The sequence below is a fragment of the Macrotis lagotis genome, chromosome 6 (assembly GCF_037893015.1).
Source record: "Macrotis lagotis isolate mMagLag1 chromosome 6, bilby.v1.9.chrom.fasta, whole genome shotgun sequence".
Lineage (NCBI taxonomy): Eukaryota > Metazoa > Chordata > Mammalia > Peramelemorphia > Peramelidae > Macrotis > Macrotis lagotis.
The window spans coordinates 65,193,066-65,265,154 of record NC_133663.1 but is presented as its reverse complement, the minus strand read 5'-3'; the positions used below and the strand labels follow the sequence as shown (position 1 = coordinate 65,265,154).

Sequence of the window (72,089 nt, the reverse complement as noted above, 5' to 3'; positions counted from 1 at the left end):
AATATACTGCATATTCCTATGAATATAAGTATAAACATCCTTTAAAAGGAGCAAAGAATAATAATTGAAATGATAGCCATTACTTTGAAATCTCCATCAATATGATAAAGAGCATTAACACCATAGACACTAATAAACAGATTTATTGAAATACTAAACTAAATATGTTTTATAAAGTTAGATGAAATAATAAGAAAGCTCATTTGAAGGACCAAAATATCTATAATCTCAAGGAAAATAGTAAAAATAAAAGACAGAAGTGGGAATTGAACTTCTAGATATCAAATTATGCTATAAAATGGTAATCATTAAAATTGTTTGGTACTAATTAAAAACAGAAAAGTTGAACAATGGTACAAATTAGATATAGGAGAATTAGAAACATTTTTTTGTCCAACTCAGGAACATAAGCTACTTAAGAGAAAACTTCCTATTTGATAAGAACTGGGAAAACCAGGAAGCAGTCTGGCAAAATCAGTTTCATAGCTTCACTTCATATCACATGGCATAAGTTCTAGTATAAGTTCATAAAGTTCTTAAGTGTTGTCTTGTATCATTGTATTGTTGAGAAAAGTCAAATAATTCATAGTTGATTATTTTTCAATATTGCTGTTACTTTGCACATAGTACATTTTACTTTGCATCAGCTCATATAAGTCTTTTGAGGTTTTTCTGAGAGCATCCAGCTTGTCATTTCTTATAGTACAATAATATTCCTTCCTAATCACATATGACAAACTGTTCAACCATTCTCCAATTCATGGGCATTCCCTCAATGTCCAATTCTTTACCACTAGAAAAGAGCTGTTATAGATATTTTTGTATAGATAGATCCTTTTCCTTTTTTGTTTTTTATCTCTTTTGGGATATAGATCTAGAGTGGTATTGCTAGGTCTAAAGTAATGTATGGTTTTATAGCACTTTGGACACATTTCCAAATTACTCCACTGAATGATTGAAACAAGTTCACAGTGCCATCAAAAATGCATTAATAACTCATTTTCCCCACATCCCATCCAATATTTGTCATTTTTCAAAAGGATGATAATACTAGGAAGATAAGGGGGAGTAAGATTATATCAGGTTGAAAAGGTAGCATTATATTTGAGGAAATAGAAATTCATTAATATTTTTAATAGGAGCATATCTATGTTTTAGAATATTAAAATAGGAGTGGAGAGAAACTTGAGGTAATTTAGGAGTCAATCACTATAATTTAGAAGAAGAGAGTAAAGAATTTGATCTAGGGTAGAGGTTATATAACTCTGAAGATAGGAAGTATCCAGGAAAAGAAGTGAAAGTAGCATAAAACTTTATGAAAGAAACTTTATAATTGATTTACAAAGGAGGATAGAACTAACATTCAGCTTGGTCATACTATTTGGGTTTAGAATATCTTTTTTGCCTTTTTTTTGCACAGAAAATAGAATAAAGCTGAAAATTTTATTCTTTCTTTTTCACTCCCTTCTGGTAATTGCCTCTCCCCTCCCCCCCCTTAAATATAAGACTTTGTTCATTCCTAGTCCAACTGCCTTGGGCATGAGGGGAAGGGAAATTGAGAACTTAAGTTATCTGAAGAATTTGTTATCATGAAATTCTCGCTCTAACTAAGGCATCTGCACACCATTAATTAATTGATCCAGCAAATACTCCTCAAAAGAGGGGGCACTCCTTACTTTCCTATTAGATAATTGCAAGCCATCTGCTAGATGACTACAGTAAAAGAATCTCATGCTCTTCTCATTCAGATTCAGACATTCAGACAAGGATGAAAACCCCAGTGAAGAATGAGATCTGCATGGCGAGCACTCTTATCTTGTCATCACAAGAGAAGAGCAAAGCTTTCTGTTTCATAGAAGGAGAACCTACTCAAGGACTCACTGGTTCAGAAGGTCCCTTCTAACGAAAGTTATTTATGATGATATCCACAGGAACCTATCAGAGTTTTATGTCACAGAAAATCTCCTAAAGCTTTCATTCTTGAGTTTAGCATAATGGAAGGACATATTAGCAGGAGTAAATCTCAGACCCAGGAACTTGATGGCACCTCATTGAAGAGAGGATTAATATCTTTTGTCTAAAAGCATGTCTGAAATATGAATGATGTGAATAGCCAAAAAAAGGATACACTGGCTCATCCCTTCTTGGATTATGTCAATATTAACTTTCCTTAACATATTAATTGTTTATTAAGTAAATAAATTTCTTAAATGGCTTGGTAGAAATAGTCACTTTTCTTCAAATAGATTTGGTAGAAACAGTCACTTTTCTTCAAACAGTTTTAGAGGAAATAAAAAGGGCATAAATGATATGACTATGATGACTGAATTGTGCACAGAATTTTCACTGTTGTAACTTCTTATCTAGAATACGATAGTACTATGATAAGTTAATACCATCTGATTTCATATTATAAAATAATATTTCCATGACATTATAAGACAAGAAGCTTTAATAAAAAGCTAAAAGTTGTAATAAAATGTTTGGTACATCCTGTATTAATCATAAGAGCATCTTTATTAGTCTGTCCACCTACAGACTCTCTTCACTAATCTACATACCTCTACATCACTGAGAGTTTACATTTATTAAATCATAGCTCTGATTGTATTAGATGATTCATCAATAGTTTTCAGTAATTCCCAGTTGCTTATGCAATATGACTCAAATCCCTTTATTCAATATTCAAGGTCTTTCACAATTTGATCCCAATTTACCTAGCCCATATTTTTGTCATTGCTGTTTAGTAGTTCAGTCGTGTCCAATTCACTGTGACCCCATGGACCATAGCATGCAGGTTCTTCCATCCTCCAATATCTCTTGAAATATGTCTATCAAATCTGTTCATGTTCATTGTTTTGATGACACTGTCCATTCATCTCATTCTCTGCTCTCTCCCTTTCATTTTGTCTTCAATCTTTTCCAACATCAGGAAGTTCTTCAATGAGTTTTGTCTTCTCATCATGTGGCCAAAGTATTTTTTACATTTTTTTCTAATTTTTATTTATTTTAAGGCAATGGAGTTAAGTAACTTGTTCAAGGTCACACAGCTAGGCAATTATTAAGGTCTGAGGCTGGATTTGAACTCAGGTACTCCTGACTCCAGGGCCAGTGCTCTATCTACTGTGGCACCTAGCTGCCCCTGGTCAAAGTATTTAAAGTATTTAAACTTCCCCTTCAGTATTTGATCTTTTAGTGAATAACTTATTTTCCATAAGTATTGACTGTTTTGATTTCCTTGCTGTTCAAATGACTCTCAAAGGTCTTCTCCAGCCCCACAATTCGAAAGAATTGATTTCATAAAGCTCTGCTTTCTTTATAATCTAACTCTCATTGACAAACATTGCTACTGGAACAACCATAACTTTTGACTATTAAAACTTTTTTTAAAGCAAGGTTTGCCATAGCTTTCCTTCCAATGAGCAAACAACCTTGACTTTCACAGCTGCAGTCACCATTTGCAGTGATCTATGAGCCCAAGAATATAAAATTTGACATTGCTTTCATTTCTTCTCCCTCTATTTGCCAGGAAGAGATGGGGTCAGCTGCCGAGATTTTAGGTTTTTTTTGGAGTTTCTTGGATGTTAAGTTTCAACTTGACTGTTATGATCTTATCATCTCTTTCATCCTCATCAAGAGCCTTCTTAATTATTTACTTTCTCTTTACTTTATATCACACTAATTCCATTCTCAACCTTTATGGTTCATGAAAGTGTTTCCTAAACACATTATTACTGAACTCTTATTAGGCTTCTTTCTTGTGGGGTTACTTTTCCAGGGTAAGCACCTTGTGGACATGGACATTTTCATTTTTGTCTGAATTTCTGGCATATAATAAGTGCTTAATAAGTGCTGATTTATTAACTCCAAACTCAACAGCCCATTGTCTAGAATGTCCTTCTTTGTTACCTAATCCTCTGCCCTCAGTTTCCCCAATCCTTACTAATATAAGAATCAGCACAAATGCCAATTCCTCTATAAAACTTTTAACTTTTTTCCCTACTTTCTCCTCTGAACTTTTCATAATTTTGTATCTCTTTAGTTGAATTTTAAAATTCTGATTTGCATTTTTGTGATCTGTTTACTCATTGACTCCACTTGAGAGATTGTAAACTCTAAGAGAAAGGGGAATGTTCTATTTTTCTATATATCCTCTATAAGACTTTGTACAGCTACAATAATAGAAGCTTATTAGAAAGATATATATTTAATTTGAAGGATAGGAAAACATTTCTAAGACTTCCTAAGCCAGGGTTAAATGTGATACAAAATGAAAAAGTTTAAAAATAATACCTCCAATAATATCAATACTACCTCCAGTTACATTCTAGTCTATAAAACCAGACAGAAAAATAACCAATTTTTAAAAATTATTTATTTTATTTTCAATTTATGGAATAAGCAAGCATGTCCATAACATAATATAATTTTTAAAAAGGACTGCAATACAACTTGCTATTTTTTAAAATATATATTAAACATCATGGAAATTTCTTTTTTTGTCCTTTTTTCTTTTCTTTTTTTCTTTTTCATTTTTTTCTGTTCCAAAGGGAGGAAAGTTTCTGTTTATTTTTGAAGCATGACTTAGTAAAAATACTAATGTATTTTAAAAAAACTTAATCATTTGATTTAGCAAATGACAATTCTCTCATAAGATTTTTAATGTTGGAAAGTAGTCTCAAAGGTATCTAAGCATAACTCTATCATTTTACTTATGAGTAAACAATGGTCCAGAGATGGCAAAATTATTTACCTGAGGTCATATAAGTGGAGAACAGGAGAATTGGAATTTGAAATTGGTTTAATGATGTTAGAAAGATAGAAGAAAACTGAAATGGGTTGCTATTCAGATCACTAAGAACCACAAATAAAATTTACTCAGATGGTTATTCAGGTTCTCCCTTTCAAGTTTATGTTATTTTCATTAAGTTCTTAATGACTCCATGTCAAAATATTGCACTGATAATAAACTTGATCATCTTTTGAACACTCTTCAAAAGGTTATTCTTATTGTCTGTTTCCTTTTCTCCAGACAAGACAAGACTCTATTTAATCTACTTTTTAGAATTCCAATTAGCACAGAGGGAAGAACCCTTTCAGGTATTTTCCTGCATAAAAGAACCTCTGTCTTAAAGGTTACAGTTTTGGAAGAACAGGATCTGCCTAGTTGTCATCGAAAATGTGTGGTGTAATGGTGAAATCATTGGTCCTGATGTCAGAATGCTTAAGTTAGAATGTCAGTCTTAAAACTCATCTCCAAACCAACATCTAAGCAAAAAGATAAATGGAAAATTGGACTGAGGTTAAAGCCAGATATTCACAAAGGCAATTGATCCCTAGGGAGTTTGCAAAAAGTCATTAATTGGGGCTCTGTTTCCCCAAGAATAAAATGGCAATGATAATCATACTATTGCCATAGAGCTATTTTGAGGAAAGAACTTTGTAACCTTAAAGCCCTATTCATGTGTGAGTTTAGATTTCATCATAAATCAGGGGCTGTCTGATGAATCTGAAATCTAAAATATATAGGGAACTTCCAGATTTTATGAGATTTGAGATTTTCCTTTATATTTGAGATTTTAAGAAATAGTTAAATAATATGAACTAGCAATTTAGCAAAAAAGAAATGCTAGCTCTCAACTATCATTTGAAAAATTGTTAAAAATCATTAATAAGCAGAGAAATGCAAATTAAAATAACCTTGAGATATCACATCATACTCATCAAATTAACAAGATAGTAAAAACTGAGAAGATTCATTTCTGAAGTGGCTATGGGAAGACAACCATGTTAATTCAGTGCTAATGCATTTGTGAATTGGTTCAACTACTCTGAATAATACATTGAAATTATGCAAGAAAAGTAACTAAAATTTTTATACCCTTTGCCCAGAAATATGACAACTTGTATTTCCCCCCAAAGTTATTGACAATGGAGAAAAAAATAGCATGTGTAAAACTGTTCAATTCAACATTATTTTGATTTTTTTAAAAAAAGCCAGAAATATAATTTGTTCTAAATAATTGGAATGGCTGACTAAACAATGGCATATGAACATCATGGATTATTATTATTATTATACTGTAAAGGATGATAAATAGGAAGAATTCAGAAAAACTTGGGACAACTTGTGTGAAGTAAAGCAAAGCCCCCAAAATAATATATATATATATATATATATATATATATATATATATATATATATACAATGACTATATAAGGAAAGTAAAGACAACATTATGCAGCAAAATATTCTAATGAAATATAAGGATCCTGAGTTGGTAGCATACTTTCCAAGTAAAAGAATACATCTTTACTTTCAATGAACAATTGATACATTTAAATAAAAAAAAATTTCCAGGTATTACTTAACTGGGCTTAGGAAATGCACTTGGAAGGGAAGGATGGTCTGTTACTTTAAAGCTTCTTTGGGAAATGCTTCTTGTATTGAAATAAAATGCATCTTTAAAAAAAGGATATTGTCTTAGATTAGGTCTTTGTTTGAGGTCAACTTTGTCACCAGTTTTTGTTCCATACTTTCTCATATTGCTACTTTGTTGCTTCCTTGACCTTGATCTATATGGATGTTCCCCTTCCCCTCATCCCCTCAGCTTTCAATGTTGACCCTTTTGCTCTTAGACTCAAGTAATGACTTCCTGTCTGCCACTTCCCTTCCCCACCTCCTCACCCCCCATGGTGGCCTTTATGGAATTCATGGCTTTAACCTCATCCAAACTTTTCCATTTGTCTACTTAGTAACAAAATCTGACTTTGATTCTCTCAAAGTTTCCAATTTCCTCAGAGTCTGATGCAGATGAGCAAAAGAGGGAGACGTAAACAGAAATACCTAAAACAGCTGAATCTATGTCTGTATCTTTAAGTAACTAAAAAAAAGTATACTATAAGGAATTACTAATAGAACAAAACCTCCTTGAGGGTAGGAATTGTTCTTTTTTTAACTTTGAGTTTTCAGTATTCAGCATTGTGTTTGATATATTGTAAAGTAAGAAAATTGCTTGCTAATTCATTGGTTGATGTCAAACTCTGAGTCTATCTGGTCTACTTATGAAAGGTCAATTCAAAATTGTCTGAGTTGTGTTCACCCTTTATTGTTGCTGAATTATTTCAGTCATATCTAATTCTTTCTGATCTCATTTGGAGTTTTCTTGGCAAAGAGACTGGAGTAGTATTCCATTTCCTTTTCCAGTTCAATTCACATAAGAAGAAACTGAGTTAAGTGACTTGCCCAGGATCACACAGCTAAATGTGTGAGGCTGGATTTGAACTCATGTTGGTAAATTTCCTTAAATCCAATTCCAATATTCTATCCACTGAACCTTCCTGCCATTGTTCTTTCTGGATGGGTGCTTCATTAAAGGCTCTAACCTTTTTTAGTCCATCTCAGGCTAAAACTTCAAAGACCTAACCCAACCTCAGGCAACTCCAAATTAGTCTGTACTTTTGGATAGAATCAATAGTGATTTGTGACTACTCACATAACTTTACTTAATAGATTCAGAACCAGAGTGGTAATTGAGGTCAAATATGAAATAGAAACATGATATTGTGTGAATATGTGTATATATATATATGTATACAAAGACAGAGAGAGACAGAGACAGAGACAGAGAGGGACAGAGAGACAGAGACACAGAGACAGAGACAGAGACAGAGACAGAGACAGGTTTGGTTAGGCATCTTTTGGATTTTTCTGTTTTGTCCTATGACATTTTGAGGGAGTGTTCTTTAAGTTTTATTACTAACTGAAAATATACATCTAAGCTCCCCTTCTGCTACTATTTCCAAATATTTTAAATACATCCCTGTAACATTTAAATTGAAGGCTGAGCCTGCTGTTAGCAGCTGGGACAACCAGATGTAGAGGAAATGACTAGCTATACCTCATTGTTCAAAGGGCAAATGAGAAACATTCCAACCAATAGGGGTAACCCCTTAGCTAATTATGATTTTTCTCATTTCAATTTTAATTATTTTTTTTAAAGTCCACAGCTTCCTTCTTTCCTCATGGCAGTTCCATCATCATTAAAAGTACTACTCTGTTGCTGTTCATCCTCTATTCATATCCATAAGGTCAGGACTGTTCAAGAACCATAACTGAGAAGTCTGATTGGCTAAATATTCCTGAGTGGTATGGAATGATACCGATTAATAAAAAGCACTGAAACCCTTGCTATGATAAGGATAATTATGTAGGACCCTAAATGGATATGCCAATTATTTGACAATGCCTCATTGGGTTTGAATAATCTTAGTATTTTATCATTGTATTCTGACTAAGTAGCATTCAACTGTTGTTTATCTGTAGATTATTGCTACTAACTGCTTCCATGCTCACTATCCTGCCATTCTGGATTGCCTAGAAGGTTCTGATAATTACAGAATGAAGCCCAGAAATGTGCTGCATTATTTTTTCAAATGGTAAAAAATAATCTAAGACCCTCTCAGAATGATCTCTCTTAAATGATGAATGCTGTGAAGGCATTATTATTATTTATTATTATTCTTTGTGTCCATTACAACCCATCACAGGGCATGTGGACTGTTGTTTCAGTCCTGTACAACTCTCAATGAGTCCATTTGTGATTTTCTTGTCAAAAATCCTGGAGTGACTTGTGATTTTCTTCTCCAGATCATTTTACAGATGAGAAAACTGAGGCAAATAGGGTTAAGTGACTTGCTCTAGGTCACCAAATAGTATCTAAAGCTGAATTTGAACTCAGGAAATGAGTCTAGTTGCCCACAGGATACTTGGAACAAAATAATAAATCTTGAATCAGAAGACTCTGCTAAGTTTTATTGTTACTGCTATTACAGGAGATTGTGAACAAGTCATTTCCCACTTTTCAGTTTCTTTTCAAATTTATATTCAAATTTAATTTGATAAACATTTTTGAAGTTCCTTCTACATTAAAACGCTGGAACATACTGGAAATGTATATATAAAAACTGCATGTTCCATGACTAAAACAGCTCCTATTCTCCTGGGGGGGGGAGAGAGAGAGAGAGAGAGAATTAGAGTAAGTGTATTGAGAGAATGAGATCTGTGAAGTTCCTAAATATGAGTTTTTTTTGTGGATATGTTGAAAATTCCTGAAATTTATTTTCCTGGAAAGTTGTCTGGAGAGAGGGGGGATGGGAAATGGGGGTTTTCTCAGCACTGTACTAACAGAATTCATCCTTCCTTTAAGAGTACTAGAATTCTAGTTCAATGATCTCCTTGGGGTTTTATCTCTAGCAAATTTGAGTTCAGGGAGACAGTCTTCTAATGAGAGGAGAAACAGATTGGTTGTCAAGTAGCCTCAAATACCTGCATCCATTCCCTCAAGGTAATACCACAAGGCAGGATGCCCATATAAGTCTCTGAGGTACAAGAATGAGTCAGCAGAATGACAAAAGCATTGTTTCTCTAACAACCCCAAGTTTCTTTCTCTTCCAAGAGGAATCCAAACTATAGGGTGTTACTCTAAGCTTGCAGAACTTTAAAGACTCTGGAAATATCTATGTCTCATGGGAGGGACACATTCATACACACAAAAACAGACTGAGATACAGAGAGAGAGAGAGAGAGAGACACATATACAGAGACAAAGACACAGAGAGACACACAGAGAGAATTATATTAAATGTTTCTACAAATAATTTTTGTGTTTGCTGTATTTTGGGGTGAAATAGAAGTTGTTCTATATACCAATATATTCATTTGTTACCCTGAGTGCTTTAATAGAATCTGGGATTCACATCTCTGTTTTGGAAGGCTAAATTGCAACCTTGAATGTGGACCATGGAAGCACAGTTCCATGAGGAAAGGGTTAGAAATGGGGCAAAATTCTGGTGTTTTGGGCCTTGGGATGCACTTTAGAATATATGTATATGTATATGTATATGTATATGTATATGTATATGTATGTGTATGTGTATGTGTATGTGTATATATGTGTATGTATACATATGTATCTATATATAAATATTCTATTGCTGAAACTTAATTGTTTTTGCTATTCTAATTTATTCTACAAGTATTTTATAAAAATAGTCACATTTAGGAATATCTAGATACTCTGAAAAATCTGCTATTTTACCTAATTCTCTGAAGCTTTAATATTGTATATTCAAGGGGGATAATTCCCTCTTAGAATATTCCATATTTTCATCAAGGGTACTGAACAACCTCTTACTATAGCTATGCAAGAGGAGATTTCTGCTCTGGTGTCGATTACTCTAGATGACCTATTAGGTCATGAGAACATAGAATTGTAGATGTAACACTAGATGGGACCTAAGAGACTCTAATCCCACCATCCTCCTCATTTTACATATGAGTAATTAGATCTCAGAAAAGTTAAGTGATTTACCCAAGGTTACTCAAATTTGAACCAAAATTGGCTTGACACCGAATCTAGAATTCTCTATGTTGCAGTTTGGAATAAGCTTTTATGTGAAATTTTTCACTCATTGAAAAATGTTAATAATTTCTATTTTCCTTCTGCATTAAAGTTGGCCTAACACCATGTATGCATACATAATTTCATTTGGTCCTCACAATAACCCTCTGAGGTAAGTGCTAGAGCTATGATTATTCCAAAACTCTTCAGTTCTTTCAAATCTTTTGAGGTTTAACTCAATCACTGTTCAGCACAATCAGGAATTGATGTCAATAATGATGACCTTAATTTGTCAAAAGGAATTAGACTGGGTCCTGGGATTCCATTAACATAGGACTTCTGATGAGGAAATATTCTAAAAATGTTGCTGGACATCATATATATTCTTAGAAAGTTACCTAGAGCTTTAAAAGTTTAAGGGACTTGCCTAGGGCCACACAGCAAATATGCATCAGAGAGAAGAGTTGGACCTACAGCTTCCTGATTTTGTCAGCTCTCTGGCCAAAATGCCAGAGTTGCATTTACAATTTCTATATCTATTTATTTCTGTACTCTTCGATCAATATCTATCTATCATCAATCTAAATCTATCTAAGAGCTACCTTTATTATTCAATCATTTAGATAGATATTTCTATCTTTCTATAGCTCTCTAATCTGTTTCTATCTTTCTATCTACCTATCTCTCATCTCTCTGAATCTGGTTATCTATCTTTGACAAGTACTCTGGGGAAGATGGCAAGACTAAGGTGGGAGCAGAGTGCTCTTTGAACTAAATCCAAGAACAATAGATTCAAAACAAGGTAATGTTTACATATTAAAGTAGGGGAGGAGCAAAGCTTTTGTGTAAGCCTAGGAACATCAGTTATTAATGATCTGACTTTTTCAAAGAACAAGCCTGAGACAGCACTTCCTAGGACTGTTCTGTGCCTGGCTATTAGCCCATCTGACTCAGCTGATGACATTACAACTTGTGAATTCATAAACTTCCCTTCCTCACTACCTTATGTATGCTGAAAATTAAGAAGTAAGAGTCAGCAATATGGCTAGTTATAGAGAGATGAGAACAGCTAACAAGCAGAAAGTGCATTCTTTGTTCATTGGATCTGGAATCTGGATAAGAATGATGAGGCAGAGGACAGTTAGGTGATGCAGTGGATAGAATACCCACCCTGGAGTCAGAAGGACCTGAGTTCAAATTCTGACTTCCAGACACTTAGTAATTACCTAGCTGTGTGACCTTAGGCAAATCACTTAAACCCCTTGCCTTGCAACCCCCCCCCCAAATTAAGAAGGATGAGGCAGGAAGAAGTATGGATGATTAAAGAGTATTGGGAATCAAGATCTGCTGCACCACAGATTAGCTATGTGTTCATGGACAAACAACTTGACTTTCTAGGGACTCAGTTTTCTCATTTGTAAAACTGGGGACCTAAACTAGATAACCATGATCAATGATCCTTCTTTGGGAATAGAGTCGTCCTGGAACCATCTTGTCTTCCTCATTCTTCCTCACCTATGGACAACTTTATCTGTTCCAATGCCTTCAATATAGCTGAACCTCAAATTGCTTTGTCTCCTATTACTCACTGTTGTTTCATGTGCCTATATTATATTATTAATAATGACTCCTTTTTAATTAACAGGGCATCTTATCTATAAAGCACCTGCTTAATTAAATTGTAAGCTTCTCAATGATTCCTTATGTTGTTTTTTTTTTTATGTATTCGACACTGAGTCTAGTTGGGTGTTCAGAGATGCTCCAAGTATACTGTAAATTGGGACAATTTCTCAGTTCTGGGTGCTTTTAGGTTTATGGAGATTGGAAGGGATAAGGAATGAGAAGCGTGAGGAGTAGAGGCAAGGCTTCCAGTTGGTATTTTTTTTTTAGGTTTTTGCAAGGCAAATGGAGTTAAGTGGCTTGCCCAAGGCCACACAGCTAGGTAATTATTAAGTGTCTGAGATGGGATTTGAACCCAGGTACTCCTGACTCCAGGGCCAGTGCTTTATCTACTTCGACACCTAGCCGTCCCTCAATTGGTATTTTTCTAAAAAGATCTGAGACTTTCATCCACAGTAATGTCAGTCAAGTCTCTAGGACATCAGTCTGATAATTACTGTATTCTTCTTCAGGTGCTGATTCCTTTTCTGGTTTTTACTGTAGAAATTTTTTGTTTTGTTTGTTGCCAAATCTCCATTCAAGTCAACTCTCAAAGCATTTGTTTAAGTTCCTTCTCTTTGAAAGGTGGCATCATAGTACAGGGCATGTTGAAAATATCAAAACCAAACATGACCCCTGATTTCAAGAAGCTTCATTCTTGGGTGAGCTGCTGGACACTGCACTTTCTTCTTTGAATCTCAGTATTCTCATCTGTAAAAATAAAGGAACTGAACTAGTTGACCTCAAAAGTCCATTCCACATTTAAATCTATGAGGTATACAAAAAAACTTTTAAGGATTAGTTCCATACATTTGCTCCAGACCTGTGGTCACCTATATCCCTTTCAAAGGATGATTCTGATAATGCTGAGCATCCACCTGGTGGACAATAAATACTTGTTAATGGATTAATTCACTGTATTTTATTTTTATCAATAATAAGATCCTTGAGATAAAACCCCAGCTCCTACTTGTAATACTGAAATGGTTTCTAATTGCAATCTATATGAATTTATCACATTTCATGATATGGTTCAGTTGTCTGGCTTCCAAAGACTGCATTGATCCCGAAAATGTTTCAAATCCCTTTTATGTTCCACAATTAGGGCAGTTGTAAAATGTTCAGTCTTTAAAAATACCTTCTGTAGCTTAGCAGCCTGTCTGGGTGGACTTTAAATGTTAATAAAGATTCCATCTCTCAGCCCTGTATTTAATGAGTCCAGTGATTTTTTTCCCCCAACATTCCTTCAGAGTTTAAGCAATTTCTCAAATCCTACTTAATAAAAAGGGAGTCTGACCACAGGATACTTTGCAGCATTAATTTAGAGGGGCAGAAAAGACCAGTTGCACAAAGACCTGGTTTACATATTCAAATATTGCCTTTATTTTCTTCTTAAAAAGTAAATGGGATTGCAGTGGTCTCAGTTGGGAGACCTTGGAAAGGATGACATTTATGTCCAAATTAAAACATTGACAGAGAAATAAAAGCCCCCTAAAGCTGTGTCTCAGGGACAAAATAGGCAGTGTCCCTTTGGCATTGCATCTTAAATTTATAAGAAAAGCAGAGATGAGGAAGTGATCCAGAATGTTGGATGATCTGTGGTTCCTTCAGATAGACTGAGTCATGAGACCCACCACTCACTTAACCTTAGCCAAGGACAGTGGTAAATCAGAGTGATCAGATCATGTGGTGTCCCTTCACTCCATCATATTCACATGGACAAGTGGATTTCTTTAGGTATATTGAAGGCAGCATTAAGGAAACAAAAGAGTGGATATGTGGAATAAGGTCAAAATGAAAGGAGGCAGAAGAAAGGAGATACCCTGGTAGGGGAAGCAGTGGAAGACAGAACCTCAAGTTCAATCAATCTAACAAACATTTAGTAATGACCTAATACACACACAGTATATTGCTAGGATCTCAGAAACAAATACCAAATGGAAAACTCACTCATTTCAGATTGCACATCTTCTTCCAGAGGCCAAGAGATAAGACTAAATAGATAAGTATATACATGATAATAAAGACACCTAAGTGGCATGCCTTTTTAAATCCAGTAATACCAGGACAAGATCTGTATCACTAAGAAATCATTAAAAAAGAAAGAGAGAGAGAGAGAGAGAGAGAGAGAGAGAGAGAGAGAGAGAGAGGAAAGAAAAAGAAAGAAAGAAAGAAAGAAAGAAAGAAAGAAAGAAAGAAAGAAAGAAAGAAAGAGAAAGAAAGAAAGAAATAAAGGGAAAGGAAAGGAAAGGAAAGAAAGAAGAAAGAAGACCTACATATGTAAAATATTGGAAATTGAGAATTTGCCCATCAGGGAGTGGTTCAACAAGCTATGAATGTGATGGAAAACTATTATGCAGTAAGAAGGAAAGCAGACAGATTTCAGAAAAACCTAGAAAGACTTGTATGAACTGAGGTATAATGAAATGAGCAGAACCAGGAACACATTATACATAATATCAACATTATGTGATGATCAACTATAAATGTTGCAGTTCTCAGCAACACAAAGATCTGAGACAAGTACAAAGGAAACTCTTTTCACTTTATTCTTTTTCATGGCTTTTTCCCCTTTTGCTCTGTTTCTTCTTTTACAATTGTGACTAATATGGAAATATGGTATACATGATAACATATGCATAACTTATACTGAATTATCTAACATTCATGAAGAGTAGAGGGGAAAGAGGGAAGAATTTGGAACATAAAATCTTGTAAAAAGGAATGCCGAAAATTGTCTAGACATGTAATTGGGCAAAGATAAAATACTATTTAGGGGAAACTAGGTGGTGCAGTGGATAGTGTACTGACCTGGAGTCAAGAGGACCTGAGTTCAAATTTCACCTTAGATACCTAATTCTGATTTAGCTGTGTGACCTTGGGCAAATCACTTAACCCAATTGTCTTACAAAAAGAAAAAAAATTAAAATACCATTTAACTCCCCCCCCCCCCCCCCAATACCACTGGCTTTGTCACTCTGGGCAAGTCATTTAAATTCAGTCTCAGTTTTTCATCTGTAGAATGAGGCCTTATAGCTCCTTACAGCTATAAATATATGATTTTATGAAATCTTACCCATTGCCCCAGCCCCAGGGTTTCTTTCATTGCTTGTATTTTTCATAATTTGCTGTTAGCTCACAGTGACAACTTTCTGAAATAACTCCAAAGGACTGAAAGAAACCCAAATTGGGAAAATCTTCATGAGTTTGGCATAAAGTTATATAACTTGAAGCCCAAAGAGCCGAAGGCTAACAAAATAAGCTATTTCAATTAGAAAAAAACATAGATCTTTATTTTCTTGAGTGAGAATTTTCCTATGGATTTGCATTGTTTAATTAACTTTCTTTAGCCCACATTACATCCTTCACACTGTGAGATATATGTGAGTTAAATCTGAACAGCATGCCAGGGCTTTGTCTATTCTGGCAAAGCAAATTGCTTCTTTCATTTCCCCTGAATCCTCCTCCCCCAGACCCATCTACAAAATCAAGGTTTAACTTATAGGAGATGTAAATGTCTCTGAGTCTCCCTGAAGTGTAGTCTGACCAACCACTGATACCCTTCCCCCATTTTTTCTCTTTTTTGTTGTTGTTGTTGGGGGGTGGTGAGGGGCACACTGGGAGGGATTACAGTCTTGTTTTCTAGTTGCCACCCAGATAATGAAGGAGGCCTTCATTGTCTCCAGCCATTTAATCAAGATAATAATTGCCAGCACCGGATGCAAGAAGGCTACGACCAGGAAAAGGGCTTTTCAATCATGGTCCCTGCCTTTCAGTCGAAGCCCCTGCTGTAGAACAGTGGCGAACAAGGTGTAAATCAGTTTAAGAACAGAGTTCTGCATTCAAGGCATTGTGGTTTACAGCTCCCAAATGACCTTCATCTATCTTCCTTAGCTGGAGAGGTGTATAATTGAACTAAAGAGAGGCTTGAATAATGAGGTGGAGAGTGGCAGCTCCATTGGTGTGCCTTAATAGTGTAACAGCCTGCCGCATTTTTTTCCTTCTAAAATGTAACAAAATATTCTGCCGGGCCCAATTCTTCAGGGTGACACTTGCTGAGAGTCTATATTTTAAAATAGAAAGAAATAGGTTTTTACAAGTAAAAAAACTATAAATCTCTTACTACAAGATCGGTCCCCAAATACAATTACACAAGCCATTCTCCACTGTAGTGGTTCACAAAGGCTTTTGCAAATGCATGCTATGATCTGTGTTTCTTTCAATGTTGAAATCATTTTTTTTGACTCTGTATTTTTCTTAGAAAATGAATTCTCCTTCTCCAAAGGGTGGGAGGGACAATATTCCACCCTTGCTTATTGATGCGAGGCATGGCTGGGAATGGGAAGGAAAGGGAACCACTTTAACCCATGGCCACAGGAAAAAAGATGGTAAGCTCAATGGTGAGATAGGTAGTTAAAAAAACCACTGCCTTAGAGAAAAGAAGAGGATAACCTTATAGAGAGATCATTTCTGAGGATCCCTGTTGCTTTTTAAGAAAGAGTATTTTTCAAGGAGCTGTCACAATAACAGCCAGGGTGGTAAGGAGAAAGGAATGAGTGAGTCAGATTGAGGGTGGAATGAGTCAATCAATCAATCAAGCAAGCAATCAATCACCTTGGCTCATTTAGCTCTGATACCTCTATTTAAACACATTTCAAAGGAATCAGTCAATCAGAGGTAAGAACTAGGTGCATGCAACAGGAGATCTATTCAGATGGATTGAAGGAATTGGTCATGCCCTGTGGGAATTTTATAAATTTAGGAAGCTAGAATTAAAAATAAATAAATAAGTAGAGTGAAGGGTAATCCAACAGACAAGAGTTCCTGCCATTCCCTTGAGAAGGAATTCCTTGAAAGATAGAGAATTTTCTGTGTGGAGCTGCCCAAGACCAAGCTAAGAGCAGGCCTTAGTTGGAGAACTGAACAGGTCTCCTGTCCCACCCTTCCTGGCAGTGTATCCACTGCCACGATTTGGCCACTCCTTCCAGCAAGTTCACCCCAGAGACAGATCCTTGGATACAGTCTGAAAGGTTCTCCTCTCCTCCCTCCTCCCACCCAAGGGTTCTGCCTTACTGCCCCCCCCCAAACCACTCTGCCAACCTGGGAAGAAGTTCTGTGAAGTTAATGCCACTGACCTTTACTATCAGGATTATTACAGTAGTAGTGACTACTGCCCTGAATCTGATCCAGCCTTGGATCCCTCCAGGAGATTGCTCTGAATGCCTCTTTCATTGATGATGTATTTAAGTGGTTCAGGGCAAGAGAAACCAGGGAAGGTAGATTAACTTTGTGCAGGTCAAAGGTTATAACCAGAAGTGGATGACCTAGTCCTTAACAGAAGAAAAAAATAGCAGCCAATAGACTAGCAGAGGTAAAAACACCAAATCATATATATGATTCCAGGCTAATGAACAAATGTGAAAGATGAAGAATACTTGGTCAGAGAACAAACTCAGCCATTGGCAGACCAAGTTAAATATGGTTTCTAGGCTTCTAGAATTGATTTCCTCAAGGATTCCATCTTCCTTTTTATCTGGTACCAGGTGGTTACTCTTTCCAGGTAACTTTAGGAGCCCTAGCAGCTCCAAATTCAGGATTATCTTTTCTAGGGTCCCAGCCATTACTTCCGAATACATTGGATTTTATTTTCTTAATAAAACTTGGGAAATGTAGCTTCCATATCTTTTGGGGTCAACAAAAAATCCCTAGTGGCTTCTCACAAACAACTGTTGAATTCTAGGTAGGGAACTTGGCTCCTAAATAGGGTGAGATAACTGATTAAATTTTGGATTGTGTTTTTTAAATAGAACTAAAGATGTTTGTTGAAATAAAATATCCATCCTGACTAAAGGAAGGAAAGAAAGAGAGAAAGGAAAGAAGAAAGAAAGGAAGAAGGGAAGAAAAGGGAGAAAGAAAGGAAGAATAGAAGAAAGAAAAAAAGAAAGAAATACACATTTATACACATACACATATAGCTATATATTTGCATTTATATGTCTCCATCTCTTTCTCTAATGAGCTCCTTCACCTGGTCATTATGTAGGGTAATGTATGCTAAGGAACTGCTCCCCCAAAACCCAACTGGCACTAACAAGGCTGGTTCTCCAGAGCACAGCTTCTACATTCCTCCCTGGAATTCTAGGGGATCTTGAGAGATAGAGATGGTGTCCTTTCTAATGCTGTAGTTCATGAGCAACTAGTCAGATTTAATACATCATTAGACAATTCTCTCAATAGATAGTGATAAGCAGGTAGCAACATATAGATTGATTTAGATTCATCTTTATCAATCTTTCTATATCTGTCTCTCATATATATGTATTTATATATATAAATGCACACACACACACATATATATGTGTGTGTATATATATATATATATATATATATATATATATATATATATATGTATAGTGGGGAGGGAGAGAAGGATTTAATATCTTCTCACCAATAAAATATTAGCCTAAATCAGGGATTGTTTTTGTCTTTCTTTATGTCTCAATGTTTAGCATATAGCAATAAATGATTGTTTACTAATTGTAAAAGTGAAAACTCATAGGGGATGTGTAATTGCATGCAAATTTGGAACTGGAAAAGCCACTAGCTCTTCAATTAAAGAACTAGGGTTCAAATTTGCTTCCGATAATTTCTATCTGTATTGTCTTGGGCAAATCACTTACCTTTCTTAGTTGCCAGTTTTCCAATCTATTAAATTAGTAGATCAGATTGGATAGTCTCTCTTTTCTTTTAAATTTAGGATACACTTCCAAGTACTTGAAGAAAGCTGTGGGCAATGCCGGACTTGGAGACAAATCCTTAGTTCAAATCCAGTCTCAGAGACTATGTAATTATCACATCCTCTATAACTTTTCACCTTTATTGGGTAAATCAAACAGTCACACTTATTCTAATTCAGAGCAAGTCACTTAATCTCCCTCTTTCTCAGTTTCCCCAATTGTAAAGGGATAATAAAAGAACCTTCTTTCCATGGTTATTGTAAGGAGTCAGTTGAGTGTACACAACGCAGCCCTATGCTTGATTTCTGTCAGGTGCTAGGAAAAATCTTGTGACAATTGCTATTTTCCAAACCTGAAATGGACTTTGAGAAGACTAGACAGAATTCTAAGTCAACTTTGTGTTATACTTGATGGCCTCAGGGTCAAGGACACTTTGGCGACCATTTTTCATTATTCTATGATAGAACTTCAAGGAACAATTCTCTATGGACGCTTTTTTTGTAGTTAATAAGCATCTATGAGGTCTAACTCAAGAAGAGTATTAGGGATTATCAGACTATGAGTATAAAATAAAAGCTACATTGCTGACCATATATTGCTATAATTGTGTGATCTAACTAGGATAGAATGAGACTTTAGAAACTTACTAGCTATGTGACCCTGGGCATGTCCGTTAACCTTTTTTATGCCTCATTTTCTTCATTTGTAAAAAATAATAATATACTCTAGTTCACAGAGTTGTGAGGATTAAATAAGGTAATACGTGTCAAATGTTTTTCAAATCGTAAAGAGCTAATTAGTGCTCTTATTCATTAGGAAGATGGTTCCCCAAAACTTGCTAGCCATGTTGATGTTGTTTGTAGTAAGCTCTGTCCATCACTGGCATATTAATCTGAATGTGTTAATCCTTTCCTAAGAGTCCACATCCATTAGGTAGACTCCATGTTGCTGTTTGCCTTTCCTTCTTGAAGAGAACCATGACATTAGGGAGGTAATGTTATGGCTTGCAATTGAATTAGATTTAAGGGAGACCGCTGTGCAAAGTCACTCTCTCCTCCAGAGTCATCTGAGTTCAGTGACAAAATATAGAAGAGAACAACTGGAGATGGCCCTGGATGCAGTGGGAGAACTTTTTAAGCTAAGGTCTTTCCTAAATCTCTTTGACTGAGGTAACACCATTCAGTCATTAAAGCTGGGTAAGAAATGAGAGAGTATTTAAACAGACATGGACAACAGGGTTGGGCAGGTATGAATGGATTGTGATCTGTATCTCTGAAGGGAATATTCATATTGGAAAGAAGAAAAAAAACCCTGAAGTATTGAACAGGTTTCAAAAGCAGGGAAAGACAACATGAGAAGGGAGAAGAGTTTCAGCAAAGAGGACAGGATGCAGAAAGCTAAGGATGATGACAAGGATAAGCCTCCCTACATCCTACACCTAAAGGTGACTCTGATGATGCTAGAATATACAGAGTGTTACATGTTCTCTTGCCCTTGAGAGACTGGACATGTATTTTGGGTAGGACTAACTAGTAACAGCAATGCCTATAACCTATGGATAGAATAGAGCAGTATTAGTCAGTCCCTGGTAGCACTGGGCTCTAGTCAACTATTAAGGTAAACTTCTACTGCGTAATTCAACATTAGTACTCTGGATCAGATTACTTCAAGTCACGCTGCCACTTCAAGTCTCATAGCCACCCTTTCCCCTCCCTCGATCCTGAGATACAGATAGGACCTTTCTCATTATCATGTGGAACATCAGTGATGTGGGCAGCATCTTCATCCCCTGAGACAAATGTGAGCTATCAAAGAAACATAGGATATTTTAATTCATTCTGAAAATAACCATCTCATATGTGAAATGGGAGTCCTACCACAGCATCTTGTGAAAATTATCCCAATTTTTTTCTTCAGCTTTTAAAAATGCCCCATCATTTCTTCAACTGTAATGGACTTTATTTAATAAGTCTAATGCCAATGGGAGTTACATAATATGTGTGTGTGTGAATATGTGTATGTGGTTGTATTTTTGTTTGTATTTGGTACAGGAAATTTATGTGCTTTGTACTTGAATATTTGCATATAGTAGTTCATTCTTATGAGAATTTTTATGAGATATTTTAAAATGTCAGTGGGGCTCTAAGGCCAGGAAAGAAAAAGCCAAAGACTGCAAAGCACTCACCTCTTTTAGTGTGTTCTTAATCTCCTTGCCAAACAGATGTGGCAGCCAAGGGCAACATAAATTTAGGATACAAGCTCTGTTACAAAATTTCATGAAAGAAGATGATGAAAGACTATAAAATATCCGAAAAAACAAACTTTCAGAGAGCTTGGCATGATGTGCAACTTATCAGATTGTTCTTTAAACATATAATAGGTGTGACCTTCCATGAAGAAGATAAAAGAACAAAGATCTACATATTACAACTCCTTGTCAGTGAAGGAAACAAAAGATCTCACTAGGTTTATTGTCTGTTATTGCTGTTTTTTAAGCATTTGATTCCAAGAACAAAATATTTGATTAAAGTCTCTTCACAGACCAAGCATTAAATGCTGATATAAAACCATATCAGTCACCTGGTAGATGTGATTATGAAACTAGCTTTGATCATTGCATCACTGAAATATTGACAAGAAATTAACCATGGAGAATTTTTCATCTGGTGGGTTCTACAACTTCATAGAAGACTTGTATAAAAGTCAGAACAGCAACAAAAAGTATTATGTCTTGATAGTGATGTTATTTAAAGATTGCTATCTGTGGATATCAGTATAATAATTTTACTAAACCTAGAACTTAGCAAAGCCATCCTTGGTGAAATCTAGTATGGTGAAAGTGATTATTCTAACCATATTTTTGGAAAAAACAAAGCATATGAAAACCATATACTACTCAGACTATGTTTTCATATTGTATATTAATATGTTCATATGCACTGTGGAATGTATAGTGTATACATATACTTAACAGCAACATGTCAGGAATCTGAATCACTTCCATTTAAATTATCTTAGAAAGATTCAGAAGATCACTGGCAGGAGAAGATAGCAGACACTGAGGTCCTTTCTCAAATTTTAAACTGCCAAGTCTTCAAATATCACTACCAAGGGTACAACTACCTTGAGCTGGTCATGTTGTCAAAGGTACACTTGTCAAAAACATTATTTTATAAAGATTCCCCCAAGGCAAGTACTCTTGGGGGGGAAGGGGAAGGTCAGAAAAAGTGATGCAGCAATACTCTGAAGATCTCTCTTATCATATAGATACCCTGGCACAGAACCACCCAGTATGGTGGACTCTATGAACAAGGCAGAATTGATGCTTCTCAGAAGAAACATTAGAAGCATAAGTTTAGAGTAACTACCACAGTGTTCAATGGACTATTTCAGCCCAACCTGTGATCAGCCACAAGCCAGACATATTATAAATTGTCTCTGACATAGTTACATTCAGGATGTCATTTTAGACTTCAATAGTTAAGGACAAAAACTAACCATGTGTACATATTTATTATGGAATAATATAAGATATATGATGTGTGTATATTTACATACATGCATATACTATGACTATATAGCTTATATCTGATGTATATTGTAGAAAATATTGCATAGACTCATCTCAGATACACAAATGTCTATAATGCCTATATATGTATGCATGTCTATGTGCATATATGTATGTATGAATGTGTGTGTGTGTGTGTGTGTGTGTGTGTGTGTGTAAGGATTGACAGTGGACCTAGAGGTGAGCAGGAGACCAAACTGTATCACATTTGTAAAAGGTGCTGTGTTTTCAATGATCACCAGTTGTGTGTTAGTATAAAATCCTGTTTCATTAATACTAGGGTTTTTTCTTTTGCTTTGTTTTATTTTATGCTTTACTCTTTATTCAGACACCATCAGGCTTTGGGATGGATAGCATGATTTATCAGAAGTCCATCAGAGAAATTGCTTCAATATTTTCCCCCATAGTTGCAATTGCTAGCTGCATTTCCCTCCATCCTGCCCCATTTTTCTTATATTTTCTCTCTCCTTTCACTCTCTCAATAGTATATTGCATCTTACTACCCTCTCCCACCATCTTCCCTCTCTTCTATCACATATACCCCTCCTCCTCTTCCCCTGTCCCCTTTCTCCTATTCCTTTCCTCTCTTATTTTCCTTTAGGGTAAGATAGATTTCTATACTCAAATGGGTATGTATGTTATGTCCTCTCTGAGCCACTTTGGATGAGAGTGAAGGATCACTCATTCCCTCTCACCTTCCCCCTCTTCCATTTCATTGCAAAAGCTTTCTCTTGTCTATTTTATGTGAAATAACTTACCTTATTCTACCTCTTTTCTCCCTTTCTCCCCCATTAACTCCATCTTTTGAATATATAATATCTTCAAATTCAATTCTCTCCTGTACCTTGTTTATATGTGTTCCTTCTAACTGCCCTAATAAATGAGAAGATTCAAAGAAGTTATCAGCATCATCTTCCCATGCAGGAATACAAAGAGTTCAACATCATTAAGTGCATTATTATTTGCCTTTTCTGTCCATCCTGTATGTGCTTCACTTGAGTCCTGTACTTGAAGATCAAACTTTCTGTTTAGCTCTGGAAGCTTCATCAGGAAAGTTTAAAAAAATCCCCTATTTCACTGAATCTCTATTTTTTCCCCTGAAAGAGGATGTTTAGTTTTTTTGAGAAGTTGATTCTTGGTTATAATCCAAGCTCGTTTGCCTTCTAGAGTAGCATATTCTAAACTCTATGATCCCTTTATGTAGAAGTTGCTAAATCCTGTTTTATCCTGACTGTAGCTCCATGATATTTGAATTTTGTCTTTCTGATTGCCAGTAATATTTTCTCCTTGACCTGGGAATTCTGAAATTTGGCTATATTCCTAGCAGTTTTCATTTTGGGATCTCTTTTAGGAGGTGCTCAATGGATGCTTTCAATTTCTATTTTACCCTCTGCTTCTAGTATATCAAGACAATTTTCCTGGAAATTTTCTTGAAAAAAATGACACCTAGGCTGTTTTTATGGATATGACTTTCAGGTAGTTCATGACTTTCAGGTCAGTTGTTTTTCCAATGAATTATTTCACATTTTCTTTTAATTTTTCATTCTTTTGGTTTTGCTTTATTGTTTCTTGATTTCTCACAAAGTCATTAGCTTCCCTTAGCTCAATTCTACATTTTGAGGAATTATTTTCTTCAGAGAACTTTTGTATTTCTTTTTCCATCTGGTCAATTCTTCTTTTTAAGGCAGTCTTCTCCTCATTGACCTTTTGATTGTTTTTTTCATTTGATCCAAACTGGTTTTTATGATGTTATTTTCTTCAGTATTTTAGTGAATCTCCTTCGCCAAGTTACCAACTGGGTTTTCAAGATTTTCTCATATCACTCTCAGTTCTCTTTCCAGTTTTTCCTCCACTTCCCTTACTTGATTTTTGAAATCTTCTTTGAACTCTTCCCTAGCCTGAGACCAATTCATATTTTTCTTGGAGGCTTTGGATTCAGAAGTTTTAACTTTATCTTCTAAGATACTCCATAGGATCAGAGTAATTGTCTATGGTTGGATTTTTTCCTTCTGTTCTTTGTTCCTTTCCCCAGTCTTTGACTTGACTTTAACTCTTTTTTAAATGGGCGAGATTCCACTTCCAGGGTGAAGGACACACTGTATAAAGATTTTGCAGCTGTTTTCAGGGACATCCCTCAGGGACCTGCAAGTTCTTAATTCCTCCAACGTTTTATAAATACTCTCTGCGGATCTGCAGATGACCACAAGCACTCCTTTATATTCTGGAACCATGAGGAGTGAAGCAACAGAGTCTTGTCTCAGAGAAAGCAAAGAGACCCTTGTAATCTCCCTGACCCCCTTACCACAGTGGGCTGAACATTCTGTAAGCAGCTGATGAGTGACACCCTAGGCCTGTTCCTGGTCCCTTTGGGTCAGGTCTTGACTGAGGCCTATGCTGAACTGGGCTCCACTCTCACTGCAATGGGACAGAGTTTTCTTGCTGAACTTCCAAATTCTCCTTGGCAAATCCCTGGGCTGAGAGGTCTGGAAACTGCCACCACGGACACTGAGCCAGGTGCCCCCAGGGACTCAGGTGCCCCTTGATTTCTTCCTGGATGGCTGAAGCTGCTTTGCTCTGGCAGTTTTAGGCTGTACTGTGGTCCTTTTTATAATCCCAATGTAACAGACCCTTCTCATGGATCTTCCAAGTTGTCTTGCACTGGAAAACTATTTTACTTAGTCTTTTTTGTGGGTTCTGCCACTCTAGAATTTGACTAAAGTCATTATTTAAAGGTATTTGAAGTGGTTTTGGGAGAGCTCATGGGAGTCCCTACACTTGCTGCTACCTTGGCTCTGCTCCCCCTAACATTTTCTTTTATTCAAAATTCTATATGGATTTTCTTTTAACATTCATCTTATTTCCAAAAACTACCTTCCAGTAGAAACATCTCTTAAAATAAATACAGTTAAGCAAAAGAAACTAACGACTGTGTCTCATGGCAAATGCCTCATCCTACATCATAGCCTAGCACCTCTCTGCTGAGATGAGAGTTATGAAGTCTATCATTAGTCCTTTGGAGTCAAGGCTAAAGTCAGTTAGATGGTGAAGTGGATAGAGAACAGGGTCTAGAGTCAGTAAGACTCATCTTTATGAGTTCAAATCTGGCCTTAGACACTTACTAGCTGTGTGACCCTAGGCAAGTCACTTCACCCCACTTGCCTCAGCTTCCTTACCAGTCAAATGAGCTGGAGAAGGAAATGGAAAACTACTCCAGTATTTCTGCCAAGAGAACTTCAAATGGAGCCATGAAGTATATGCTGTGACTGAAAAAAGACTAAACAAATTATAAGTGACAATTTGCACATGAAAATTGCTATAAAAAGATTATTCAGGATATATATTACTGTGGCTAAAAAACTGAAGCAGGTTTGTCAAGCAATGAGAAGCAGTTTGAGTGGTCCTCTAAAGATTCAAGAGGAAGATGGAGAGCATAGTGGTTAAGTGGTATTAACTCAAATAGAAACAAGGACCATAAAAGTATTCATAAGGATCCCTATGGGCTTCACATTGACTTAGAAAAAAACACATATATTTATAGATTTCCTTTTCATTAATATATCAACTCCTTAGAAGCAGAGAAGAATTTCATTTTGATGTGACTCAGGTGAAACTCAAGAGTATTATAGGTTATATGGGTCACGTGTTTGATATTTTTGAATGACTAGATCACAGGACTAGTACTTAGGAACATCTGGGTTTATATCCTGCTCCCAATAGGATGTAAGACCATGGGGCAAGACCACAGAATCTCCTTTGCCCTCAGAGTTCTCATCTTTACAATGAGTCTATTGGACCACCTGTTCTCTAAGATTTTTCCTGTTTCTATTCTATTGATCCTATTAATCTATAATCCCATGATTGTTACCAACACACTGGATAATTCCTCCCCAGAAGTTTTACGATAAAAAAAAACATGGACAATAAACATACAGGATAATAAAGTATACACGGTTTTTGAATGACACCAATGGGAATGCTACCTGCACTGACAAAAACAAATCACAAATCTATAGGAGCTGGACTATGAGAATTGCACTTGGTCTACTTGGTCTCCTCTCATTGCTAGTATGAGGTCCATGATAGAACCGCTGAATTATAGTTATATAAAAACTACAAGATAATTTAATCAAACCCTCTAATATTACATATGAGCAAACTGAGACTCCAAAAGGAGAAGTTATTCTAAAGTGCTAGAGCTAGTTACTCTAAGGTCAATCTTCTATTACCTAATATCTCTTCTAAGCAAATTAATATACTAGTACGTGGAGAGAACCAGAGGATTTAGACTTTCAACCACTTGACCACTTTCAAATCACTCCAAATCATCATCCTTTCTGCTGACAAAGTAATTTATCTAAAATACCTCTCTCTCTCTCTCTCTCCCTCTCCCTCTCCCTCTTTCTGTATCTTTCTGTAGCAGACTTTTTATAGTCACCTGAACCATGAGCACGTTTCCTTCTCAGATATCTTCCAACTATGATGCATGTATCTTATATGTACTTTATTATTTTCATATTGTCCCACACTGAAATATAAACTCTTTGAGGACTGGGACCATTTTTGCCTTTCTTTGTATCCATAGTATTTATAAAAGTGCTTAGAGCATTATAAATATTGAATGAACACTTGTTGACTGACTAGCAAACTGAAGGTGAGAATGAAAGCAACAGGGAAATGGATGTCCTTTGACTAAAAAGCAACATGGTTCCGATAAATATTTTGAACAGTAAATTCAGAGCTTGGTGGTTAGCCTTACTTGACCAAATTTTGACTCATCTTCAAGTGGGACTGTAGATGGGGATTATAAAAGTAAATATAAGAATATCGATTTAGCTCTAGGCTCCCTCATTTTACAAATAGAGAAACTGAGTTCCAGAAAGGATATGCATAGTCATATAGGTAGTAAGGTAGGAGAGTCAAGATCTGGACTCAGTATCTCTGTTTTTAGAGTTAGCAATAATTCATCCAAATATTCAGCACCTCTAATTAAGCTTTCATCAAGCCTCTAGAGAAGAAGAAACCCAGGAGGAATGAGTCAATGAATTCTTTAGCTAGGAATTTGGGTACATGGGGCAAACTTCACTAAATGCATTTGTGGCAGGAAATACATAGTGACTAAACAATATTTTAAATAAATTCATTAGTGTTAGGAGGTGGGAGCAACTAGAAATGACTCCACCAGACCATGAAGTGATTTGGGGAGGGGCTGGTGAAGACTGGGTGGGGAGATCAGCAGAGGACCAGGCCAGGGCCAAATTCACAGAAATGGAATTTTTAGAGAATGAGAAGATAATACAAAAATTTCAACTGCTAACTTCCCATTTTAATCTTTTTTTTTTGCTAACACATCTCTAAGCTCAATGCTGAAGGGATTCTAAATATTACAAATATCTTTTAAAACTTAGTGGTATGGGATACAACTCATTTGCCCTGTTCTAGTTATGGTTCTAGAAGTGCATGTTATAAGAAGAGAATGAAGATGAAGACAAAGGGTAAGGAGTGGGGACTCAGTAGAGTGGTAGGAAAGGAGAAGAGGAGTGTGATCTGAAGGCAGCATCAATGTGAGACTGTTTGTAACCTATAGGATGTATGTTATATGGCTGTGTCTTTTCGTACAGATGCTAAGTGACTGTGTCTTAGGCAGAACGGAAGGCCATAACCCTCATTTGTGGATTCCACAATTGAGACACAGCATTCGTTCATCATTGTCATAATGGCCAACCAGTGCTTTATCCTTCCTGGCAAGAGAAGCTCTGGGTGAAAGTCTATCAGTTCATAATAGTATTACTGCATTTTACTGACAGTTACTCTGTATCCATTGTGCTTGATGTTTTTTTCATGACAAGAATATTTGCTTTCAGAGTCAGGCACAATGAAGATGCTCCATTTGCTAAAGTAACACTTTATCTGCTTAATATGATTTTCCTCATCTCTTATTACTGACAGATTTTCCATTTACAGCATTCTAGGTAGCTTGAAGTTATCAATCTTGGAAGTTTCATTTATTTCAGCATGAGTCAATATATTGATCTCTCATTTTTGCATCAGATCTATATTCAGTCTTACAGTCTCATAAATGTCCATTCAAATTGAAAAAAAAAAGTACCATATACTATCCACAACCTAGTCTGAAAATAGGTCCTGTTTCTAAACTTATTAGCTGTCATAACAGACCAATCATTTCTCTTTGGCAGAACCTGTTTCCTTATGTATAAAATGGAATAATAATCATGGCACTCCCATTATAGGATGATAGAATGTTAGAAATAGAAAGTATTTTATAAATTATCTATTCCAATTTTATTATGCAGTTGAGGAAACTGAGTCCTAGAGCAGTGAAAATGACCTTGAGGAATAAAGGGCAGGCTCTGCGTTTCCACATGACTATATATCCTAAGATATATATCACTCAAGAAGAAGGGTAATGAGCTCAAAGATGGAGAGTCTGAGTATTGCATTGAAAATCATACAAAAAAAATTAAAAGATACTTCAAGGATCATGTTGAGTAGAAGATAAATGGGAGAACATAGGCAAGAAGAGCATATACTGGATGGATTGTTGTGGTCTGAACCAATGGAAGGGATTTTTCCATGAATGGGTTTACCTATCAATCAATCAATAAATAAATCAATAAATATTTATTGAGTACCTGCTATATGTTAAGTGAGTGCTGGATAATTTGAAGTGTCATTGTAGTCTTCTTCAAGATTGAAGGATAGGGCAGCAAGGTGGCACAGTAGATAGAGCACTGGCCTCAGTGTCAGGAAGATCTGAGTTCAAATGAATACTTCCTTAGCTGTATGACCTTGAACAAGTTACTTAATCCCCTTATATTGCAAAAAAAAAAAATAAAGAACAAAGGACAATAAACAAAATCCAGTCAATATGGGTAGATGAATATATGTGTTTGTGTGCGTGTGTATTATATATAGCCAGAAAAAGAACTAATTAGTCATATATACATTATATATATAGTGAGCATGCAAACACACACACATCTATAGTGAGAGTGCAAGTATTGTATATATATGGATAGATGTGCATATATGTATGCATATCAATTTTGATATTTGTAAATTCATATGTGTACACACTATATAAGCATAATATATTGTAGGTTGCGGATATTCATGATGCATGCATATATGCATATAGTTGAACACATACATGGGTATACAGATAATATATAGTCTATCTTATAGTCTATGCACCTATATCTACAATGCAACATGCAACTACAATGTATATACATACATATGCAACATTAAAATATATGTGTGAGAATATTTCATGTTTTAATAATGTGCTCATGTTTACTGCCACAAGCATTTGAGGATATACCATTATTAAACCCTCCCATATTTTTTTTTGAAATCAATTTATTTGTTTTTCCAATTATAGGTAAAGATAGTTTTGAATGTTCATTTTTGTGAAGTTTTCTCCCTAACGCTAAAGTTTTCTCCCTCCTCTTGCCTAAAGATATTAAGTAATTTGATATAGTAAACCATTTTTTAACAAAGAAAAATAGTTAAGGAAAATTGAATCGTACAATGACAACATCTGGCAAAAGACATAGCATCTGTCACTCACAGTCACCTAGCTCTCTTCCAAGGGGTCAGAAATGTGCTTAAATATTTGTAATCTGAGCCTGGCTACCTTTTAGTGTTCTTTTTGAATTATTGTTTTCACTCAGTATAGTTCTATGACTTTGTTTGATTAGATCTACACCAGTTCATAAAAGTCTATTTTATTCTGAATTCCTAATATTCATAGTTTTTTAAAAACCATGTAAGAGTATTCTATTACAAGTGTGTAGCTGCACATACATATACAGGTATATAAACATATATATATATATATGTTATTAAATAGCAAATACATACAATTCATTTATATTATATATGATTGATTGGAGACTGCAAAGAAACATAATGTATGTGTGTTTGCATAAATACATAAATGTATAAAAACACATTCATTTGTATTTTATTTATATATACATATATGTATACTTTGTTTTTCTTTAGTATGTAGTAGACCTTTCTATTTTTACCCCTGCAGGGATTTAATCCATTCAATAAACCAATGAAACAATCCATCAGCCCAATATAACCACAAAATGTGATTCAACAACCCAAAGAATGACTTTTTCTATGGAAGATTTATGTGAAGATCATAGGATCAAAGGACATGCTCAAGCACTGCACAGAATAAGAAAGTATAGTTGGGCTGCAATCAGCACCCATGAGAAAAAAGCCCCATCAGTGAAATCATGATTCTGTTAGCTATGTTAATGATGAGATATGAAGAAAGGATAAAAACTCCAATAAATATATTTATATAATATATAATATATTATATATATATATATATTCAAAAAAATAACTCCAATAAGCAATTGGAAGGGATTTTTTAATTACTTATCATGTACCCAGGTGACTTACAGGTTTTTTTTCCTTCTTGGTTATATTCTACTTAAAGAATGAAAAATAAAGTTGCATTGAAAAAAAAATAAGATTGGATGTAGCCCTCTGGGCTACTTTCTCAATTCAACACTCAAAATTTCATTTTTTTTTCAGTTCCCAAAGGGTAAATGATTTTTGGTTCTAAGATACTCCTTATATTACAATTCATGAACCCACAGCATTGTACTTCCCTCTAATTATCTGACATAAGGCATTTACTAACACACACATAGTAAAAATAATGGCAACAAAATATTTCCCCTTTTACAAGATGATGGAGAAAAAGAGTAGGAAAAAATAAACTTGACACACACAGCATCTATGGTAAGACTGAAACAAACATAAAGAATAATGTTGGTGAAAAACATATGTTGTCAAAACTTCCCAGGTCCTCTGGTACTGTGGGATGTCATCTCTTTACCAGGGGAATCCTCAAAAGCCTCTGGGATTTTTAGGTGGTTGTTATTTTTGTTTTGCTTTGTTTTGTTTAGTTTTTACAAGGCAATGGGTTTAAGTGACTTGCCGAAGGTCACACAGCTAGGTAATTATTAAGTGTCTGAGTTCAGATTTGAATTCAGGTCCTCCCAACTCCAGGACTTTTGCTCTAGCCACTGTGTCATCTGGCTGCCTTTAAAAGCCTCAACTCTTGATTGGCAGAGCTAACTCTCTTTTGTCCCATAGTCATATTTCTTTTCTGTTTTCTGGAATCACTCTCTTTCAGATTTCTTCAGATCTTACTTTACATCCTTTCTGAATCCATGTATATATGAAAAGAGAGAGAGAGAGAGAGAGAGAGAGAGAGAGAGAGAGAGAGAGAGAGAGAGTGTTGTCCCCAAAATCTTCATGCACTTTAGTGATTACTCCAACACTTCAGTCATTTCAGACTCTTCATGACTCTATTTGGAATTTTCTTAGAAAAGATACTAGAGGCCTTACCCATGTCCTTCTCCAATTCATTTGGAATTGTTATTTAGTCATTTCTGCTTTCTCACAACCCCATTTATTTTTCTTGACAAAATTATCGAAGAAGTTTGCCATTTTATTCTCCAGCTCATTTTACAGATGAAGAAGCTAAGGCAAACAGGGAGAAATGACTCACCTAGGGTCATGTGGTTCATGTCTGAGGCTAGATTTGAATTCAGGAAGATCAGCCTGACTTCAGGCTCAGCACTCTATCCAATGTCACTAAGAAGTTTTAAGCTTTAATAACTTCAATAGCAAAGTGTTACAAAATTCAAAAAAAATAGTTTGTTTATTTAAGCCTTTTATCTTCACTTAATTTTGTGAATATTTGAAAAGCAAATTTAAAATTTTAATTTTAACAAGACAGAGCAACTTATCATTATATATTGCTCATGAGACAGTTTCTGGTTGTCATTTTTTGGACTGGTGGATTGATAGAGGAGATTCTTTTACTTGGCCACTTCAGTCACCTGGTTTATCTCCATTAAAGGATTTCTTGTGAAATCACATTTAAACTGTCACGTATGCTTTAAAACTTGTTCTTTAGATGATCTGAAAGCCAGTAATACAAATGCAATCAGTTTAGCCACCGAGCAGCAGATGAAAAAAGTTCTTAAAAGGTTTAGAAATTGACTAAAGCTTTGTGTTGCAAAAGATGGTATTTGGGTGGAATTTTTTAAAATTTTAAGTCATTAACCTTTCAAATATTATTTGTGTAAATTTGTAGCATGTATATGCCTGAAGCTATTAAAAGATTAAAACTATATCAAAACTTTTGGGATACTGCATATATGTACTATTATGTGTGTGTGTGTGTGTGTGTGTGTGTGTGTGTGTGTGTGTGTGTGTGTGTTGAGAGTAGTTAAATGTCACAGTGGATCCAGCCTCAGACACTAGCTGAGTGACCTTGGGTAACCCTGATTGCCTCACATGCAGAGCCATCTCCAGTCATCCTGATCCATATCTGGTCACTGAGTCAGATGGCTCTAGAGGAGAAAGTGAGGCTAAGTCTTCAACTCATGCATTTGTCATGGCATCACTTTCCCTCATGTCATGATTTTCTTCAAGAATGAAGGACAGATATCATATTATTTATATATACATATATATATATGGATGTGTATAACCCATATATATATATATATATATATATATATATATATATTTGATATTTAGCAGCCTTACTGTAGAAGTTGATTTGGGAAATATAGAAAATATGATTCAGGACTAAGTGATGAAAGTGCTTATATAATGATCAACTCAGAAACATTACACTTACATATGATTATTTTCTTCATGAAGCGTATCAAAAGTTGAGCCTTGAATATCACACACACATACACACACACACACACACACACACACAAATGAAATTGGCTCTATTTGACCATATGGGAATCACCTACCTAATGATATAGGGGTACTTTCTATATCAGTTTTCTGTGTGAAGTTAGACCTTCACTTAGTGAATCCAAAATTTTAAAGCAACACTAACTTACAAGAATGGGAGGGATAAAAGACAAGATAGAGTCTAATTACAGAACAGTTTCATTGAGCCTTCTTCACATACTGAAGCTGCACATCCTGAAAAGTGGTGAGTAAAGAAAAAGGCATTTTCAGGAGCCATCACTAGTTTCAATGGCAATGTAACCATTATAAAGCAATTCCCACAATAAGGAGTCCCCAAAATAACTAGAATCCATGCCAGTCATCAAATATTAGGTGTCTTTGTTCAATGGAGAATCATTGGTAGCCAAGGGTGACAATGGTTGAGACTATCGGTAAGGGAGTTCATGATCTGGTTTGTGTGTGTGTGTGTGTGTGTGTGTGTGTGTGTGTGTGTGTGTGTGTGTGTGTGTGTGTGTGTGTGTGTTTTATATACCAACATCTGCTGACTTGGTTATAGATTCTCAATGTTCCAGGCTTGATTCTTATTGGCCTTACCTAAGGATGACACCCTAAGAATATTTATGAATTTATCCCCTATTTAGTTAAAATATTTGTGCAAAAGTACAGATAGTATTCAACAGGAAAATATTCAACAAACATTTATTAAATATCTCTTTTGAAGGATAATAAATGTCTCTCTAGGAACTTGCTTTTCCCTCATTCATTTTTTCTATATTATTTTCCATATGGTGTTTATAATCATTCAAACTTTTTCCTGATCTAAGCTTTGGGTTTAGATTCATGGGATATGTGTGTTATCTTCCCTTCCCATGTGCTCCATTGGAGACCAGGAAACTACTCAAAGAAAATTCTGATAGTATGATGGAGCCTTTCTCATAAATGACTATTTTAAAAGTAATAAATAAATGGTTCCATATTTATGTCCAGGGGTTCTTTCCCACCCTAACTTCATCTTAAAAGTTAATGAAATTCTATCCATTTCATTCTTCTTGACTCTGAATCCCAACTCTTAGGCTATTTGTATTCATTAAATCTGATTAAGATTTTCTTCCTATTTATCACCTCTTTGACTTTCATAGCCATACTCACTTTGATATCAGTAGGAATCCTGAGCTCACTTGGAAGTTTTGAAAGTGAAAAGACAAGGAGGCAGATCATTCTTGGCAGCCAGCAGTCACCAATTTAGTATGTGGGTTAGAATGAGATGAAAGGAGCTGTATTTTAGGATGAAATAATTAAATAGCCCTGGATTAAACTCATCACATTCTTTTCCCAGATTCATGTACAATTTAAATACACTTGACATGATTCAATTATACCGAAAATCCCTGATTGTAAAAGATAATCAAATAATAAAAGTACCTAATAAAAGCTGTATTTACCAAGAGGCATGTAGAGGCCATAGTCTCCAGAAAGGGCATCTTGTCTTTAATTGTGCATTATGAGTAGCATAACCCCTATAAATCAAGGAAAATAATCATTAAAACATTTGCTAAAATGACATTATGCATTTAGGAGAAAAGTAGTAGCTCCCTATTAAATTTTATTGGCATTGAAAAATACTGAGAACCACAGACAGGAAGAATCATGGCATCTTTGTCTTCTATGTGCCATCAGACACCTGTCTCTGCAGCTCTGATAACTGAATAGATTTCCTTGTACACCTGAAAAACCCCATTAGGGTAAAAGTAATAAAGATGCCCAAGTTCCCTTCTGAGGCATGTAATCTTAAGGAAGTTGAAGACTTTAGCCTGGGAAGCATAAGACAGACAATGGGTAGATTTTTTTTTCAATTTTTCACCTGCCCTACCTGCTTACTTTGATTAGGAGGAAGAGGAGGTAGCACTCAGAGGTGAAATGTGTGGTGGAGAAGGAGGGCTACCATTTGTGCTGACATGTAGTTGTTGCTTACAAGGATGTATTCCTGGATTACCTCCCTTTACCTCTCTACTATTCTACATGCATGTTGAAGAGAAACCTGACAGTCAACTGTCACTTCCTGGAGCCTGTCTAATGCTTTGCTGTTTTATTTTTCCCCTTCATTTGTGTTCAGGGGAATAAGTGGGATCTTCATTGTTTTGGTTTTTTTCTTAGAAGAGCTGTAGGCCTTTAAATTTGACATTTCTCCCATGAAAGAATACAGTCCTTTCTCTTTACCAGATTACGAAATTAAAATGAAACCAAGGTTCTTTTTAAAACCTAGAGGAGAATGAATACCTGTAATTTGATAGTGATAAATCCTACTCATCCATGAGATCACAAGATTCAGAGTTGAAAGGGGAATCTAAGAAATCACTAAATCCAAATCTCTCATTTTACACATAAGGCTTAGACAGGAGATCTGACTTTCCTTCTGTTTGCCCTGCTAAAGAGACTAGAAAGGACAGAACAAAAATGAGGAACAAGGAGTTAATACCCAGCATAAGTAAGGAGATAATAAGAGAGTAGCCTTTGATGAGTAAGAGAGGGCCTTGTTTCCTTTGATTAGTTCAAATCTCCTTGCTAAGATGGACTATATCCCCATGTGTTGAAAGAAGTGGCTGATGATTGCTGAGCCATTGTTAGTGAAGCATGGTGGAAAACTGGAAAGATATTGAAGAATTCAAGGAGGGCAAATATTGTTCTAATTTTCAAAACAAGGGAGGGGAGCAGAATATAATCTAAAAACTATAGACTTTGTTTCTTGGCAAAATTCTATAATTTGTTATCTAAGAGAAGATTAATGAATGGCCCAGAAGACAAGTGGTTATCACTCATAAAATACCAAATTAATGTATTTCCTTTTCTGACAAGGACTGTTTTTTTGAGACTTGGTCTCCATATTTTGCCCAAGTAGGGCCCATCCCACTGCTGATCTGCTAAAGTTCTGATCTGCTCTGCTTCCAATCCAGGCTAGTTTATCTTTCCTTAGGTAACTCTTGGGATCCTCCAACCTCAGGAATTCACTGCAATGATGTTGGACTTAATATGAACAGCAGACTGACTTTATTCTGACAAGAGACTATACTCTTGAGCTCTACTCCTATTCTCAAAAGCTCAAGTGATCCACCATTCTCAGTTTTCCTTACCTCAGGAAGAGGAGGCATGTACCACCATGGCTCAGCTTTGATGGAATTAATTGATAGAACATCTGTGCAGATGATTTTTTAAATTTACATCTTCCACACTGACTTCTGAATTCCAGGCTGATATTTTCACCTGTATGATGTGTATTTTCATTTTAGTGTTTTATTGATAATCTATAGTATAGTGGAATGATCACTGGATTTGGAAGCAAAGGATCTGAGTTCAAACCCTGACTTTCTACTTCCTGTAAATTGTAGAAAAGAGGTAAGCCTAGGTGATTCCTAGGACCCCGTTACTTGCTAAATCTTGTGACCTCAAACTCAAAATAGCCTATGCCTCATAAACAACTGCTGACTTTATAATACCTCAAAGACGCTTCGTATATTCTATACTCTAGCCAAAGTAGGCTACTCACCACCTCTATTCATATTTCTCTCCTTTCATGACTTAGATCACAAAATTCCTCATGTCTGAAATGGCATCCCAACTTCAATTTCTGTTTAAAAAAAAAAAAAACTTCTCTGCCTGATTCCTGTGCATCCTTCCTAAGAGTCTCCATAGTAAATGATTGAGTACTGGCCATGGAGTAAGGAAGGCTTGAGTTCAAAATTTGACTTCAGAGATTTAATATTTACTTAGCTGTGTGACCTTGGACAAGTCACTTGACCCCATTGACTTGAAAAAAATCACCATAGCATTTTGTTTGAGTACACCTTTCATTTGCATTTATTGCCTTTTATATTTCTTTTCTACTCTACTGGGTTATAAACTTGGAGTTAGGAACTGTGGATCTTTGTATTCTCTGAACTTACCACAATGTTCAACATGCTTGTATTGATAACTAAAAAACAAAACTCAAATCCTGGTGGGTAATTTTGAATGAGTCATTTAAACCATTTTGAACTTGAATTTCCTTATCTATAAAATGAATGCATATATACCTCCAAGACCTCCATGATTTTATAATCCTATGTTAGGTCAGACCTCATTTAATCAGACTAATTGGAGGAAAGATCAGTCCAAATTTTGAAAATCCAAAACAAAATAAGTTTTATTTTCAAATACATATATTATTTCAAAAAAAGCTTTAAAAGTTAGTTCATTGAAACCTATACTTTGAATAAGAAATAGAAAAAGGAAGAAAAAGAGATAAAAGAGGAGATGGAAAAGATAGAGGAGGAGGAAGAAGAGGTGGAGAAGAGGAGATGAAAAAGAGGAAGAGACCAATATTTTTCATAAAACTTTGCTCTACACAATATTTTTTCTCCCAAGAAAGCTGTGAAATTGGTGAATTACTTCAAATAAATAAGAGAATTTGGGCTAAGTCAGTCAACTATTTACAAACATGTATGTTATAAAGAATATTTGAAAACAGTATTTAGATTATTTTAAATAATCCCTCTATTCTAACCTTCTTCCCTCCCTCCATTTTACTGATCCTATTCTTTTTCAGATTAGGTGAGTCAGTGAGAGTCAGAGGAACTATGTTCAAATCCTCACTTTGCCATTTATTCCATTTGTATGCCCTTGAGCAAGTGGATCTGTTGAATGAGACAATCTCTAAAATCTCGGAGCTAAAATAGAAATCAATCCAGTTTCTTTCTTAATTTTTCTTTTAAATTTATAAAATCTAAGTTAATAAAATTTTCACTAGATCAACTTTTGGTCATTTTCTTTCCTATCTCCTATCATCTTAGAATCAATATAACCTGCTCAATTCTAGGGGAAACTGATCTTGGCTATCAAGGCAGATACTAAATTTTAGAAGGGAAAGAGAGTGTGAGAGTTGGGAGACAGAAGGGAATGACTTGGCTTGGTATAGTCTCAATTCCCATAGCTCTACTTTTTCATTTTAATGAGATGGGCAGTAACTTTAAGTGATCGCAAAATGAAGCCTAATTGTAGTAATTATATGTTAAGCTACAATTGGATAACTGTTTTGCTGAGGCAGCAAAAAAGTCTCCTCCATCTCATCAGCAAATACATCTTTTCTTTTTCCCTCCAAAATTTAAGGTAGAAGTACTAGGAGGCAGTCTTATTTCCCAGAGCCCCAGGTCCAATTTTAGGGATTTGGGACAGATTAAAAACAATAGATTATAGAATTAAGGATTAAAAACATTTCAGATATTTTCATACATACTAGGTTTTTATTCATAAATACAGGCAATAAAAGGTCCATATTTCAGTTTAAATATACTCTTTCAATTCACATGAGAAAAATCACAAATCTTTATAGACAGATAGAGAGATAGACAGATAGAGAGATGTATCAAAGTTGAAGGAAAAAAATAAATGAACATTATTACTTAAAATTCAACAGTTTTGAAAACTGTCAAATCCTAGAGTTCATATTTACTAACTGTGTGACTGACTGAATGATCTAAGTCACTTAATTCCTCTAGAACAAAATATTCACAACTCTGACTTGACCTGGTAGTGAATTTCTATGTAATAGTCCTCAGGCAGTAGACATGCAATTTGTTGTTGGACTCATACTAAAAACTTTTTTATCTTGACTAGAACAGACAGAACTTGTTATCTCTTCACAAAACTTTAAAAAACCAACTTTTAATAACCAACTAGGTCTCCAGGAAATGGACTCAATAGCTCTCTTTTGGCCATGATGGAGTCTTAATGAGAGAGAGTATATGAATAAATCAGTGAGAATCTGACATTAATACTAGAGCAATTCACTATGTAGAAGAAGACAAGACAGCAAAGAGACTCCTTGCGTCTATATTATATGAGGATTAGTTGCAAGAACTCAAGTTGTCTAGCTCAAAGAGAAAGTTTCAGGGGATTTGTTAGTATCTCTAAGATTTTTAAGGGCAGCCACATGAAAAAGGGATTATACTTGTTTGGTTTTACTTCAGAAGATAGAATCAGGGGCAATAGATGAAAGCTGAAAAGAAGAAAATTTAGACAGTATCAGGAAAAAAATTTCTTAACCATGAGAACTGCCCCAAAGTGGAATTGGTTGTCTCAACAGGTGGTGAGTTGCCCATCATAAGAAGTCTTCAAGTAGAGGTTCCATAGCCACTTGTGTCAAGGTCAGTATATCATTGTAGAGATTGCTTTCAGGTATGGATTGAACTAGATATCTACTTTAGTATCTTCCAACACTATATATTTGTTTTCCGTCATAAAACTGGTTGAGTCTCAAGTCAAAGTGATCACAAATGGACAGATGATTGATCCAGGAAATGTAGACTTTCTTGGTTCCCCTAGCCAGGAGTGATTCTTCACTCCTATGAATTCTGATAATCCTTTACTCCTACATCTTATTCCTATTATTTCTTGTTATTACTATTGTGCTTATCTGGTCTTGCCAAATTCAGCATAAGCTCTTTAGGCCAGGAACTAAATCTTATTCTTTCTTGTAGCTCCCCCAGCACCTACCAATATGTCTTATATGCAGTAGGTGCTTAAATGTGTTTACTTCATGATTAAATGCACACAAATTAAGAAAAAGTTGTGGCTGACTCTGAGTTTAGAATTTGGTTCAATTTGGGGCACTAGAATATTACTTAAAACATGGACATGTTAGGCTAATAATAGTAGAGACTGTTCCCTTCCCTCCCCACATTTACAGACTCATATTGACAACCAGCATTTCAAATCTGGAACCTTCAGGTTATAAGTAACCCTAACCCTATACAATTTAGGTATACCTAAGTATACAGTCTAAGTATCCCCCACCTGGGATGGAGAAAAGAGAAACTGAACTGAGCAGCAGGATGGTTAAGTGAAAATTTTATTGTTTCAATCCTGACTATGATTTCATCCATATGGAGGACTTCCAATATAGACATTCCCTACACTGATAAATGTTCCATCTTCCAATTCTTCTTTTAGAGAGTTGCCTGAGGCATTCAAATTAAGTGAATTGTCCAGGGTCTTACAGTGAACATGTTTTTTTCCTAAACAAGGCAATGAAGTTAAGTGACTTGCCCAAGGTCACACAGTTAAGTAATGATTAAGTGTCTGAGGCCATATTTGAACTCAGGTCCTCCTGACTCCAAGGCCAGTGCTTTATCCACTGCAACACCTAGCTGCCCCCTTACAGCCAACATGTTGAAGGCAGGGCTTTATCCCAGGATTTCCTAACTTCAAGACCAAGCAAAGAATAACGCTCCCCAAAAATTGTCTTTCTGTAGTTTCTCAAAGTTCCTAACATATAACCAGGGAGAAACTTCTGCATTTGTAAAGCTCTGACTCACCATTCTCTCTAATGAAGGCGATGTTAAGATGTGAGAGGAACATTAAGATGTGACAAGACCGTCAAAACCACAGTGGATAATCACATTAGCTAAATGTTGATAATAATGAAACTTCAGCATTAGCACTGGTAAGATAAATGAGGTAGGTGACATTACTCAGAGAGGGACCAACTCATGCATTAGCTGCCGGCTCCTCCCCTGGCCTGCCCCTAGAAAGTCAGTTTTCATTTCTCAAAACCCACTGAGGCCGAGCATTCCATCAAAGAAGGAATAAGCAACCTATTTGGAATTCAACATTGGAAATGGGATAAAAATCAAACAACTCATGCCATTCCATTTGACTGACTCCCATAGTATAAAAGACCATCTCAGAGCAAACTGTTGACTCAAGTTATAATTTACTTTCCCAGGACACCAGGGTGCTGCTTTTCAAGACTATAAAAATAACAGTGCTTCTCATTCCCTTGTTCAGTCAATCAGTTACATTTATTGAATGCCCACTGTGTGTGTGGAAAACTGCTCCTCTTGAATTCATGGGAAAAAAGAGGGAACTTGAAAGGAGAGTTAAAAATAATTCTATGAAGAATATGGAAGTAAAAGTGGTCTGTGGGCAAGGGGTTCTGGGGTCATAGGATCTGGCTTCAAATTCTGCCTTCTTCCCACTTCTGTGATCTTGGGCAAGTTGTTGTGACTCTTATAACCTGGGTGACACTTAGTAGTCACGTTGCATCTCTGAGTCTCAGTTTCTACATCTGTCAAATGAGAGGGTTCAAGCAAATGGATCTCTGAGGTTGCTTCCAATTCCAGATCTAGGATCTTAAGAATCCTTTAACTTCAAATAGTATCCTAGACTGCTTTATCATAATAGCTTTCTTTATATGATCCTCTGCATTTTATAAAGTGCTTTTCCTACAACCCCATGAAGTAGGGAATATAAGTATTAACTTTTCTATTTTCCAGATAAGGAAACTGTGAGTCAGAATTATATAATGATTGGCCCATGTTACAGTTAGTAAAAATTCAGAGAAGAGATTCCAGCTTAGGTGTCTTGACTACAAAACCAGGCTCTTTTTACTCTACCAATAATAGACACTACCTCCCCCCCACTTTTACCACCACCACTTCAGAAATATCAGTGCTATATACCACACAGGAAATTCCAGACTTATAAATACCTTTTAAGAGGTGCTATAGCCACTTCACAGGGGTATCATGAAGATGGGTTATACAGAACCCACACAGACAAATGTCTGGCCCTGCTTCCAGAGCAGTCCCTCCCACCATCACAGTCTTTTCCCAGTCTCCCGCCTCACCTACGCACCAGAACTCCCAAGGAACATCCCTAGCAAAGTTCTCACCAAAGGACTTAATTTATAAAAAAGAGCCTTGCAAACCCTATTGTTCTAGATGCATTTGAACTATGATTCATGTGATTTCTGGGCAACTAAGTAGCACAGTAAATAGAGTGCTGAGCCTGGAGTAAGGAAGAAGACTCATCTTCCCGAGTTCAAATATAGTTTCATACCCTTACTTACTATGATCCTGAGCGAGTCATTTAACCTGTTTACCTCAGTTTCCTAATCCATAAAATGGACTGGAGAGGAAAATGGCAAATCACTCCAACGTCTTTGCCAAGAAAATCCCAAATGGGGTTATGAAGTGTCAGGCATAATGAAAAACAACCCTGATTGCCTCAGTTCATCTGTAAAATGAACTAGAGAAGGAAATGTCAGACCACTCCAGTATCTTTGCCAAGAAAGCTCCAAAATGGGGTCATGAAGAAAAGGACCTGCCTGAAAAGCAACTCAACAAAAATGATCCCTAGGTCACCTGCAGCCATTAAAGTAATTACTTGACTGGGAAGCAGGAAAATTTGAGGTTCAAATTCTTTCTCTCCTACTTATTGGCTCTCTATGTTATGTATGTGTGTGAGTGACAGAGAAAGACAGAGAGTGAGTAAGAGAGAGAGAGAGAGAGTAGAGATTAAAACTGGAATTGTGATTTCATTCATTTGGGGAAATTCAGGCAAGAACACTCCCTCTACCAATGCAGGATTGAATTTTCCTTGCTATTTATAGACTTAGTGAGTTGTCTAAAAAGCCGCATAACTATTGGCAGACCATTGAGAACCTCCGAAATTCTGTTTTTCCTCTGTAAAATGGGGATAATATTAGCTGTTGAATCTATTTTCCAAAGGTATTGTGAGGATAAAAAAAGAATATAAGTAAAATAGGTTTTAAACATTATAGTACAAGTCAGTTATTGTTGGCAGCTCAATTAATATCTTTCTGTTCTCTCCTCTTACCCTTTAAAGACTTAATGTAATATGAGGAATTTTCTCTGCATCTGATTTACAAAAAAGAATGGGACTAGAACAAGGAGAGAGACTGAGGAGCCCTGTTATTATCAGTATTTTAGACCCTACAATTCTAAATAGGTTCTTTATATGGTTAGTGCCATAATTCAGCTACACCATGAATATGAAATTCTGCTAGGTTGTCTTGACTACCCCAGTCGAGGTGATGTTATGAAGAAGGTACTTACTGAATAGGAGTCAGTTGACCTAGCTGAGACTCTTAACTCAACCACTCACTAGTCACTAGCTCCCTGAGTTTCTGTTCCTCCTTCTTTGACAACATAATATTTCATCATATTTGTCCTAGCTACTTCACGGCAGTATTGTGGGGAAAGCTTTGTACAGAATGAATTGTACTTCAAGAGTGCCACTTATTTTTGTTTGCTTTTTTTCAAGGCAATGGGGTTAAGTGACTTACCCAAGGTCACACAACTAGCTGAGTATTAAGTGTCTGAGGCCACATTGAAACTCAGTTCCTTCTGATTCCAAGACTGGTTCTCTATCCATTGTGCCACCTACCTGTCCCAGGTTTGCTTTTTTTTTTTAATGGGAAAATCTCTTTTGAGTTCTAAATAAACAATAAGAAACAAACTTTTGAGGGACATCCTGCTTGTGAATGAATTACTGCCCATGCTCACGTGTTAGATCAGGAACACATAATGGAAGAACACAAGGCAAGGCATCCTGGGAAAAGTCGAAGTGTTTAGATGAGATACCTTTCCATCTTCTAAGAGCCAATACCATTAATGTCAAACCAAATCAAACATTAATCCCAAACCAAAGGACCCACATCCTATAGGTATCTCATCAATTTTTTGCCACAATCTTGATAAGGAAGGATGATGACATCCACAGAGAAGTAGATGCAGAAAGTCAATCACATTCAACCATCAAAGTTTCCACAGACCTATATGCCTTCTTCATCAATCCATACATCAAAAAGCATTTATTAAGAGACAACTGTTAGGACTTGCTCTAAGTACTGGACATATTGAGGCAAAAATAAAACAAAGTAACTACATTCAAGGAGTTATTCTATTATCATTTGTAACACCATATTGACTTTATAGGTGAACATGTGAAAGACCTATGAATTCAACAGCTTAGGAAAATCCAAGTATTGAAACTTCCAACAAACACCAGCACAAATAGTAATATGATGTCTGTAGAGAAAAGCAAAGGGATTGCCTCAGAGATCTAGAGACTCATTAAGCCAAGATCATAGAACTATTAGGAGGTAGGATTTGAACGACATCTTCTTAATGCTAGGCTTAGCAACCATTGCACCATACTATCTCACTTATTCGTGTCCTTTCATAAATCTCGCAAAGAGGATAGACCTAAAAAGTATCTTTTAAATCTCTTTACTATTATTGTTATCAGTATAACATTCAGGTAGTACCCTTCCTTCACTCTGGTTATGTGACTGACTCCCTTCCTTTTCTGATCATTTTTTCATATATGTATGTATGTATGTGTAGGTGTGTGTGACCTCTCACTGTTCTATGCAACTAAGACTATAAATTACAAAGAAGGTACCAACCTGAATTGGTAGCAGGAATTTCCTCACCTGTGGTTCCCTATAACAATGAAATCATAAGTCCAGTCCGTACTTCAATACAAGCAAATGGACAGGCATGAGGTTAGTCAGAAAGGAAATAATGGCCTTGCCCACTGGGCTAAGTTTCATTATTGTACATTTACCCTCCCATTAATCTACATGTCAGAGAAACAGAGTTTTAGAATCAAGAAACTATATACATATACATACACACACATACACACAAACACACACACACACACACACACACACACACACACATATATATATATATATATATATATATATATATATATACAGACATACATATTTGTGTCATGGTAGCCACCTCTAAGGCAGGGTAAGGAGAAGGGAAGGAAAAAAAGGAAAAAAGAAATTTACATAATAATTTTATTATATACTTAGAAGACACATCAAGTTATACATAATACATTTTCAGTTTCATGTGCAATCATTTTTTTAAAAAATTACTATGTTATGGAAATGCTTATTTTATTTCATAAATTAATAATAAAATAAAAAACTAAGAAACTAGGGATCTTGAATACTGAAAGTTATTAGAAGTTAAATGAAAGGAAAATTCTAAAATGAGTGCAGCTTAAAAATGAGAAATATGCCCTGGACACATGTGTGCTCCATGTGTTTGTCTCAGTTTTCTCAACTTTAAAATGGGGGCAATAATTTGAGGATTAAATGAGATAATATCTGTAGATTGTTTAACACAGAGTAGGTTCCATATAAAGGCTTGCTTTCTCCCTCACTTCCCATACCAGTATACTATGTAAGTCTATTCTTCTGACTGATTTTATCTACATGTTTGTATGATAGTGATCCCATATTTATGCTATGTTATTTCATTAAATTCCTTTGCTTTGAAGGAATTGTGCCCTTTGTATTGACATGTAATGCCAAACACCATGGAATGGAATCATGAAAGATCAACTCAACTTAGTGTAGTCTCCTTAAAGATATCAATTGTGTAAGATGGTAAAGTAACCCCAGGTACTGCAGTTCTGGTTGATGCTGATAATCAGAGGATTAAAAACAAAAGTTCAACAACAAAGACAAACCCACAAACATTTATTAAATAAGATACTACACCATGCACTGGAAATAGCAAACATGAAAATGAAAGATTGTCCATGCTCAGGGAGCTTATATTCCATTGATGGATGCAACTAATAAACAACTAGTAAATATATAATAATATGAGGAGAGAGAGACAGTACTATGTAGAAATTCAGGAGAGATTTTCAGGAGTGGCATCTGAACTAGACCTTCAAGAGAGATGTAAGAAAGTGAGGCTAGCTGTCTTAAGTATTTCCAAAGCAGACATGTAGAAAAAAAGGGTTTGGTGACATGGTAGATAGAGCACTGGCCATGGAGTCAGTAGTACCTGAGTTCAAATCCGACCTCAGACAATTATTAGCCGTGTGGCCTTGGGCAAGCCACTTAACCCCATTGCCTTGCAAAAAATAAAAAGGTTTAGATTGACTCAATTTAGCCTCAGAGGGCAGAACTCAGAAATGATTGGAAGCTGCAAAGGGGGAAATTTAGTTTGAGTGTATGGAAAAACTTCCTAACATTTATAGTTATTTCAAAATGCAGTAGGCTCTCTGAGGAAGTGGTGAACTTCCTTTAATTAAAAATCTTCAAGCCAAAGCAAAATGACCATTTTGGGGAGATGTCATAGAAGGGATGTGTGGTCAGTTATGTGTTGAACTAGGTCATGTCTGAGATAATTTCTAAGTCTGAATGTGACAACTGATACTGAGAACTGAGTTTAAACTGTAAGAATCTTTATAAAGCAAAACAGTGACTTATTTATTTTATGTACTTTTTATCCTCATAGAATAACAAAAATAATGGCAATTATAATTGACCTTTGTATGGTACTTTATTTACATGTGTGAACTTATTTACAACATCCTTGAGAGGTAATATTTATCTTATTTTAATTTTATTTTATACAGAATACACAACATTTATATAGCATTGTACACCTTATCTCATTTGTTCCTCACAAAATTTCTGTGAGGATATTATTATTACTCCCATTTTACAAATGAATTTACAAACAGCATCAAAGATGCTAAGTGACTTCCTAGAGTGACAACAGCTAAAGTCTCTGGAACAATCCAAACTGATGTGTTTATTATTCCTTTGTTTTTGCCAGGCAATGTGGTTAAGTGACTTACCCAAGTAAGTGGTGTCAAATTTGAATGCAGGTCTTCCTGACTCCAGGGTTGGTGCTCTATCCTATTGACTGAGCCATCCAGCTGCCCTGTGATGTCTTCTTGATTCCATGTACTGAGCCCTGGCTGCTTCATCACAATGCCTGTTTCTTCTTTCTCTCTTAATAAATAGAGTGGCTACATGGGCAGCAGTTAGAGACCAGGCTCAAAGTCAGGAAGACTGGTTTCTGTCTGCTACTTGCTGGTACTATCACCTTCTCAGTACCCTCAGGCAAGTGTCTAAGATCTCTATTAGCATGAGGAAGTTCCTCACTTTAAGTTCCTTAAACTGATAAAATCACAGTTTCAGACTAAAAACATTTTTTTGAAGTAAATGCCTAAGGTGTTAATAAACTATTTTTAAAGAATTAGACCATAGGAAGAGAAAAGTTTGTGGTCTTCTCCCACAGGGTTTCTGATGGTAGGAAAAATCAGAAAAGTTGGAGAAACAGTGGTCATGGAAACTCAATAGAGAATACCACCTATGTAGTTCTTTGGGCAAACTGGCTAGAGGAAATGTGTTGGTGTCATCATTGAAGGATGTTGAGGAGTTAAGTCAGTCCCAATGGGTACCATGGGAGACAATTCCTGTGACTTAGTCATGAATTGATCAACCCATAAATTTAGTTGGTAGTAGTTAGAATAGAAAAGAAAGACTGACTTTTACAACTTTATAAAGGAATGGATAGCCAAGAGAATTACAGATTCATATGCTATAACAGGGATGAACTTCAGAGGCTATTTATTATAACTCCCTCATCTTACAGATGAGGAAAGTAAGGCCAAGAAAAGTTAAGAGACTTGAACAAAGTCCCAAAAATAATAATCCTAAGAGATAGGATAAGAACTCAAAGTTGACTGGATTCATGAGAAAGAAGAAAAGGGCACAGGCAAAGATGAGAAATTTTAATTCTGATCACAAGGTATTATCATCAATAGAAACAGAGGTCATGAGGAGGAACTGAGTTTTTTTGTGGGTGAGTGAGATGATAAAATCAAATTGAAATGCTTTCAGGATATCCAGTTCGAAAATTGAGTAATTATTTGGAAGTAGGGCATGGAGCCTGGAAAAGAGTTCAAGTCTAAGACTAAAGATTCACAAGTCATTCACTAAAAGAGAATAGAGTTAGTGGGTTAAAATGAATTTTGGGAAATAACCATATAAAGAAGAGGAGTTAGCAAAGAAATGATCATAGAAACAAAAGGAAAATTTGTTTTATACATTATCACATAAGACCTAGAAAGAGACTTTCAAGGATGATGGGAAGATTAATACAATTAAATGCTGCAGAGAGGTCAAGGAGAGTGAATACCTGGAAAAATCTTTTATTTTTCCATTTAATAGGTAATTATAATGCTAGAGAAAGCAACTTCAGTAATATTGGCAAGGGTGGAAGTCAACAGAGATGGAAAAATATGATGAGGAGATAGAGGACAAAGAACTTCTGAAAAATTAACTGGTAAAGGAAGAAGAAGAAGACTAGGAACTTGGAATGAGTGCCAAATTTGGATTTCTGCATGTTTGCAGGCAGAGCAGAAGGAACCAGTTATATTCTCCAGCAAAAGATTTATGAGAGGGGCCTATTCGCAGTAATAATATCTATAAGAGAATGACCTTTTACTTTCTATTTGTTGATACTTAGAAATGAATATAAGGAAGAAAGGTTTATTTTTCATCCATTTTCATAATAAAGTTATTACTAGTACAGGGTGACTGAAACCAGGTCCACCAAAACCAACTCCAACACACTATTTCCACTTTTTTTCCCCTTCCAAGTACCATTGTTTTGTCATCCTTGTCCTTGCATTCTTCTTCTCGGACTGCTATGCCTCCAAATCTACTTCTCTCCCTTTTTTCTTTGCCTTCTCCCAAGGGTTATAGGATCAAGAACAGTTTATGCTCCCATGGATGAATGGCCAGGACTCAAGAGAGCCAAGTTCCCTATCCTGCCATTACTATCCCCACTATGAATTGTACTTTGTACCCCTCCCCCCATTCAATTTGCTCTGGGCTTAAGAAGTCCAAGTTATGGATCTGCTTCATTAGATCCCAGCATGGGGCAGCAGAGTCCTGGGTGGGCTGGTTGCTATAAAAGACTTGAGGCTAATAGCAGTGAGCAGAAGTCTGCCTGGTGGGAGCTACAGCAGCCAGCATTTATTGTTAATAGCTAAAGTATGTTGGAATGGAAGTGAAAGCTGGCGTTTTCTAACTTATGTCATAGGAGGAATAAGAGAAGGGTTTCAGAGAACTTTTTCAACTTTGGCTGAGTCAGAAAAGGTAATGTGGACAAAAATAGAGGATTGACTAAAAGGGAATAAATACAAAATAAAGTTAAATTCCAGAATCTGGGTCTATCAAACTGGAAGTACAAAACTAATCAAAGGCAAACCAAGTCAACAGGTTAGGCAGAGAAATCTGCCCTAAACTAAAATGGACTAAAATGGACTAAACTAAAATGTGGGATCTTGGGTGAGATATAGTCTATGATGTAAGAGCTGGAGATCTGTAGATTTCTTTTGACCAGATACGACAAAAGTCCTGTTGACCTTAATGTCTTAAAGACTCCATCCATCTGACTCTCTGGAATCCAATCAAAGGATGAGACCTGGCATGCAAATATAGAAATGTTAGGAATGGAAAGGAAGAAGGTCACCTCTTCCTCTGTGGCAGGAGGGAAGGAGGAGATGATGGCTAAAAATATAGAAAAATCTGGAGGTGGTGAGGAGCACAGTGACAAGTATATGACAAGTGTATAAAAGAAGGTTAGGGAACTAATGCTGGAAAATCTAAATCTTCTCAATAAAATAAATGGGAATTTCTGCTAAATGTGAAGAAGTCAGAAATAGAATTAAGGGGAATGAGGAATGTGGAAAAGCTTTGAAACAACTACTGTGGGAATGCAATAAAGGGTTAACAAGGGAGACATAATGGGATTGTTCAGCAACTCTGAAGTCTAGTTGAGGTTTTTACCTGGTAGAAGGAAGACTCATCTTGCTTGGTTCAAGATAGCAAAACTAAAAACATTAAATAGAAGTTGAGAGAGAGAGAAAGAGAGAGCAGGAGAAAGAGGGAGAGAAGGAGAGAGAGAGAGAGCAAGAGAAAGAGGGAGAGAGGGAGAGAGAGAGAGAGAGAGAGAGAGAGAGAGAGAGAGAGAGAGAGAGAGAGAGAGAGAGAGAGAGAGAGAGAGAGCTTTTGATTTCATATAAACAAGAATTTCTAACAATTCTAACAATTCTAAAAACAATGGGATTTCCAGGGAGACAGACAGTCTTTTTCATCATTGACAGTCTTCAAATGAACTCTCAATGGATACTTGTCAGGGGTGCTGTGAAGGGGATTTCTATTTCCAAAAAAAAAAAACCAGTCTTGGTTTTTATGAAATGATTTTTAAGGTCATTATCAGTTTTTAGATTGTATGCTTCAACACACACATATACATACTTGTGGACTCAAAATATACATTTTTTTGTAAATACCTAGGTATCCTTGGCAAGAAGCAGGAGTCTTGGGGGAAAGAGAATTCTGGAGAGTCAAAATTTATATTAATATAGAAGGTCTAAGGCAAAGATTCTCAACATTGAATTTTTAAAATTATTTTGAAAATTATATTTCGATATAATTGATTTCCTTTGTAAGCTCATTATTTTGAAATGGAGTTCCCAGAATTCACCAGATTGACAAATATTAAGAACCCCAGTGTTTAAGGGTTGAAAGACTTCAATGTTGTAGTTGAAAACTTGATGAAGTAGATATTAGTCATGGAATTCTGTATGGTACTCACTTTGTTTGGAAGCTAAGCTCCCTCTGTAAATGGAAGACTTAAAAATATCGCTAACTGTTCAAAACACTGTTAAATCCTCCACTACACAAATATATAATTTGTATAATTGCATATCCAAATCAGACAAGCTGGTATCATTTATATTGCATGGCACATTAAGAGAAAGTGAATGCCAACACATATTCCTCCATGAAAGCCTTCATATGATACTTGTCTTGGAATTGATGTGTTAGGGTAATGTCAGAGATGAGACTACACAATAATGAGACCTGCCTGGCAGATCAGCTAAGACCTCTTGAATGAAATTAAATTTATTCTGATTAGCAATGTATATAATATTACATTCTGCTTTTACATGTGCCCATCTCTTTAAAAAATAATTTTCATTTCATGTGAAGAAATCTTTTCCTAATAGCTGACCATCATGTATTTTTCTAGTGTCTCCAATGTGAATGAATAAGTATGTGTTAGAATTCTAGGATATCACATTATGAATAAATGATTAAATATTGCCTGTCCTGTAAATATGTTTCTATTCTAGGTATAGAGAATACTTTACAAAGAAACAGAAGACATGGTCCTTAACCATAGTAATTTCATAATCTAATTGGGAAGATGAGATACAACCAAAAACAGCATGGAATATAATTTACTAGGCTATTTTGATGAATTTGATTTTCATAGTGTGGATAGATCATAATTGATGCAAATTGTAGCCCCTTGATGCTATCTCATTTGCTAAGATTGTTGTTCATTATTTTCTATAGGAATTTTCTATAATTCCTCTAGAGAGGAACTACCTGATGTACAAGAGGTTTTATTCTGTGGGGTACAAGGGAACCGCTTGAGATGTTGATCTGCTGTATTTCAGTCAGGTACATCCTACCTCTTTTCTGGTTGGACAAGTTCTACATAATCTATTTCATGATATCTAGTATGAGAGTAATCTCTAATAACCAGACGTATTGTTTAACCCGCTTAGACACCACACAGATCATTTAATTGCTCTTTGGATTATTTGTAAATGAGAATCACCTGAGATTTTATTATTTCATAACATGCAATCATATAGGCAGATTATAGGATTAAAACACTAGAGTTTTGTAGGAGCAAACACTGAAATCACCGAAAGTCAGATTTCCAAATTTCTGAAATGTTCTGCAGCCTGCTTTGAGGGTAGGGGGATGAGAGTAAAGGAAGAAAGGGTGGGAGGCAAGAAAGGAGGAGGTGAGAAAGAAAGCAATTTTGTGAATTTGAAAAGAAATTAATTGAAAAAGTAATAAATGACCTGTCTTATTGGGTGTCATAGCCAGCCATAAGAAAGCATAGTATGGGGAAAAAATAACAGATTGAAAGTAAGGAGAGTTTTTAATTTTAACTCTGTCTCAAATACTTATTGACTGCAAAACTATGATAACTTCTATGAGCCTCCATTTCTTCATTTATATAATGTTCTTGAAAATAGCAGTGATGGTTAATGTCAGATGAATGAATAAATCTCAAGGAGCTCTCATCCTAATGGGGGAGAGCCCGCATATGTGGAAGAAGGACCTATATTCTTTAGGATACAGAGATAAAGCAAAGGGTAGTGACTGTTCATAAATATTATTTCCATTGACAAAATGTTATCATTTCTCATGTGCAATCATTCAACAGTGTCAAGGATTTTGTTGTCAAGAACTTTTTTTTCTGGGTCTTCAGTAGCTGTGGCAATAGCATCTGCTAGAGCAGTTGGCACACTATCTCTCAATTTCTCAGGATTATAGCAGAGGGCAGCAGATTGGAAGTTTTACTATTCTTTGGTCCTGTTCTGTCTCCATCAGTTTCTAAGGGGAGATGATGGTCAAAATGGTGGAGGTGTTTTGATTTGTATGGCACACACTCCCTCTTCTCTCCCTTCAACATGCCTTCATTGCTTCATTTAGGCTAGCTTCAATGGGTTACAATTGGCAATTGGCAGGAGTGACTGGCCTCTTCCCTACAAGGATGATGGAGGGTCATTCAAGATGGTGGCTTTGAAAAATTGATAGAATCAAAATAGTGGTCTGGAGGAGGTATTGAATTGGAAAATGTCATAAACCTCTAAGCACTCTCTAAATAAGAGTATTATTATTGTAAGCATTTATATTTGTGATTTTCCCTATAAGCATGGATAGAATGTAATGATGGACTTTATGGCTTTGTAAGGCTTCAGGACTGTATGCAGCTAGTTCAAAGTCATTTTTGAAAAAAGATAATTTGAAGAATTTTGAAATCAATTGGCAATCTATTTTGATTTTTCTATAAATTCTTTTATAAAACTGAACATAAGGTGAAAATTATATGATGGTCAACTTTTAGGAAAAGATTTCTTCACATGAAATGAAAATATTTTTTAAAAAAATTCATTTATCAAACACGTATCTCCCTGGTTAGTAGATAACTGAACAAAGTTATGTCTGTCATGAAGTCTTATAACAATTAAAGAAATTATCTGAGATGAGATGTAAGGCTACATTTTTCTTTTGGTTCTAACATCAGCAGACAATAAAGACATCTAGTGAGATCTTATTCTATCTCTTAGAAAACTATGAAGTCATAAACATGATCATGTAAAATTTTATTGCCCTTTTATGGTGTTTTCATGAGCACCTATACTATTTTTAAAAGTTATAAATATGAAAAAACACAAGCAAAGGAGCCAGTAGTTGTCATTTTCTCAGATGCCTTTTTTTGTCCTTTACTTTCTCCCCCCCTCCCCCCCGCCAAATGCATTATTTGTGATTATTTCCATTCATTTTAGACCAATAGTTCTTAAACTTCTTTAAATCATGGACCTCTTGGTCAGTCAGGTGAAACCTTGGAACCCCTTCTCAGAAAAAATGCTTTTAAGCACATGAAATAAAATATATGGAATTACAAAGTAAAGCAATTATTTCCACATAATTATCAAAATGTTATTTTTTTAAAGGACAAGTTCACAGACCCAAGGCTAAGAACCTTTCTTTAGAACTCTGATTTGAAATTATATTTCAATATATCAAAATATACTTAGTGTAAATTGCATAATGTACATTATATCTGCTGTATTTCTAGGGATAGTATGCTCAGATGAGGACTGAAAGGGTCAAGGAATCTTTAACAGGGAAAGTGACATTTTAACTGGATTTAGGTAGAAGATAACATCCTTGTTATTTCCTCTTTGTGTTATAGAGTCCAAAATGCATTATGCATCACAATATACATATGGAGGATCTGTTTTAATGGGAAGTTTATCCAAATCTTTTATTTATGAAGGTGTCCTAACATGGCACCTTGTTGGATTTAAAAGGAAACTGCTTTAAAAAAAAAGAGCCAAGAGTTAGCATCTTACGAGATACTTTTCTGAAATAGATGAGGTATCAGATATATTTGGAATCCTATAAATGTCCTGAAAAAAAGAAAATATTTCCAGGAAAACCACCTGGACTCTGTTTCTCTGTCTCTGCCACACAGTGAATAAAAATACTTGACAAGGAATTCCTTGAGTAACTTTCCAGATGTTACTGTTGAGAAATATATGTGTTATCAAGACAAACAAGGAGAAATTGAGTGAATGACAGGAGAGTTGAGGCTAATGTAGCAATGATCAGCTTGGCAGAACCCCACCATTCAGTAGAATGCCCTCCAGGCTGAATAATCCGGAAGAACACCACCACACAAAGGTTAAATCCACTCCAAATCAACCCTGCTCTAATCCCTCCCCAGCTGGAGCTCATTAGATTTGAAGAATGGAAGAGTCATATTTTCCTGAAACACACAGTAACAACACAGGCCTAATTAGAGAGCAAAGGGTAGAAGCTTAGAGGCTTTTAATAAATTGGATGTCCCCAGTGTGCTATCATCTATTCAGTATGAAAGAAATGACAGAGTAATCTGAAGTGTTAATATGTACGCAATTTGGGGCAAATCATCTAAAGAAAACCATTTAACCTGTAATTTTCAGGTCATAAAACAAATTTTAACAAATGAAAGTGCTCTTTTCCAAAATGTGCAGGCATGCCTTTAACAACATTTTGAAGAGAGAATTGCCTGACAAATGATACCTAGCTGACGTGATATTAACAAATAAGGGAAAACGCAGCAAATTTGTTTATTGTTGTTGTTCTTCTGCCTTAACATGAATTCTTCACTTGATTCTTTCAAGAACTGGCTAACACAATCTAGATAACTCAATAAAAATATTCAATATAGTCAGATGAATTTGTGATCTCCTCAAGTATACTCCTTCCAATGATGCATATCATAACTACCATCCACTAGATAACCATTTCCTTCTGCCAATTCACTACTGACCCAAAGTGAGAGTGGCCTTTGTTCCCCTTTTATTTTTTAAATTATTTTGTTATTTTGTACTTAGCAAGCATGATCAAATGGGAGCATTTCCATATACACTAAGGATAAGGACTAAAGATAAAATTCTTCTTGCCAGAAGACTGATGAACATAAAAATACAGAATGAGAGACACTTTTTTGGACAAAGCTAATGGGAATTTATGCCACTAGATAATACACACTTGCTTTGAGGCTTTATTTTTGTTTTGTTGTTATGATTATTAGTCATGTGTAGATGGGGAGGGCAGTGACAAGTAGAGATAACAAATGTTTGTAAAAATAAATATTTTAAATGTAAAAACTAAAACAACTCCTGTCAATTGAATTGATTTGTTCTACCTACTTATTTTACCCCTAATTACAAAAAGAATTTTAGTTAACTGGTGACATTAGATATACTGAATAACATGATAACCAGCATTAAAAATAAATATGTGGGAAATTAGTTGAAATGATTATAGGAAATAAATGATCATTTGGGGCAAGGTGGTAACTACTATGGAGCATTAAATATGAAACATTGCAAAAGAATTATGTATAATTCATAGTGGCTATAGAACTGGTCCCAAGCTCAAGATGATTTTAATTCTCAACTGTGATACTATGTTCTTGAGCAAGTAACTTAATTTCTTAGAGTCACAGGCAAACCTGACACCAGAGGTTAAAAAAAGTTAATAATCTTCATCAATAGAGAGAGTCTCCTTTCTGGGGCTAAAAAAAGTAACAAAATAAAACAAAAATCTAACTTATATCACTTCACAATTTAATGAATTTTGATCAAAGGTAACCTAATAATGAGTGGAGTGAGAGAGAGAAAGCAGCCCATTTCTCAAATATTTGGCAAACATTTTTGAAAAAACTGGAAAGCAATCTGGCAGAAACCAGGCATAGATCAAAATCTCACAACATATCCCAAGACAATCTCCAATAAAGTATATGAATTAGAAATAAAGAGTGACAAATTAGAGAAGTGGGGGGGATAACCTGTCAGATATAGGGGAAGAATTCTTTACCAAACAAGAATTTAAAAGCTCTATGGGAGGTCAAATGAGCAATTTTGATTACATAAAATCAAAAAAGGTTTTGAACAAATAAAACTAATGTATATGAAATTATAAGAGAAGCAAGAAACTGCAAAATATTTGCAACAAATTTCTCTGAAATTGGTCTCATTTCTAAGATATCATTCAAATTTATAAGAATGAGAGCCATTTCCCAATTGATAAATGGTCAAAGGCTAAGTATAGGAAATTATCATAGGAAAAAAGTCAAGCAATCTATCAACATATGAAAAAATAGCAAGGAAGTGGAAGCTAACAGAATACTCAACAAATGGAGAATGAGTCAAGATGTTTTTGAATATGAACTTAAGAAATATTGTCATAAGACATGATGAAAGGGACAGTCTCAGGGAAACCTATTTTAACCATTGGAGAATGAAATAAGCAGAACCCAAAGAACAATTTGTATACTATCAATAACATAGAAAGAAGAAGGGGAGGAAGAAAACCCTTACAATCTTGAAAGACTTAAGAATTGTGTTCAATATAATGATAAATCACAGTTTCCACCTCCAGAAAGTTGATTGTACTCAAGGTACAGATGAGACATAAACTTTTCGATTTGATCAATGGAAGAATTTGTTTTGCTTAAATATTAATATATATATATATTATGCACAAAAGAGATCAGAAGGAAACATAGATAAGCTGGACAACTAAAACTACACCTTTAGTTTATTATACTTAAAGAGGAAAGGAAAATTCTCTCTCTATAGAGACTTGTTTCATTTATAATCCTACTTTTCTGTTTTGCTCTATGTATGAAAATGCTTATTTTGCTTGATGATTATTATTCATAACATTAGAAGTAAAATTACATAAATTTTATTAATTAAAAATGTTAATAATTAAAATATGCATTTCTCTATCACTCAAGTAAGGTAATTTTCCTAAGTCCTTTTTCTTGACATTCATCTAAAAAGGAGCTGAATCTGAAATCCACTTAAGTAGTTTCACTGTGAACTGCTGTCATTGAAAATCCATCTCAGGAATTAAAGGAAAGATAGTCAGTTAATCACTTCTAAGCAGTTACTGAGGAACTCATTATAACATAATAGCTCTGAATTGATGAATTACCTTAATAGATGGCTGATGTTTATGCCTTTTTTTGCTTAAGTTAGACACATAAGATATGGTTCTCTAAAGGATTATATCATACCTTCTTAATGATCAAATATGATTTTAATTCTTAAGAAACAAATTTTATTCATGAAACATTACTTAACTGCCTACTATGGGTAAGGATGCATGGAGGAAAATTAAAGGAAAGAAATTATGAAGGAAAATTAAAATGGATTCTGCCCTCCAGGAATGTACAGTTACTTATAGGATAATGCAAATGCATATAGTTGAGTTCATGAGGAGAGGGAAAATATTCATAACTTCTGGGATCATTATCCAGTAGAAGATAGTACCATTACTGAGTCTTAAAGGAACTCAAGAATTAAATGATTTGGACATCCAAAGGTAGTGCGTGTCAACCTTGGGATCAGATGGGAAAGGGCTATGAAATTTAGGGAATGTCAAGTAAGTCAATTTGATTGAAAAAATATCAAGTGAGATCAGTCTAGTGATGCTGACCAATACCAGATTATGAAGGGCTTTCCAGGGCAGGCTGAAGGTTTTATGTTCTGTCCTAGAGGCAATGGGGAACTAGCAAAGATTTTTGAGGATGAGAATAACTTAATCAGAGCTATACCTTAAGAAAAGTAACAGTTTGAAGAGAAAACAGGTTAAGGCACTAAGAACAGTCCTGAGGCTCCATTTGACTTAGACTGCAGAAGGAAGTGAATCATAGAAAGAGAGAAAGAAAAAGTTGTCAGATAACTATTAGCCATTGGAATTTAAATTTCTTCAAAGTAAGTTATTTCATTGTCTGTGTTTGTATCTTTGGTGTCTACCAAAGTTCCTGTCACATAGTAGGGTTTTAACAAATGCTTGCTGATCATTGACTGATAGGTAATAAGAAAATGAGGACAGAATGGTATGATAGAAGCTAAGAGAAGAAAGAACTTTAAAAAAAAAAAGAAGGGAGCCCGACAGAGTCAGAGGAGACAGAAAGGCAAAGGAGGAGGTGTGCTGAGAAAAGATCATTGCAGATGGAGATTAAGAGGTCATTATTCATTGTTGACAATGGAGTTTAAATATACTGGTGGGGCTGGTAGCCAGATTGCAGAGGATTGAGTAATGAGTGGGAAGTGAAGATGTGGAGACAATGAGTAGATGCTACTCTTTCCAGAAGTTTGGAATTAAGGATTAGTTGTGATAATAAGATGATAGCTTCGATTCAGTTTAATAAGCATTTATTAAGCATATTTGAGGCATTTATGGACTCCCTTGAAAAGCCAGATACTTTTGTTTTCATGGTTTACACCAGGTTTCAATTAAAATGTAGACCCACACTATGGAGCCTAAGGAGCTTGTTAAAGGGAGGTCCCAAGTTAGTCCATACATGGTAAAATTAATAAACTATGGTAAGCATTTGTTTTTCACTGTTATTTAGCAGGGTCAATACTAAGCACTGCATGATATATCCATAGCACATTTTCTGCATCAAACAGGCTGGCTATGCTCCCAGAATGTTATTTCTTTCATATAGATCTAAATACATCACTCCTCATTTCAAAATCTGGCTCAGTCTATGATTCCTCAGTCTCCTTCTGGACTTCGTCCCCGACTTCCTTCTTTTACTGGTAATGCCTCCACTCCACAATTTCCTCCTCTGATAGTTGAATTCTGGTTGAACCTCCTTTGAGGAAATACCCTCCCACCCTCCCCATTCCATCTCATCCTTCGTCCCCCAAGCTCACTCCAAATTTGAGTCAGCCCATGACCATGCAGAATCCTTCCCTAGGAATCCCCTACATGGGAACCAGTTCTCTTTTCAGCTCTATTTTATGAGTTATCCTCTTTCATTAGAATGTAAACTCCCTAAGAGCAGGGATTGTTTTGGGATTTTTGCTTTTATTTTTTTCCCCCAAATTAGCATTCTGTCTTAAGCTCTTAATAAATGTTTATCTATTTTACTATTTACCTGTGGCAAACGTTTTCAAGAACTGCCTGTTTATTATTACCTAATAAAGTTTAGACTTTTCTGCCTGTAATTTAGGCCCCGTTACATTGTGATACCTCCTCATCTTTTATCTCATACCAGTAGGCATTCTCTCCAATAGTACAGTACAGATTTCATAGAATCCGTAACACCTTTTCTACAAATCTTCCCAAAATTCCTCAGCAAAGATGTTCATCCAAAATTCTAGGGGAGGGTCTCTAGGAAGGATTGTGCAGGCATATATTTACCAATCAGATTTGAAAAATCATTCATGCTTATTGTAAGTTAATTTGCCTCATTTATGTTTTTCTTCATTACTTTCTTAGATCTATAAATCAATAAAACAATAATTTAAGCCCTGATCACTATAATTTTTTTTTTTTTATTTCCAAAGTGTAAATGTTCACACTCAAAATTTAACAGTTTTTCTGACCTGGTAAGCCAACTCCAGGATACCCTTGCCTCTGCATCTCTTGACATGGTATGGATATCAGTTGAAACCATGGGCCATCTACATGTTAGTACTTGTTTTCATCCTGTGATCAACTCATCTTCTTTTCCAGTCATTCTTCTTTGTGATGAGGTCCTTTACACCACTTCTCCAACACAATTTTTTGCTGGCGTGTTACAGAGTGTTACATATCTTCTTCAGTGCTCTTTAGGTAAAATTCAATTTAAATTCTTAAAATGCTGATAATCTATGGTTTGTAGCTATACAGTCTCATCAGAAGAATATTGTTTAAAAATGACCCTTTGGTTCTGGGGAAAGATTAAGGATTACGAAATATAATGCACAATTTTCTTAAGGAAATCCTTATCTTACATTATTCCCTAATACATATTTTACCAACTAAACCACCTGACCTTCTGTCTGCCCAGTGAATATGTACTGTGTTCTCACTTTTTGTTTTGTTCATTCTGTTGCCTAGGTCTTTAGATACCCTGCCTCCCACTCTTCACTAGTCAAATGCAAAGCCAAAGTCAACAGATATCTTCCAGGATGGATTTTACTTTGTGATTACCTCAGTCAAAACTTACAGAGCACTGTTTTATGGTTTATGGTCTAATGTTCTTATCCTGTAATACTGGATCTTAGTGATGTTTGTGATAGTTCTGTGAGGATAGAGATCATGCCTCTTTCCTAAGAAGCACTGTGCCAAGTGCTTTACAAATATTATCTCAGATAGTTCCTCCTTCACTCTATTTGACCTTCATTTATCTCTTGATAGAGAATAGAGGAAATTTGATTGAGGATAGTTACATGAATTTATAACAGAGACATATCCAGTCCCAGAAAGGAGTTGTACCAACCCTCTGACCTGGACCCTGAAAAAGACACCTCATTGCTATCACTGTGCCCCTCTGATTATTTTACTGTGTCTCTGAGTAGCCAAGAGAAAAACTCTGAGCTGCAGAGTGAGGAAGAGATAATTGTGAAATAGAAGACCCATCATCCCCCACTAAAACATTTACAATCCTTGACAGATATATGGAGTACAAGTGAATATACATCATAAGTGTTTAAAAAGCATATAACACTGTCACAGGAAATAGTCCTAACTACAAAGCCCAAGAAGACATCTATTGCATAGTATTTATACTAGAATAAAGAGTCTCTCATATTATAAATATAATACAGAACATGAGGCATCTTATATTTAGTGTCCTAACCCATATACCACATGCAGAAACATATTACAAGTAAATATAATACTCATATGGATCTGTTCAGTGTGGGCATTCCCTCCAACTATAGGAATAATACAGGAATAACCTGGTGCACTTTTATAAATAGCAAAACAATAGCAAGGCAACAAAGGCACATTGATAATCAAACACATAGGTGATATATGACATTAAAAATTATACAACTTTGAACGGACATCTACTAGATATATGCATAATCAATACTCCTGAATCTTCTAAAACATCAAAAGTAAGCTTGGACATCAGAATAATGGTCCAGAATTTCTTTAATTTCTTTCTTTCTTTTTTTTTTTAGATTTTTCAAGGCAATGGGGTTAAGTGGCTTGCCCAAGGCTACACAGCTAGGTAATTATTAAGTGTCTGAGGTCAGATTTGAATTCAGATCTCCTGACTCCAAGGCCCTTGTTCTATTTACTATGCCACCTAGCTGCTCCAGAATTTCTTTAATTTAAAATAAATTTTTATTTATATATTTTATTTACTCATCCTATTTCTCACTACCTCCCCCCCATCATTCCCAGAGGGTCTTCAATGTCATAAAGAAACAAAAACTAATCAACCTATAAAAGAATAAATTTTCTGTGAAACTTTGTGTGTGTGTGTATGTGTGTGTGTGTGTGTGTGTGTGTGTATGTGTGTGTGTGTGCCCATTAATCAAAACCTCTTCTTTGGCTCCAAGTTATGTTATTATACTGTTTTTATCATTGCTTCATTTACATCTTGTAGATAAGATTTTATTTGTAAAGTGCTTTGCAAACTATAAAATACTAACTATTATTAATATGCACATATGTATTTATATATTTTCCTGCTTCTGACTATTTTACTTTGCATCTATTCCTATGTCTTCCCATGCTTCCTTGTATAAATTGTGTTTATCATTTCTTACAGCACAGCAATAGTCTCATTATACACAAGGACCATAATGGGTTTGGTTATTGGGCACACACACACACAAACACACACCCCTGCTTATTATATATAGATTCTTGCTTTTAGTATTGATATCTCTGGTGCATATGCATAGCAGTGAAATCTCTGGGTCAGAAAAATGGACATCTGAGTCACTTTCTCTGCAGAACTCCAAATTTGCTCCTGAAATTCTAAAGCAACCTCCTCAGTTTATAAATATACCAGAATGAGTGAAAGGGGCTCTGTACAATATGGACCTGCTCCAAAGCTATGCACTTATAGAACTAATTACTTCTGCAATCTGTGTGACTGAGTATGCTTAACCATAGCAGTCATTTGGCATTCTTTCTTAAATCCTTTCTTTCCTCCTTTTCATCTCTCACATCACTGAGAGCAGAAGGCCAAACTTCCTCCTTCTTTATCTCTTAATAAATATACAAAAGAATAAGTAATAAATTTATAGATAAATGAACAAACACACAAACATATATGTTTATACACACACATATATATGTGTGTATATATATATATATATGTCTCCTATTTCAGAAGGGAAGAGATCAGTACAATAAAAGACTTCAAAGTTCTATGGAACATAATTTGGAAAATATTGTCACAGACATAACATCATAAGCAAATGATCACTATCCCAGAAATAGAAAAATAGACATTGCCAAATTACAAACATTAATTTTGGAAAGAGTAGCCTGTGAATCAACTCCAAGACCCTTGTTGAATTCCACTGGCTATTGGAGTGCAGAGAGATTCTACTTTTTGGTGAAAACACTATTTTCATACAAGCTTTAAAGTTTTGGTCCTGAATCATTGTTTTCCAAACAACTCTTTGGAATTACACACAGCCTGACTCCAACTACAATTTTATTCATATTTCTGTCCCTGGCACACTTTGTCTATCCAGTCAAACTGACCTTATCTCTGTTTCTCTCTTATGATACTCTATATAATATTGCTGAGTCTTTTCAATGGCTATTCAATTTTGGCTGGAATGTCCTTCCTCTTACCTTTGTTTCCATTCCTTCCTTTAAGATTCAGACCAGGAAAAAATTTTCTTCTACAGGAATTTTCTTGATCTACTGAACTGTTAGTATTCTCTCTATCTTAAACACAAACTATCTTGTATTTAACCATTTGTGTCTGATTGTGTGTGTGTGTGTGTGTGTGTGTGTGTGTGTGTGTGTGTGTGTGTGTGTGTGTGTAGGCCTATTCTCCTTATTTTATTATTTACTCTTTATCATATTATTTACTAGATTTATTATTTACTAGATTTATAACATTGTTATTGTTGCTGATGGTGATGTGGTTGTCTCCATCATTAGAGTAATAACCAATCATTCAATAAACATGTATGAAGCACCATTATATTAAACATTCTGCTGGGAGATGAGAAGACAGACAAAAGATATCTTCTGTACTCAAGGAGCTTACAATCTAATTGAAGCCCATTTCATACAAAATTTATTTCATTCTTCCTATTTGTCTCCTTAGTGCTTGGCCCATAATAAGCACTTAATAGATATTTGTTGATTGATTTTTTTTTAAGTTTTAAATTAGAAGCCTTTTGTTTCCACCACTTTCTCCCTTGCTTGCCTTACTACTTTCTGATGTATTCTAAGCTCCACTTAAACCCCTACTATGGTATCCTAAGCAGGTCAGTGAGTACTGTGTTCCCCTTTCTCCTCAGTCTGATTTATATAACATGAAGGTATATTTATTATATTTGCAAGAACATAGTAGTATTGTCAGTCAATCTACTGGAATATTTATTAAGAGCAGAAATAAGTCTCTCCTGGGGCCTTCTTGATTCACTTGGGCCTTTTGATAGATTAATTGATTTAATATTTATTGAGTTCCTCTAACAGCTTAGTTACTATTCAGACATCATTACCTCGGCATTTTGCACAAAAGGGAAAGATAATTTTTGTCTTATTCGGAAGTCTGGGCAGAGTTATTTCAAAGAAGACCAAGAAAATTCATTTTTTCCCTCATGAATCTAGTGAATAGTTCTGCTTGTATTGCAGATGAGATTCAGAAACCTATAAGAGATCATGAGCCCGAAGCCAAAGAATGCCTGGATTTTTTGCTGAATATGGTTCTTAGAGATGTGATGAAATAGCGAGTTAAGCCATGCTAGGAGATTTAAGGCAAAGGAGAAGGCACAATGCACTTTCAGCAGTACTCTCTCATCAGAGGAGAAATATGGTGGTGAAACCCAACCTGATAAAGTGCAAATTAAACTCGGATCGCTCCCTCCCCTCCTTGATGCCGTCATTCACTGTATAAGGAGCCTTTGTTGAAGAAACTTGTTTCCATTTGATTCAAGTTGGTTTTCCTGGGATATTTAATGGATATTATTGATTTGCAAATAGCTACTCTACAAAGGTGGCAACTTGCCTTGAGAAATTCCTGCAATAAGAAACACATTTCATCTCATACATGATATATATGCTATAGTCTACTCTAATTTATTCTAATATTACTTATATATTATTTTTGATAGGTAGAAGAATTTATCTTATTATTACTTCATTAGTATTAGGAGCTCCATCTACAAATGGAAGTAGGCAATTTCTCTACAGTTTTAAGAGTTACCTAGAGCACTGAGGCCAGGATCAAACTATTAGTTTATTATCAGAGATAGAATTCGAACCCTGGTCTTTAGGACTCTGAGGCCAACTCTCTTTACATAATGCACATTGCTTCTTAAAACATAACATTAACTGATCACATTTAAAATGAAAACTGCATATTTCTAAAATATGCAAAGTGAAAAAGGAGATGAGATCTCAGAGGTCATCTGGTTTAAACTCTTAGTTTTAGAAATGAGGAAACTGAATTTGTTTCAGAGAATTTTCCCAAGGTGGCACAGCCAGTAAGCAAAGCCAGGATTTACACCCGGAGTTTTCGGACACAGGCCTGACATTCTTTCCACCATACTACAGCAGTATTTTCCAATATCAGATTTAAGTATATTGGGAAAATACTTAGAGAAGTTCCTGATCAATTTGATCAGCCCTTCAATTGGTTTAATGGGATGAAAGAATGTACAGCTTTGTGGGAAAGAATCCTCAATTTGGCCAGTTTGAGTTCCCTAACTATCCTTCCCCATTCACTGGGACTCAATAAGGAAAATTTTCTGTCATTTCAGAGTCACTATAGGGTTCCTCTGTGCTACATGAAAAAGGTCCTTCCAACATGATTTTTGCTTTAATTTCATCAAGTTATTGGGAGGAATTAGTAGATTGATTATTGCTTTTCTTGAACACTCAACTTAAATAAATATATAGGAAAAATATATATTTTTTAATTTCCAGTGCATAAGTAGAAACCAGCAAGATATAGGGCTATTTTCTTCAGCCTTCATTTATTCTACAGAAAAAAAGAAAGGATTAAAAAAGAAAAAAACCACACTATATAATAAAGGAATTTTGCATCAGATGTAGAATAATTAAATGTTTCTTTAGAAATTGAAAATTTGAAGTCCAACAAGGTGATAGACAAAGGAATTAATAGTGAAAGGTGTTGATCTATCATGGTGACAGAAATTATGAATCTCATGACAAAAATATTTGGCAAAATAAAAAAAAACTTTAATATAGTATCAAATTTTTTAAAAAACAAAAGAGAAAAACAAATTGGGAATGCAAGTATTCTTTTTTTATTTTTAATTTATTTTTTATTCTCATTTTGTACAAATGTTTTTACATTAATAAAATATTTTTGTTTACAAGTAAACAAAATACCTCTCCCCCCATGAATACAGATAGACTTGCTTGGGCGAAAAAAGTAAAGGGGAGAGAAAAAAAATTAACATTAAAAAAAAATAATAGTAATAATTATAGGTATGGCCAGGTGGCGCAATGGACGAAGCACTAGCCCTGGAGCCACGAGCACCCTAGCCCATATCCAGCCTCCTAGACCCAACAATCACCCAGCTGTGTGACATGCAAGCCACCCGATCCCCACTGCCCTGCAAAAACCAAAAAAGAGGGAAAAAAAAAGAAAAAAAGAAAAGAAAAAAAAAAGACCCAAAATAAAATAAAATACTAATAATAGTAGGGGTGGCTGAGTGGCAGACAGAGCATTGGCCCGTGAGCCAGGAGCACCTGGGTCCAAATCCGGCCCCAGACATCCAAAGATCACCCTGCTATGTGGCCCCAGGCAGGCCACCCAGCCCCACTTGCCCTGCACCCTCCCCCAAATAATCATAACAAAAAATGTGCTTGAGTCTTTGTTCCAACACCAACAACTCTGTCATGGGTGGATCTCATTCTTTATGATAAGTCCATCGCACAAGTTATTTCCATATTTTTCCAACGTTGCCATTGCTGATCGCAACTCCCTCCTTTCTTATTTCTCCACTACCATGTACTCTATTTTCTCTCTCCTTTCACTCTGACTCTGCTATAGGGTCGCTGAGTGGCGCAACAGACAGATCCCTGGTCCTGGGGCCAAGAAGCCCTGAGCCCCCATACCACCCCTTAGGCCCAGAATCCACCTGTCCCCATGGTCCTGGGCAGGCCTTCCAATCCCAGCCCCTTGCAAGAAGTAAAAAAGAAAATGTGTTATATCTGACCACTCTTCCCCCATGTTCCATCCTCTCCTCCTTTATCACATCCCCACCCCTTCCCCCTGCTCCCCCCTCCTTCTTACTCCAGATGCCTATACCCCATTGAGTATATTTGCTGTTTCCTCTCCTAGCCACCTCTGATGAGAGCAAAGGTTCCCTCATTCCACCTTGCCTCCCCCCTTCCATATCATTGCAATAGCTCATTGTAATAAAAAAAAATCTTATTGTGTGAAATATCTTGGCCTATTCCCCCTGTCCTTTTTCTTTCTCCCATTCCATTTACCTTTTTTCTATTGACTCCATTTTTGCACCATATTTTATCTTTGAATTCAGCTTTCTCCTGTGCTTCAACTATAAAAGCTCCCTCTACCTGCCCTATTAACTGAGAAGGTTCATATGAGTATTATCAGTGTCATTTTTCTATGCAGGAATACATGCAGTTCATCCTCATTAAGTCCCTCATATTTCCCCCCCTCTCCTCCAATCTCCATGCTTCACCTGAGTCCTGTTTCTGAAGATCAAACCTTCTGTTTAGCTCTGGCCATTCCAAAAGGAACATTTGAAATTCCCCTGGTTCATTGAAAGTCCATCTTTTTCCCTGGAAGAGGACATTCAGCCTTGCTGGGTAGTTCATTCTTGGCTGCATTCTAAGCTCTTTTGCCTTCCAGTATATTCTATTCCAAGCCCTATGAGCTTCCAGTGTAGTTGCTGCTAAGTCCTGTGTGATCCTGACTGCAGCTCCACGATATTTGAATTGTGTCCTTCTGGCTGCCTGTAATATTTTCTCTTTGACTTGGGAGTTCTGGAACTTGGCTATAATATTCCTAGGGGTTGGTTTTTTGGGATCTCTTTCTCTGGGGGATCGGTGGATTCTCTCCATTTCTATTTTGCCCTCTGCTTCTAGGATATCAGGGCAATTTTCCTGTAGTAATTCTTTGAAAATGATGTCAAGGCTCTTTTCCTGATCATGACTTTCAGGTATTCCAATAATTTTTAAATTATCTTTCCTAAGTCTGTTTTCCATATCAGTTGTTTTTTCAATGAGATATTTCACATTTTCTTCTAATTTTTCATTTTTTTTTGGTTTTGAAGTATTGATTCCTGATTTCTGGTAAATTCATCAATAGACCTGAATTCTATTCTTTGTCTGAAGGATTTGTTCTCCTCAGAGAGTTTTCTTATCTCTTTTTCCATCTGGACAATTTTGCTTTTTAAAGCATTCTTCTCCTTAATAACTTTTTGAACTGTTTTATCCATTTGACCTAAGCTGGTTTTTAGCATGCTATTTTCTTCAGCATTTTTTTGGATTTCCTTGACTAAGCTGCTGACTTCATTTTCATGTTTTTCCTGCATCTCTCTCCTTTCTTTTCCCAGTTTTTCTTCCAACTCCCTCATTTGATTTTCAAAGTCTGTTTTGAGCTCTGTCATAGCCTGAGCCCAATTTCTGTTTTTCTTGGAGTCTTTAGATGCAGGAGCTTGTGCCTCCTCATCTTCAGACTGAGTATTTTGATCCTTCTTGGGTTCATTTGCAAAATATTTCTCATTAGTCTTCCTTTTGTTTCTCTGCTCGCTCATTTTCCCAGCCTGGGCCTTGTTTTGGGGTGCTTCCTGATCTTTTGGGGCACTCCCACAAGGGTCTCAGTGTGTGAGGCTCTGTCCTCCCTCCTGGTCTGTGAATGACCATAAGCACCTCCCTCTGCCACGGGGCTGAGGTGGGCAGGCCCTGCTGTTCTATGCGGGGGGGCCTAGACTGCGATTAGGCTCTGAATGTGGTCAGAGCCCCAGAGTCCTGTTCCAGGGGCAGAGGACAGAGCTCTGCAGTCTCTCTTCACTCCCCTCCCTCAGCTCAATGGTCTCATGCCCTGGGGGCTCCTGCTTACAGGCTCCTCCTGCTTCTGTTTCCAGATCTGGGCTGGGGTGGCCATGCTGCTCTCTGTGTGCCCTGAGGTCTGGGCTCCACGTGCTTGCTCTGGCAGAGGTCCCCCACTGTTCCCCCACTTTGTGCCCAGTGTTCCTCGGGGTGCAGCTCAGGAGACTCCCCCGCTGCTGTGAGCCGTGGCTCCCAGTGCCCTGGGGCTGCCTCCGGGAGGCTGAAGTTCCTTCACTCTGGTGGGCCACCCCTCTGGCAGGCTGCCTCTCCGACCCCAGGGAGCAGAGCCTTTCTGCTCTTTTCCAGGTTACCTTGAGTAGGAGAACTACCTCACTGGGTCCCTCTGTGGGTTCTGTCTCTGGAAAGTTTAGTTAGAGTCCTTAGTTTATGAGTTTTATCAGAGAGCACCTAAGACTCCATCCCTTCTTGTTGCCATCTTGGCTCTGCCGAAGAACAATTTGGTAAGAAGAGAAGTAACAAAAGAAATGCTGTTTAAAAAATGTATGATCTTTATACAAGAAACACATTGATTTTAAAGAAAGGTCATAGAGACACTTAAGGTCTAACAGAAGAGCATGACAAGTTAAAAAAATTAAAACACTGTAATTTAAGAAATAATGCCAAAAAACTCCCCATAATTTCTGAATACAGAAAACAAATCATCTATTACTTTGATCATCTCCAGAAAAGACCTATGCTTCAAACTAAAATCCTAAATATCAATGTAGTAACTTTTGGAGAAAGGGAAGGAGGGTCAGAAAAGTGAAGCATTCCTTATGGCATTATTTTTCTTGGAAAAAAAAGAAAGCTATATTGTCTATGCATCATATGCTTCAGTGATAAGATGTAGGCGTTGAGATAGTGAGGGGAAAGCAAGATTCTTACAGTGAGAGACAGCACTATGGTAACTAGTTGTGTAACTGGGTAAGTCATTTCAATTCTCTAGTTTCTTGCTCTGTAAAAACAAATTTATATCTAAAATTCTTTTCTGCTCTAACATTCTTGGACCTCCCCCTCACCACTTTCCCAACTTTAAGAAATTCTTTAGTTCATTTTTATCTCTATGTTGTATTACACCCAAATTATCCCCAAGTAGTATTACACCCAAACTATTCAAAAATTCTTGTAATTTCTCTGAAATCTCTTAAAATACTAAATTTGTTCAGTCATTTCAGTCATGTCCAACTCTGTGATCTCATTTGGGGTTTTCTTGGAAAAGATACTAGAGTGATTTGTCATTTCCTTCTCCAGTTCAATTTACAGATGAGAACCTGAGACAAATGGGGTCAAGTGACTTGCCCAGGATCACACAGCTAGTAAGGCCAGATTTAAACTCATGAAGAAGAGTTTTCTTGACTTCAAGTCCAGTGCTCTAGCCAATGAGCCACTTAGCTGCCAAGATATTATATGCATAAGGCTTATATTGGGCAGAATTTCATGACATTGCCTTGTTTTTAGATTTGGAAAGTATTTATTAGGTGCTTACTTTGTGGCAGTCATGAAGCTAAGCAATCTTAACAGTCACCTACCCTCAAGGAGCTTGAATTCTATTAACTAAGGACAGAATATAGAGGAGTGTGGGCAAGGTTGCTGATAAGGAGATAAGGAAGCATTAAGTTGATAGAGAAATGAGAAATGACAACCAGGGACGGAATGGGGTGAGTAGGGGAGTAGTGTTTAGGATATGGCTCTTCCTGATAGAGCCTCTAATTAGAAAACAGGACCCAGAACTCCGGGATCACTTCTAATGTCCTGAGAAGTCCAAGCATTTAATTGGTGGTGGCCCTTCAAGCATCATCATCTTAGTAGTCATATAGACTTCCTGACTGCATTGAATAAAGAGGCTTATTTTCACTTAAAAATGAAGTTTTTAAGCATATACAGAGGGAAGGAAAACTCCAGAAGGTCTTTACTACTGCATTTTCCCATTTTACTTTACTAAAATAATGTTGTAGAAGCTGCTACATGCTGTGATCTTAGGAATCACTTGAGACCTATACTCCCTCTGGAAGCTGTAAGAAAGTCAAGTGTTGAGTGAGAAAGACAAGCAGACAGACAGATAATAGAAGTCAGACAGACAGACACAGGCAGACAAAAAGGAGAAAAGAGACAAGACAGACAGACATAGGCAGACATAACAGATAAAAGAGAAAGACAGACACAGGTAGACAGATAATAGAGAAAAGACAGACAGACACACACACTGACAAATAACAGAGAAGAGATAAACACAGGCCAGCAGAGAACAGAGAGAAAGGACAGACAGAAATAGGTAGATAATAGAAGAAACAGAGAGACAGAAACAGGTAGACAGATATTAGAGATAAGACAGACACAGGCAGACAAATAATAGAGAAAAAAGACAGACAGACACAAGCAGATATAATAGAGAACAGATAGACAGACGGACTCAGGCAAATAACAGAGAAAACAGAGAGAAGATCACAAGCAGACAGATAATAGAGAGAAAAGACAGGCAGATGGATAAAGGTAGAAGATAATAGAGATAAACAGACACAGGCAGACAAATAACAGAGAGAAGAGACAGACACGGGCAGACAGAGCAGAAAGAAGAGACAAATACAGGCAGACTGATAGCAGAGAGAAGAGAGACAGGCAGACAAATAACAGAGAGAAGAGAGACAAGAAACAGGCAGACAGATAAAGATAAGAGACATAGGCAGATAGAAAATAGAAGAGAAAGACACGGGGAAATAATAGAAAGTGGATAGAGAAACACAGGCAGAAAGATAACAGAGAGATGAAACAGGCAGACAGACAGACATATAACAGAGAGAAGTGGCAGACAAATGGGAAAAGCAGACATATAAGAAAAAAGAGACTGGCAGACAGATAATAGTAGAGAAAGACACACAAAGGGAAATAATAGAGAAGAGGTAGACAGAGGCATACAGATAACAGAGAAGAGACAAACAGACACAGGCAAATAACAGAGAAGACAGACAGAAGATCACAGGCACAGATAGAAAGAAGAGACAGGAAGAAATAGGCAGACAAATGAGAGAAAAGACAGACAGGCAGAAAGGGAGAAAAGACTAACAAAATGAGATAGAGAGTGAACAAGAGAGCCCTAAAGAGATAGAGACAAAGACACAGACAGACAGACATAGAGGCAGATATACAGAGAAGAGTCAGAAAGGGATCAGAGATAGAGAGAATCAAAGATATAAGGAGAAAGACACAGAAACAGAGAAAGCTCTCCTTTCTCTTTTATTATTACTTTTGTTCTGTCTTCCCTGAACTTCCTCCCTTGTTTCTCTCCCTCCTCCTCATAAAAACTGGATAGCAACAGGAGTCTTTACTTTGGGAGAGTTTTGGAGACTCACAGGATAATACTGGACTCATTTGAGAATTTCCTGAAAACAGAGTCCACGGGAAGTCTTTTGGGGAGAAGTGTGCTAGTTCTACAGACTCATTTCAAAAGCCAATGTTAGAGATTAGGTCAGATAATCAAGGGGCAACCCACGAGGTCTGGGTATTCATAAAATGTTAAATGATCCAGAGAAAAGTCTCCTCCCACATCAGAGGATTTATGGAAGAACATGGGAAATAAGAGGAAAAATAAAGTGAATGGATGAGGTACAATTTACTTCAGTGGAATAAATATTAATATAGAGGAATTCATAAACTCATTGAAGTACAGAAATATTTTTCAGATTATTCTCATTTAATCAACAACCATTTATTAATTGCTTAGCTTAGAGCCTGATACCTAGTAAGTGCATGTTGAGTACTTGTAGACTTTACTGCATGCAAAACAATGATACTAGAAGATGGAGAAAATATTATCTCTCCTTTCAGAGAGTTTGACATTTAGTGATGAGATGCTATAAATGTATGAAATTGGAGGGTAAGGGGGAAATTGCAAAGTAAGGAACAACTTCATAGCTAATGGTGAAAACTATGAGCCTAGGAGAACCAGAAACACATGGCCAGGTATTTATTATTTTACACATTGTTTTTAAAGGAATGGTAAACAATAGCATTCAAGAAATAAATTAATACTGTCTGCTAAAATGATACTATAATTCAATATTTTGATCACTAATAATAATAGCTAACATTTATATCATGCTATAAAGTTGGCAGAACACTTT

At 35.9% G+C, this 72,089-nt stretch overlaps 1 long non-coding RNA gene across 1 annotated transcript; it reads right to left on the bottom strand.

Moving 5' to 3' along the window:
• Positions 1–15,775: 15,775 nt before the first annotated feature.
• On the bottom strand, positions 15,776–46,699 carry LOC141491673 (uncharacterized). Its single transcript, XR_012469698.1, has 4 exons — positions 46,611–46,699; positions 34,592–34,666; positions 34,299–34,423; positions 15,776–16,125 (listed from the first exon to the last, which is right to left on the bottom strand). It is a non-coding gene; the product is annotated as an uncharacterized LOC141491673 (long non-coding RNA).
• Between the last annotated feature and the right edge of the window lie 25,390 nt (positions 46,700–72,089).